Source organism: Emys orbicularis, chromosome 23 (genome assembly GCF_028017835.1).
Source record: "Emys orbicularis isolate rEmyOrb1 chromosome 23, rEmyOrb1.hap1, whole genome shotgun sequence".
Lineage (NCBI taxonomy): Eukaryota > Metazoa > Chordata > Testudines > Emydidae > Emys > Emys orbicularis.
Window position 1 is genome coordinate 18,055,737 of NC_088705.1, and position 72,089 is coordinate 18,127,825.

The 72,089-nt window shown below is 46.3% G+C and overlaps 1 protein-coding gene across 1 annotated transcript; it reads right to left on the bottom strand.

The window, feature by feature from the left end:
* Positions 1-2,098: 2,098 nt before the first annotated feature.
* CTPS1 (CTP synthase 1) lies at positions 2,099-31,672 on the bottom strand. The gene is made up of 19 exons (XM_065421528.1): positions 31,601-31,672; positions 30,324-30,501; positions 29,231-29,401; positions 28,185-28,285; positions 27,339-27,455; positions 25,357-25,440; positions 25,022-25,102; positions 22,602-22,753; positions 18,293-18,425; positions 16,816-16,904; positions 13,641-13,735; positions 12,578-12,640; positions 11,911-11,954; positions 10,753-10,849; positions 9,348-9,403; positions 9,161-9,257; positions 8,190-8,334; positions 5,583-5,673; positions 2,099-3,513 (listed from the first exon to the last, which is right to left on the bottom strand). The coding sequence occupies exons 2-18, from the start codon at positions 30,487-30,489 to the stop codon at positions 5,589-5,591; spliced, it is 1,776 nt and encodes a 591-aa protein (XP_065277600.1). The 5' UTR covers positions 30,490-30,501; positions 31,601-31,672; the 3' UTR covers positions 2,099-3,513; positions 5,583-5,588.
* Between the last annotated feature and the right edge of the window lie 40,417 nt (positions 31,673-72,089).

Consider the following 72,089-nt stretch of genomic DNA (forward strand, 5'->3'; position numbering starts at 1 on the left):
TCCAATATCTCCTGCCTACTCCAAGCTGGAGTGCATGTGGAGTGTGTAGTTGGCTGAGAGCCAACACCAGAGACCTGCTAAGTGTGCTCACCGAGCTAGATAATCAGGAAAAAGCATTTCAAAAATTTGTGGGACTTTAAAGGATTGGAGGAGTTTTCTGGTCTCCCTGACCCCTGCGCAGTGGAGTGCACAATTGTGACCAGAAAGGTCAGCATAAGGCAGTGTAGGACAGTTGCTGGAGGGCTGTTAGGGTTGACATTGTTAATGCAGTGTTTACTTTGATGCTGCATCAACCTCAGTACAGCAACCATGGTTCAACGCTGCTCAGGGAAGTAGTATCATTATGTCTGCATAAAGGGGCGCTTACATCAGTGGAAGACAAATTTAAGCATATGGACATGCAAGGCAGTTTATGTCAATCTAACTTTGTAGGCCTAAGAGAAGGGAAAGTACACATAGGTTGAAGGTCACGCTGACAAGGAAAATAACAGCTGTTAACTACATGGAGAACAGCAGTTTCACACTAACATCAGTCAAGTATTGAAGCTTTGCATTATTAGTATGTGAAAGGAGAAAAGATTGAGATCACATGATCAATGCTGTCCCCAAAGTGTTAAGGCACCCATGAGTGTCCCCTGTCCCCCCACCCTCTCAAATCAGGTGCTGAGTAGTTGCCTGTAGCTGTGATCTCATGCAGTCAGCATGAAGCCCAGGCCATAGAGAAGCAGGGTGGATGGTTCAGGGCAGTACTCTTCCCTCTGACACATAACTCGTGTGGGGCTAGGACGTACACTGTCCAATGTTCATAAGACAAAACAAAACTGGTCCACTTCTCATTAAAAAGCCCAGAACCCTGTTGTGCAGGAGAATGGGTATTAGGAACAGAGTGCTGGACCATTTCTTCTAATTGTGCCTAGCTGATGAGTTCTGAGAGTAGAGCTCTGCAGGGCACTGCTGAAAAGTTGCCATGTTTTGTGGTAGGATTGGTCATTCTTCACAACTGGGTGATCAGAGGTGCCCTTTGTAACTGGTTAAGTTAATCAACATGGGGTTTTGCTGCTCTACAAAAGCTGAATGACATGGTTAGCACTGGCTACTTTCAGCCCAGCTGCAGCTATGGAGAAAGCAAGAGTGCTCCAGTATTGGAGCATCTTATGTATGGAGTCTACTAAAAAGGGAAACTGACCAGAAAAGTCCAATCTTCATCAGGAAAAGCTCATTGCCCTAAGAACCAGGCCCTAGTCCCTGATTCCAGTGACAACTCCTGTTGATTTGAACTGGGACCAGAGTTAGGTTCTCAGCACTCAAGGGCTGCAGCAGGAAGATAAGCCAAGCTGAGGTAGATGAGACTGGCCATGCAATGGGAAGAATAATAAAGGCAAAGATAGGGAAAATCCAAAACAAAAAGAATCACAGAGGGCAGAGAAGTGTTGATTCCAGTATTTGGGACATACTGATAATGATAAAAAGCAACAGAGGGTCCTGTGGCACCTTTAAGACTAACAGAAGTATTGGGAGCATAAGCTTTCGTGGGTAAGAACCTCACTTCTTCAGATGCAAGCCTGATAATGATGGTGCACTTGAACTGAAGTTCTGCTCCGTGGTATCAGTAGGGCTGCACTAGGTGTATTTTAGTACCAAATACATCCAGCATAAAAAAGGTGCTTACCCTTGCTAACTAATCCAATATATTTGAGGCTATGAGGGTGGAGAAAGTTACACTTAAATATTACACCCCACACTGCTTTGGTCCTTTTTCCTGAAATCTGGAAAAAAACATGGTAGGCTCTGAGGTATCTATTAGACATTTTATGACCAAATTTTTAATTTTTCAACCAATATAATATTATTAGAAAGGAAAATAATGACACACTGATAAAGTGAGATCACAATACTAAAGAATTAGTCACTTTATAGCAAGTGTCTATTTCAATATATAGATACCAGATGTGTGTGTGTACACACACACCCACCCACCCAACTGTCCTATAATAGTAATGGCCCATACAAACCACTCCAGGAATTCTTACCAAAATTCCTCTCAATAAGATGCAACCTTACAATGGAGATTTCTTAAAATGTTTATTTCAGAACAAAGCCTGGAGGGCTGCGAGTGTCATGAGGACACACTATTAAGAAGAGTTTTCACACTGTTAGAATAGAGTTTTGAATGAGTTTGAGAGTCAGACAATGTAAGGGTTAATACTCAATCAGGCGAGACACAGGCACAGCTTTGCCCAAACTTTAATGAACTGAAGAGGGTTTAGGACATATGACACAATACAATAAAGAAACTAGCTTCCTTTCTTCTAACTTGCTGAAGACCAAACTTTGTTTCTCACAGTGGCAAAAAGGCAGAACAAAAGGAATGACCCCATTTCACCCACCCCCTCCTCAGCTCTGGCAATTTTGAGAATATTGTTAGTGGGCAGTGCACATTTAAGGACTAAGCCAAATAATACTGTAGGCAAGTTGCTTAGCCCAACTTTTAGGACAATGGCACTTTTTATTGCATTCAGGAAGATGGACATGACAAAGAGGCAAGGGAAAGTTTCCCTTTAATTTAAAGTGTTAATAAAATATAGCACCTTAAACTTTTCAATCCAAGGTGAATAGCAATGAGAGCTTTTAAAGGCAGCATCTGAAAACAGTTCATCGCGTTCTTTTCTATACCACCCCCTTGATGCAAGGAGTTAAGATTTCCCAGCCCAAGAAGCAGCACCAGAAAATGCTGGCATTAAAGGGCTAAAAGTTATGCCTCATTCAGACAAAGATGGGGCTTCCTGACATCGTGGCATTTTTACATGATCTCAAGTTAATTACATCCCTGCAGAGTGACATGTCACAGTTAGGATCAGAGTTGATCATGTTCATGAACAGATTAACTCTTCTGTTCCAGGAACCAGATTTTCCTGGTCATAAGTTCATTGCTAGCACTGAAAGCACAAAAACCACCAGTGCCAAAGAGTTTTAAATAGTAGTTTTAAAAAGATAGGCTGCATAAAGCACAATAAACTGACATCCCACCTTTCCTAGCTCAGCTCAAGAGCTGAATGAAGAAAGCCCCAAAATTTGACCTCCTGCAAGAAGTTCAACTGTATGACCACATGTGGTGCTTGGAGAAAGCAGCCCAAATACCAAGTGTCTGAGACACAAACTCATGCTAGTATTACCATGCATTAAGAAGCATGTGCGACTGGATTCTCCAGTGAAACTAGAGCCTGTTCCAGCATCTAGCCTTCCTGCTTTCATTCTCAGAGATAGTCATAGCTGCAGAAAAGGCCCAGAGCTGCATGCGCCATGGCAAATGCTCCTCGGGGAGTTATAAGGATTGACAGAGGGGAACATTCAACAAAAGACAGCGAAAATTCAGAAAATAAAAAGGGACAAGATTGTCATAAAATTATAAAAACATAACTTAAGAAAGCCCATAGCTGACAGCGTTCAGGCTATTGCTGTAAGAAGTCTAGGAAGTCTAACAAAGACTCTGCTCCTCTTCTAGTGAAGATCCACCTGGACAAATAGAGAAAGGGCAAGAGTAGGAATTATTGAAGAACAAGAGCACCGGATTTGAAGTGCACAGTGGATTCCACTCCGCCTGCAGTGGTGTGACGGTCAGTGTACTTGCACCTCCCACCCCCATAGGAGTATGACATGTAGTACCTACCTCACTAGGCTCCTCTTCCCCAGAATAATTATGCCTGCTAGCTTATAGGGGGCATTATGACAATTTAAAAAAAGAAATGTATCATCTACCCCTTTGAAAGCAAGCTTGTTATACAAGACAGCACTAAAGTAAACTAGAAAACAAACACTGCAGAGCTGAAGAATAAAATCAGGATATTTGCTCCCTTTGGCTAAGCAGTATCACATCTTATCCCAAGAAGCAAAATCCTGATTCCTTGGGCCAGTTATTAAAACAAAAAATGACAACTGAGTTAAACCCCAGTTTATGTGCTATTGTCCCCACTAACCAGGCTGTGAGGGATATCAGCACAGAAATAAGTACAACGGCCTCTGGGAAGTCTTTGTATTTCCATTGATGATCTCCTAGAATGTGGCATCACAAGCACCAGAAGTCTCAATGCGATCCACAGTATCTGTAATATCACAGGCTTTCTGAGATACTTTCAGTGACTCAAGGCACCAAGAAAACTTTATGGAGGGAAAAGTGTTTTAAAGAGTATTTCTGTTCCAAGTGCCATCAATAACCTTTTTAGGGAAACCTACGCACATTAGTCTGGTAATTTTCTGACACACTTCACTTTTACACTGCAGTTCCTTTGAAATGATAGCTACTACGAGGAAAATAACTATCCTGATCCTATGGCTTTAAACAACAAAAATCCTCCCTCATTCTTGCAAATACTACATGTACGTGCACAAATTCTGCTTAATTTATTAGAAAAATACCAAGTACGCCTACAGGATAGGTAGAAAGTCATAGCTGGGAGCAATGGAGAAACTAACTACACCATGTTCAGAAACCAACTCCAGGAAGAAAAAGTGACTTCACAAAACCAGTTACAACAATTTTGTTTTCCTGCAGAAGCTTGAATTTTAGGACTTTAATGAGAAAAAAACTGAGGTTTTAGTAATGACAATAAACCCGATTTTCACAGCTGCCTAGCATCTGCAGCTCCTATCTGAGTTGTGAGAGCTCAGCACCTCTGAAATTCTGGTTCATTGTTTTGACATGGGAACCTGTAGTCAAAACAGCAGCTGAAAGAGTGATAAAGACACCTTATCTGCCTTTAAATAAGAAGCAAACAGGCAGATGAGCCTATAGATAAATACATGTGATCAAAGCCTAAGCAGGCTAATTACAGGGCTTTTTTTCCTTCCTTTTGAAATGTTTCTATACCACATGTTTCTAAGGTAAAGGTTTCCTCATCAAAACAGCTTTTTAAATCCTCAGCTTCTCTCTCTACTTGGTGTAAGGTCTCAGGGCTTGTCTTCACTACCCGCCGATCCGGCGGGTAGCAATCGGTCTATCGGGGATCAACTTACCGCGTCTAGTGAAGACGCGATAAAATCGATCCCTGATCGCTCTGCCGTCGACTCCGGAAATCCACCACGGCAAGAGGCGGCAGCGGAGTCAGCGGCAGCGGTCGACTTTCCCCCGTCCTCACAGCCAGGTAAGCCGACCTAAAATACGCAACTTCAGCTACGGTATTCACGTAGCTGAAGTTGCGTATCTTAGGTCGGACCCCCGCTGTAGTGTAGACCTAGCCTCAGATAACGGTTCTATAGAATTAAATCTAGTAATTGATTCCGAGAGTCTCTTATTTCAAGAGTGCATAGTACATTTATTATTTAAAGAAAAAAACCTCCTACACACCTTTTTGTACTTTGCTGTGTGCCCATTTTTCTAAGAAAGGGGATCAGAACCAGCGACAGCGTTTCCAGACACAAAAATACCATGCATCACTCAGAATGCAGCTGGCATATATGCATGAGCAGTGCAAGCTGACTCACGTCGTGCCAGTATTTTCCAGACTGATTTGAAGAATTCAGATGTCAGGAGGGAAGGAATGAACAGATAAAGGAGGAAAGAGACTGACGTCATGTTTTAACATTACCAGGAATTAGTCATGATTTACTGATGGGAACTTCAGTTCTGTGATCTCTGAGTCAGGCGAGCTGCTGCCACTTCTATCGCTGTAGGTGTCCCTGTAGAAGTCAGATAGCTTTAGGAAAGGGAAGATCTAGCGGAGATTACACCACAGGACTAGCCAGGCAGCCTAGTTCAACGGCATTTGTTGTTTTATAGTGAGCACAGACCCTTTAGAGATCAGTCTGCACATCATGAGTTAGTGGGAGCTGGCTGTAAGCGTAGCAGATTGCGGGTTCTAGATGACACTCCGCTGCTCTTGTCTTTAAAGGCAGGGATCATTCCATTCAATGGTTTTTACTTGCTTAATTTTGTGGAACAGCCATCAGTGGCCTGGCTGGCCTCCAGGAGCCACCACAGCCTGTCCCCAGGCACTACACAACCAGAACACCAGGGAGCTTGGCCTTTATTTACTTCTGAACAGAGTTTTTTGAAACCTGAAACCCTGCATGAAAGGTTAAGAATTTCTCCCAAGAGAGAAGTGCAAAACCCAGTAGGACACGTGTCAAACAAAGCATGTTAAGACTAAAGTCTGCAGTCTCTATGGGAATGAGGCTAAATCACAATGACATGGTTTCAATGTAGGGGTCTATGCATTTCAAAAGCTATTTAACCCTCTTCATAAAGGCAAGCACTGCCCCAGTGACATGTCAGATAAGCTAGCCAGAACCTTCAGTATAACCCATTCTACTGCAACCCTTCCAGGGCAGAGGTCCTGCTGCCTTTAATCTGGAGACAGAGCTATTTCATAGGAGCTTTGAAAACTCAGGAATGAGAAGAGCTGTAAGACAGGCACAGGCACCCTATGCGCACGGTCAGCTCCCCCAGAGCACATGCTAAGCATGGAAACACATTGTATGTTGGTGCAATGAAATACAGACTCAGCACCAAGAGGTGAAGTGTTTAATCAGCAGTAAGTTTAATGACCCAAGATGTTTCAAGTTACTTTTTCCCTCCCCACAGCAAACCGACTGGCATCGCCTGTTCTCAGTGCAGCCATTCCCAACAGCAGGCTTTGCGAAGGGAAATCTAAGGCCTTGTCTACAGCGCGGGGGGAGATTGATCTAAGTTACGCAACTTCAGCTACATTATTCACGTAGCTGAAGTCAATGTACTTAGATCTACTTACCGCAGGGTCCACACTACACCATGTCGACTGGAGACGCTCTCCCGTCGACTCCACTTGCGCTTCTCATTCAGGTGGAATTCAGGAGTCGATGGGAGAGCGATCTGTGGTCGATTTAGCGGGTCTTCTGATGCTGTAGACAAGCCCTAAGACACGTCATCTCAATAGTCTCAAGGTCTAGATATTTCGCCTTTACATTCTCTTTGTATTTTGGTTATGTGCCCGCATAGTTCAGAGATTCAAATGAGCAGGGTTGGAGTACGACTGCCAGCCATTTCCAGGTACTATTATAGAATCATAGAATGTCAGGGTTGGAAGGGACCTCAGGAGGTCATCTAGTCCAATCCCCTGCTCAAAGCAGGACCAATACCCAGACAGATTTTTGCCCCAGATCCTTAAGTGGCCCCCTCAAGGATTGAACTTACAACCCTGTGTTTAGCAGGCCAATGCTCAAACCACTGAGCTATCCCTCCCCTCCTCTCCTCTAACTGCTGTATGCAGGATCCTTGCAACTCCACCCAAGAGCTTCAACGCTTTTCTCATTGCAGTACACTACTGGGTCCACTTGTGAAGGACACAGCTTTTCTTGACACACAGTAACTTGTTCCATGTGCTTTCTACTGTGCTTTGCTCAGTTATCAAGCGGTCTCTGCTGCCTGCTGTGCCCTGCAAGCATCATTTCCCTGTGTGTCTGAAGGACACAACTGCTTCACCTTTTAAACCAACAATGTCTGTTGATAAAGGGAGATGTCACCAACCAAAGGGTGGACTTTTTTGTATATTGGCCACATATCTGCTGTCTGTATTTAAGAGTGCAGTACACGGGAATAAATGGGAGTAGGTATGTCATTAGAAACTTATTCCAGCATATCAATCCCTCTGCAAACTGGGTCAACAAAAAGCCAGAAAGGAATCTACTCTTACTCTGGACCCAGCAAGAGGCCAATACAGAGAACAGTTTGGAGATTATCTAGGCATGCTACCTAGGCCAACAGTGGTCATGTTATGCCTGGTAATTGTTTGAGTGTGGGGAGGATGCCAGCAGCTGTCCTTACCTTACGCAAGGGCCAGGCCCAACCGTAATGCCTGCGCACCCCGGCATACCCGTTCCCCAAGGAATGGTACAACATGCATACCCCTTGTTCTTTGCAAGCATCTGATCCCCCTTAAAGGTAAAACCTTCCAAAGTTCTGTGTTGGGCAGAAGGACTCCACAGCCCCCCATGTAGGCCAGAGTCTTCAAGGCACAGTCTAGCCCAAGATGAAGGAGATGAAAGGAGGAATGTTGAAAGTACGCACTTGATGCCTTTGTGCCAGACATGCTGGGATCCCCATTCCTGTCAGGTCATGGAGTCCCCAGCCCTAGCATTAAAGAGTCAGCCATGGCTCAGTAGAGAGCTCTGTACTATGGAAAGTCGGGCACTGAACTAGGATATTAATTCAAACCTACCTGGGTGAGAGTCTGCAGCCCTTCTGTAGATAATGTGTGAGCCTCCCTGCAGAAGCCAGCAGGAGGCCAAAGTACGGGGGAGACGGCTTTATGGGTCTGGATAGGAACTCTGGGTGATACTGAACACCAACAAAAAATGGATGCTCTAAGAGAAGAGAGGAAAGCAGGGAGTGTGTCAGGTTAATTCTGAATAATGAGTCTCTGAGAAGATCATTGAGCTGCCACATCTCATGTTGGAAGGCCTTTCTGGATAACCTCCTCACATCTCACAGCTGGCATCTGCTGCTGACAGTTTAGAGCAGGTGTTCTCAACCTTTTTCCTTCTGAAGTTCCCCCAACATGCTATAAAAATTTCACAGCCCACCCGTGCCACAACAGTTTTTCAGAAGATTAAAATCCGGGACCAGCATTAGGGAGTAGCAAGCAGAATAATTGCCCAGGGTCTCACGCCACAGGGGGTCCCATGAAGCTAAGTTGCTCAGGCTTCAGCTTCAGCCCAGGGTAGAAGGGCTTGGACTTAATCTTCAGTCCTAGGCAGCAGGGCTTGGGATTCGGCTTTCTGCCCTGGGCCCCAGTGACTATCGCTGGCCCTGCTCTCTGGTTTATTTGGGTGGACCCCCTGAAATCTGTTTGCGACCCCCAGGCCCATGGTTGAGAACTGCTGGTCTAGAGAACATCATTAGGATCTGAGCTGCACGGCCAAGCTGACAAACTCAGGACCTCTGAGTTCCAACCCCAGCTTTGGTTCCTTCTGTGCTCTGGGAGGTCACCTCCTTGCTCTGTCCTTGGTATTCTTCTGTCCTCTAACTCCTAACGGTCATTATTATTTTGCACTTCAATAGCTCTGTTTGGGGAACAGACTTGAGATATTGAGATCTTGCCCTGAGCCCATAGAGAAGCTGCCATGTCAGACAAAAAACTCTCTCCCTGACACACACACCAACTCCCAACACAGCTGCTCAAGTGCTCACCTTCCAACTCAACCACTTCCATTCGCTCTCCCTCCACATCCTGGCCTACGAATTTCAGGCCCTGCTCTTCAAAGAAGCATTTCAGTTCTGGATTCACCTGAGGAAAAGCAGCAAAGTACACATGATCTCTCATGCTCATGCTCTTCAGTAAGAAAGCTTACAAACCCCAGAACACACCAACTGATACCTCAAATCTGTGTCTGTGTCTCTCTTCCAAGAAGTCATGATCTCCATACAGTTTTCCTGCCCAGAAAGAGAGGACCTTTTACATTCTCCTTAATTACATCCAAAATCATGGTAAACTCCACTTGATGATGTTTCTATTCCTCTTTAACCAATTAATGTATAACCCCAGCCTGTTTCCCCACCATCTTCCCCCTGTGTTATCCACAAATCATGCAATCTGCACTGCAGCATTGCAACTGAGCATTAGCCAGCATTAACTCCTAGGCATCCTGCCACCCAGTGGAATTTACAGACCTGAATTAGGTACCTAACTCTGGGGAGCCTAGGCACCTACGAAAGGGATTCACAGAGAGCTGAACTGAGAGCTGCCTAAATCAGCCAACAGAAAACACTGAGGAGGAGGAGGAGCAGGGTCTAAGCCCCACCCTCAGAGGTAGTCAGTCACCTGTCTTCACTCAGTACTCACAGCTGTGAACACTCTCCTGGAGTCAGGCACTTGGCCAGGTCAGACCCCCTCCCCATTACTGCCAATAGCTGAGGGATTAGCACACTCACCTGTGATCTGGGAGACCTGTTTTCAAATCCCCACTCTGCCAGTTTTGGAGCAAGGACTTGAACCCAGGTCTCTCACATTCCAGGTGAGTGTCCTAGCCACCAGGCTATTCGGTGAGAGTCTCTCTCAATCTCCCTTGCTGAAGTTGTTCCATTTTGTATAAATAATTAAATATGCATCGGGCCTGAGAGAGAGAAGGTGAGAAACTGACTCTATAGTCTGGTGGTTAGAGCACTCCCCGGGGATGTGGGAGTGTCAGGTTCCAGTTCCAGTCCCTGCTCCAAATCAGGCAAAGTGGGAATTCAACCCTGGGTCTTCCACATCCTAGGCAAGCCACCGGGCTATTTGGGTATCATGGGACAGAGACATGTGTCCCCCCCCACGTGTGTTCTGAGCACGCCTACTGGATCAGGTCCCACAGGCGAAATAGGCGAGGAGTGCCTTGCCTGAGAATGGTAGTAGGGCTCAGGTATGAGCTAAGGCCCCAACAAGCAGAAACTTAGGCATCTATGGAATTCAGGCATCTACAGCATAAGGCAGCAGCTGAGTATCTCAATGGCACCTGAAGTGACAGTTATGGCTTAAGGACCTTTGTGGATCTAGCCCAGAGTGACTGGTTTCCACCAGAACCTACTTCTTCCGCAGCACAAGGGGGCTGATGTTTCACTTCCACCACAGAAAGTCTAAGGAATGCCTAGCAGACAGTCTTAGCCATTTTTTTTTTTTAAAGCATTAAACAATCTGGCTAATTTTCTATCTCTCACTTCTGTCCCACTCGACACACTGTGTTCTCATGAATCATTTCAGACACTAGAAGGACCGAGAAGATATAGCAGTAAAAAAAATCCCATACTCATGATCGAGTTCTTGGTTTGGAAGAGGGTTCTCCTTTTGCCAAGCCTCATGGTCCCACCCATTTGCCCAGGATTATGTTCTGGCATGTCTATGACCTAGGGGAGATTATTAAAACAGTGAACTGACTGAAACAGGAAGAAAAAACCTGAAACAGGATTCAAATGCAAACATCCATAGGACAACGTAAGAAAGACAAACAGTGAAATCTGTCTTAAGCAGCCACTCCAGGGGCCCAGCACAATCAGACATTTAATTGAGGTGTTCTTTTAATGAAGACGCAGAATTGTATTTGGTAGGTTTGGCGATATTTCGGGGCAGTCTCAGTATAGGAGATAACAAGGAGTCCGGTGGCACCTTAAAGACTAACATTTATTTGGGCATAAGCTTTCATGGGTAAAAAACCTCACTTCTTCGGGAGATAGTCTCATAATGGTGGTATCTGTACAGATCCCAATGTAATCAGGGTAATAGGATTCTAACTGCAAAACTGAGTCACCATCAGCATGTGGTGGCTAGACTTATAAACTCGATATTTTAAACATACTCCTTTCCAGAGTCGGAGAGAAAGGAGCACTGTAAATTATTGTAGCCGAGGTCACAAACAATCCCAATACTTTGGGTTGTTGACTGGCTTACCTAGCTGAGGTTTTTATGGACTTGCAGCCCTAGTTCTGGGTGGACAGAGATTCAGTTGGCTCAAGAAGAAAATGTATGAAGTTAATGTTTAGGCAGGTTAATATTTGGCACTGTCACCATTAACTTTCTCTCTGTTTGGTCATATCCACCATTCCACTATAAATTTTGTTGATTGCTCTGTAAAAAAGTCATCCATGCTGAAAACTGCCCTTTAAACGCTCAGGAGTAAGTTCTTTGTTTTATAAAAATGCATAGATGGAAAAAACCCTGTGTCTGTACATTCTACAGTGTGTGAACCCGCTGCCAAAAAGATGACAAATTGACTTAAGGTAAACCAAACTAGGACATTTACTTCCAAAATAAAAGTGCCCATACACAGACTTGCACCAAGATGTCGAGATGTAAGTTCCAATTTCAGATATTTCAGTACAAGTTTGATTGGCTTTATCTACGCACAGAGAACACTTCTAGCTTTGAAGGGGGGTCAGAACAAGCCACATTTGAATCACACCATACTCACCACTGGATGAGTCGTTTTGGGGTCAAATTCTGTAGAATTGGCATCTGTAAAATGACATTCTTAGATTAGAAGCAAGAAGTCACACACTGAATATGAGTAACATAGAAATGAATCCCACTCCCACACTCATGTGAGCAGTACCAACTTATGAAGGGACCACTTGTGAGAGCAGAATCTGTCCCAGACACCAAACAAGCCCAGATGTATTTATTAGACTTCTGAGAGAAATATTTCTGAGTCTAGGTAGAAGCTGCCATCTTCCTGAGGACAGCAAAATCATTTGTGACATAAGCAGTATGGGAGACCATTATGAAAAACCGTAAATCAGTTTCCAATTTGCCTTAAGCATCAGAAAAAAATGCTTATTTTCTGGAAATTGAACCTTTTGTTTCACATTTTAATTCTAACTAGCAAGCAGATTTGAAACTGGATTACAGTATTTTATAGTATATTTTATCTACGGTGACAAGTATCTCCTACCTGGCTAGCTTTCAGCTTGATGGACTGAGCAAAGTGGGTACAGTTTTCCTTTAAGACTGGTTCTTGGAGACAGATTTTTCCCCAAAAGCCATCTCCAACCCACCAAGAATGGGGAGTAGTTACAGCCATCATCCCAATTAATCCATTAATAACCTGAACTCAGAAAGTTAGTTATCACTGTAATTACCTTGCCAGCCGAGAACACTGCGCGCAAACTCCACAACTGCAAGCTGCATCCCCAAGCAAACTCCTGTAGAAAGAGCAGAGAGTATGAAAGTGACACCGGGTAGTGAACTGTGAGGGTCTCCCAGATCATGCAGTAATGCAAAGCTCTGCACTTTGGCACCTGCATAGAAGTCTACAACACACAGAAACATACTGATTTATAGAGGAAGCATATCTTGTGGCTACAGCACTGACTGGGACTCAGACCTGGGATCCATTCCCTGCTTTGTCTCAGACTAAGTGAGACTTTGGACAATTAAATTGATCTCTCTGGGCCTCAGCTGCCCATCTGTAAAATGGGGATGATATTTCCTCTCTCACATTACTTGTCCATATGGTCTAATTCAATTGTAAGTAAGAATCTCTGCCCAGAACAGCAAAGTGTAAAGCCCAGCACAATGGAGTCCCCATCTCATTTTGGGCCCTATGTGCTACCTTAATACAGATCTTAACTTCTTGATCGACACTGGCAGCAGTCATTGATATGCCAGGGCTGCACTGGAGAGTAAGGTATCTTCCTTTAGTATATGGAGTCAGAACACAGTGGTTTAAAAATATTTATATATATATTCACACAGTGTCACACAATTGTGAAACAAGAACAACGTTGAATGCCGTACTGGTCTCTCTGTTAGTTTCTCTTATCTTTTCTCATTACATGCATGCATTCCGAGAATTAAATCATGGGGGAAATTATTACAATCAACCACATCCAGAAGAAATTCAAGTTTCCTTGGGAATATTAAAAAACATTTTAAATGCTGCCTCGGTGCTCAGTTAATTTTAAGTGTTAGTCATTAGCTATAGTATAATATACAGAACACCTGCATCAAGAGAACACTATGGGGTTAAGAAAGCATTAGCACGTAACAGTCTAAAGCAAGAGCTTGATTGATCCACAATAGAGATGTCTCTGATCAGAGGGCTAGGGTGGGATTCAGATTTTGGATGTACACCTGTTGGCTCCTTGCTTCCCTCCTCCCCCCATAATTACTTCATACTGTCAAATATGTTCTATTTCTCACCTAACAAGGGCTTTTTCTGTTTTCTTGCCCAGGAAATAGCTTGAATTTTCCCTTCTGTTCCTCGAACGCCAAACCCACCTGGAACCAGGACTCCACTGTACAAGGGAAGGGGAGGGGGAAAAAAAAAATCCAGCTACATGAGACTTGCAGTTTTCTATACCCTCCAAACAAGTATTGCAGCTCTTCTGCTTTAAGACCTTGGAGTTACAAGACCTGACCAATTCATTTTACTACCAAGATTTCTTTGAATATAACTGCGTGCACAGTAGTGAAAAGCCTTAAGGTGCTTATAAATGACAAAGAATATCTGTACTAAAATAATCTGATGAATGGGATTAAATGACAAGACTGCCTATGACAACAGGGGACTGGACTTGTTGACCCAAGAGGTCCCTTCCAGTCCTGTCTCCCAATTTTAAGATGTCTCTGTGAGAGCTGTAGGATTTTGTAGGCAAACACTTGTCGGAGCAACATTTATAAAAAAAAGTCTAGTTTCTATGTAATAAATCTCTTTGGACAGACAAATATAATATGGGCTGTAATACAAGAGGCAGTGTGGCCTAGCAGACTGAGCACTGGACTGGGACTTAGAAAATCTAGGTTCTATTTCCAGCTCTGCTACTGGCCTAGTAGGTGCTGTTGGGAAAGTCACGTCCCTGCTCAGTGCCTCAGTTTCCCCATCTGTAAAATGGGGACAGTGACCTCATTTAAGAGCTACAGATGAAGTGTGCAGTGTAAGTGGTAGGTGTTGTTATTACTGCTGCTCTTCACATGATCCGAAAGAGCAGGACGATGTATGTAGAATAGCATACGTGCTTCACAACAAATATCTGTTAATCAGCCTATTGCAGGCCTGCACAACATGCGGCCCGGGGGCCGCATGCGGCCCGCGTGGGCTCACTGTGCGGCCCGCGGGGGGGTGAGTAGGCAAGCGGCGGGTGAGGGAGGGGGGCTGAGTAGGAGAGCGGGCGGGCAGTGGCGGGGAATGAGTAGGCAAGCCGGGCGGGTGGAGGGCTGAGGAAGCGAGTGGGTGGGCAGTGGCGGGGGGGCAGGTGAGCCGGGGGAGGGGGAGCTGAGGAGGCGAGTGGGCGGGCAGTGGCGGGGGGTGAGGAGGCGAGCCGGGGGAGGGGGGCTGAGGAGGCAAGTGGTGAGTCGGTGGCTGACCTGTTCTACTGATCTGGTCTGGCTCCCATCCCCTCTCCCAGGGCCGGCTCCAGGCACCAGCAAAACAAGCAGGTGCTTGGGGGCGGCATATTTTTAGGGGCGGCATTCTGGTGCCGGCCATCATAGGTGCCGACTCCGGGGCATGGGGAGAAAGTGCCCTCGCCGCCCCAGCTCGCTTCCGCTCCACCTCCGCCGCTGCCGCTCCGCTTCTCCCCCCTCCCTCCCAGGCTTGTTTCGCGCAGCAAGGCTGGGAGGGAGGAGAAGCCAAGCGGCGGGGCGCTCGGGGGAGGCGGCAGAGGTGAGCTAGAGCGGGGAGTGGTTCCTCTACCCCCCCATTACTTCCTGCGCCCCCCCACCCTAGCTCACCTCCGCTCCGCCTGCTCCCCTGAACGCGCCGCCGCTCCGCTTCTCCCCCCTCCCAGGCTTGCCACGTGCGAAACCGCTATTTCGCGCAGCAAGGCTGGGAGGGAGGAGAAGCCGAGCAGCGGGCACTCAGGGGAGGCGGTGGTGGTGGAGCGGAGGTGAGCTGGAGCGGGGAGCGGTTCCTCTACCCCCCCATTACTTCCTGCGCCCCCCCACCCTAGCTCACCTCTGCTCCGCCTGCTCCCCTGAACGCACCGCTGCTCCGCTTCTCCGCCTTCCCTCACCTGAGAGGGAGGGCGGAGAAGCGGAGCGGCGGCACGCCCGGAGGAGCAGGCGGAGAGGAGGTGAGCTAGGGCAGGAGGTCACGGGGGGCCCGCAGGAAGCAATGGGGGGGGGGGGAGAAATGCGGCATGCCGGAGGAGGCGGCGGTGCTGGTGATTTGGGAAAGGGGTTCGGAAGGGGTGGAGTTGGGGTGGGGCCGGGGACAGAGGGGCACGAAAAAGAAAGGGGAGGCGGCCAAAATCCTAGAGCCGGCCCTGCCCTCTCCAAGGGTTGCAGCTGTCTGGAGGTGCCTGCCTTCCACACCTTCCTCATTCACACCTCATTCATTCAACAGGGCAATTGATTACAAAGTGGGGGGAAGATCTTATTCTACTTCTAGCAAAAAGACATTTTTCTTTTATCTTAATTATACTACCTTAGGGGCCTGCTATAACATATTACCAAGGTTCAATACTGCTGTTTCGGTAGGGCGGCGCTGGGGAAGGAGGGTTTTTTCCCGAGGGGCAGGTGGCGCGGGTGTGTGTGTTTCGGCGGCGCTGGCGCTGGGGGGGTTGTTTCCGTGGGGCGGGCGGCGCTGGTGTGTGTGTGTTGTGTTTTGGGGGGGCTGGGTGGCGCTGGGGGGGGGGGTTGTCGGCGCTCGGAGGGTTTCGGCCCTCAGCTGTTTTCTTTGGAGTAATATGGCCCTCACCGCTTTACGAGTTGTGCAGGCCTGGCCTATTGCTTAGAGACAAGTCAACTAAATTGTAGCACAACATGTCCCAACTGCAATCGCAAAAAACACAAGGATTCTGCAGGTGATTCTTTGTATTACTGACCAATGGCAGAAAGTGGATAACTGCTTCCCAAATAACTGATCACTAGTCATGACCCACCACTGCTCGCTTGGCTCACACCACCCCTTCCCTGCAACCTAGTCTCTCCCTTCCTCCTCCAACATCCCTCTTTCCTACAAAAAAAAAAAAAAAAAAAAAAAAAGATCTGATCCCACATTTGTACCCTCCTCTTTCTCCCAGCTTTGGCCCTCCCCTCAATCCTCACCCTTCCTCATCCCACTTTTTCCCCAGTGGCCCTTTCCATGCCTCATGCTGCCCCCACCCTTTCTCCTTCTCCTCCTCAAAACCAGCCAGTTGTACACATAGCTAGTCTGTGTAATCGCATTGCTATTGCTGTCCCTCCCTCCCCGATTTGTTTGTTACAATTACACAAAATTACATTGTAAACTCCGCAGGACAGGGGCGCTCAGTGCACAGCACAATGCGGGGAGGGTCCCTGAGTACAACCGTGTACGATCACTTAGAAAGTGACAGCAATACCAAGGGAAGTCAGATCCTCTTTGAGGAAAGGCTTAGGGTTATGAACTGCTTACTCAGCACTACAGAGTTTCTGCCAGGCCTCGTGGTATCGGACTGGTTCTTCTTGTAGAGTAGCTGGTTCCAGGTCTGCAGAATCGATATACTAGGAAGAAATCCAGGAATAATCACAGTGAGAGAGACTGGCACAAGACCCCCCCGATACCAAACCCCTGCTGTTTAGTTTTCATTGAATCTAGATGTATGAGACTCCCTCCCTGCCAAAACAGGCTTGTTTCTTATTGTACATTTACTAGTGGTTTGCTTGGTCTGATTTTCCACCTGCTAGGCAATATAGCTTCTTGTTCATAATCACTACAGTCTTTAATTACATGTACAGACATCATGCTTTCAGGAGGTCCTCTACCTCACTGAGCAGTTTGGATGGTGACTGATAAGGCCTGAGTGGTAAGTAAGGCTGAGGTCCATAGGTTTTAGATTGCATGCAGCATATGAGCCACATTTACAATAATGAGGATAAAAAATTCAAACAAACAGTCTCCTTAACTGCATGTTCAATTTACACACTGAATGTGGCAGGCATCCAGGAGAACAATTAGACTGCATTATGATGGCACATATGAAAAAGGGTTCCAGTTCTGCAGGCACTCTTATCCTTAGCATCTCCTGACTTTGGGCAGTTTCACTTTTCTCTTCTCTCTCTTAGATAGCTCTTTGAGCCCCTGTGTACCACCTACATGCACGGGTCCCCTGCAGCACTTAGAATCCTGTGCCCACAAGCCGGAGAGTCCCCAATGACAGACTACTGTTACAAGCAAATCCTATCAATAATCCGAGAAGGGAAATGATGGAAGGCAGCCCAGCCTTTGTACAATGCTGCAATAAATTAAGTGACAGTGCACAAGACATAGTTCACTAGTCCTATTACAAACAGTGGTGCTACACACGTCTTGGGTAATACTTCATATTTAGAGGTAACATGGTTTAAAGAAATTTTTCTTTAAAGTTTCAGATGAAAGATGGCAGACATTTCAGTACTCCAAGAATGTTCATGAAGTTCAAATATGTTCCAAGAGGCTTACAGAGACAATCAGTTTCCAGCTGGTGTCAAGATCACAGTGGAATACTAGGGCAGAGTACCATGAAGCTTGACAGTGCCACCAAGTGAAGTCAGACTACCCTACAAAGAATTGGTTATAGTAATGGCTAGAGGAAATTCAAAATGAACGCTGGCCTTCCCAACACCACCACTCAGGTTCAACACAGAACACCTGAAAAAACCAGACAGTGCACATGTATTATGTAGATCCTCTGTTCTGAAAGCAGGAGGTTCGTTTGCTATTAAGTTGTATGCATGTAACAGATGTTTGGACGCTGTAATCCAAGGAGAATGAATGAGTTATTATATTCCTGGCTGCTGAATCATTCTGAAAACTGTGAGGTGTTTCCTAGATGTGTGCAAAACTGTAAGCAAGAACAATCTGGTTAAGACACAAATACTACTCCAGCTAGGAAGGGGGGAAAAAAGCATACCTTTATCTCAAGTTTGTGGTTGATGGCCAGTGCAGAGTGTTCCAAAGCTTTAATGACAGAAGCATAGGAATCTGAGAACTTGGTGTATTTGCCAACAAGTGCAATGGAGCAGGTCTCTAGCAAACGGTCATATCTAGAAACACAAAACCAAAATACAGGGCTTGTTCATTGTTAATGGGAATTGATGGGCACTGGGCACTTTTAAAACTCTGGCCTAATGGGAGCTGGCAGCTTGAGAGCCTGGCCGCTGACTCCTTTTAAAAGTCTGGCCTTTAAAGGGTTGTTATTCTGAATGAATGACAGTAATCTGGGGACTTCCATTATTTGATAAAGGAAAGAAAAATTCTGCTAAGTAGCCACAGAGAAGAATAATGGTATGGGAGAACAAATAATTTCTTACCTTTATTTCCAATTATTTTTGGTAGGTTTTAGGTTTGTTTTGCTTTGTTTTTGATGAGCTTAGTTGTACTAGGTCCAAAATAGGTATCAAATTTATTAAATAAAAGTCAGAGGAAAGCATAGTCAATTTTGTTTATCTTGCACAGTACTGTCCTCTGTGCATTCTAACTCAGTCCATTCCAATGGCTGAGGGAAAAGAAAGACTTCTAAATCCCATAGAAGTGCAGATTTCAACAGCCTGGCAGTGCAAGATGTTACATTCTTGTTTGCAGAATCTGGAAAGGCACAGGACTCTCTGGGCCTGATCCTGATCATTTACACTCACAGTGAAGTCAATGAAAGACGCAGGTACTCATCACTTCTGAAATTGGGCCACTTACTGAGGTTCCAAAATATGCCTATAAAAGTGCCTAACTTCAGGCACCCTGCTTTGAAAATACTGACCCAAGTTATTGTAAATGTGGAGAGCACAACTCTTGTCAATCTGAATCCCTCCAATCCTTCCATTCTGGTCACTCAGACACCTTTTTGTTTCGCCTTTAACAGCAGCACCCATAAATAGTAAAGGGAACATTGAAAGGCAGCCCAACTTTGGTACAATGCTGCAATTAACTGTCAGTGCACTAAACATACATCACTAGTCACATTAGTACCCAATACACCACTATGTATACTTTGCCTTTGTACAATATAAATATGCTTAGTCATATTTAATTTAGTTTTCACCATCCAGGTGATTAGAACATACACCTCTACCTCGATACAACGCTGTCCTCAGGAGCCAAAAAATCTTACCGTGTTATAGGTGAAACTGCGTTATATCGAACTTGCTTTGATTCACCGGAGTGCGCAGCCCCGCCACCCGGAGCACTGCTTTACCGTGTTATATCCGAATTCATGTTATATCGGGGTAGAGGTGTATTAGAATTCTAGAGCACTAGAATACTAAAGGAGCTGAAGAGATCTCTGAGCCATTAGCAATTATCTTTGAGAACCCAAGGAAGACATGAAAGATCCCAGAGGACTGGAAAAGGGCAAATATAGTACCTATCTATGAAAATGGGAACACAGACAACCCAAGGAATTATAGACGGTCAGCTTAAATTCAGTACCCAGAAAGATAACGGAGCAAATAATCAAACTATCAATTTGAAACCACCTAGAAGACAATAAGGTGATGAATAACTGTCAACGTGGATTTGTCAAGAATAAAACATTTGGTTGATTTGACATGCAATTCTTTGACAGGGCAGCAAGCCGTAGATGTGATATACCTTGACTTTAAGGCTTTTGATATTCTTTCACATGGCTTTTTCATAAGCAAACTAGGGAAATATAGCCTAGATGAACCTACTATACGGTGGGTGCACCACTGTTGGAAAACCATATTGAGAGAGTAGTTATCAGTGGTTCACAGTCAAACTGGAAGGGCACATGGAGTGGGGTCCTGCAGGGATCTGTCCTGGGTCCAGTTTTATTCAATATCTTCATCAGTGATTTAGATAATGGCCTAGAGAGTGTACTTATAAAGTCTGCAGATGATACCAAGCTGGGAGGGGACTGCAAGCGCTTTGGAAGATAGGATTAGAATTCAATACGATATTGACAAACTGGAGAAATGGTCTGAAATAAATCGGATGAAATTCAATGTGGACAAATGTAAAGTATTCCACTTACGAAGGAATAATCAATTGCACAACTACAAAATGGGAAATGACTGCCTAGGAAGGAGTAATGCAGAAAAGGATCTGGGGGTTACAGTGGATCCCAAACTAAATATGAGTCAAAAATGTAATATTGTTGCAAAAAAAGAAAACTCCATTCTGGGATGTATTAGCAGTAGTGTTGTAAGCAACACATAAGAAGTAAATTTTTCCACTCTACTCAGCATTGATATGGTCTCAAGTGGAGCACTGTGTCCAGTTCTGGGCACCGCACTTTGGGAATGATATGGACAAATTGGAAAAAGTTCAGAGGAGAGCAACAAAAGTGACTAAAGGTCTAGAAAACATGACCTACGAAGAAATATTGAAAAAAATGGGTTTGTTTAGTCTGGAGAAGAGAAGACTGAGGGAGGACATGCTAACAGTCTTCAAGTACTTCAAAGGTTGCTATAAAGAGGAGGGTGAAAAATTGTTCTCCTTATCCAGTGAGGACAGGACAACAACAAGTAACAAGCTTAAATTGCAGCAAGAGAGATTTAAGTTAGGAAAAAACTTCCTAACTGTCAGGGTAGTTAAGCACTAGAATAGGTTACCTAGGGAGGTTGTGGAGTCTCCGTCACTGGAGGTTTTAAAGAACAAGTTAGAGAAACACTTGTCAGGTTGGTTTAGATAATACTTAGCCCTGCCTCAGTGCTGGGGACTGGACTAGATGACCTCTCGAGGTTCCTTCCAGTCCTACATTTTTATGACTACCCTCAACCACTGTACTAGAAGCTGCTGAATCTTAAATACATCAGTGAAAATTTGAGTTAGTTTAGCTGTTTTTCTCCACTAGCTTTACAAAGTAGTTCTGCAAGGTCACTCATTTCTCACCCAGACACATGCAAAATGGATTGTATCAGTGGCCTCTATTAGTTGCACTGGAGCAGGGATGAGTCTGTATGGTAAAGGTAAATCAAGGTTTGTTCATTTAGAAGTTTCTGAAACTTACCATTTTCTTATACCTAGGGCCCTACCAAATTCACGGCCATGAAAAACGCGTCACGGACCGTAAAATCTGGTCTCCCCCTGTGAAGTCTGGTCTTTTATGTGCTTTTACCCTATACTATATAGATTTCACAGGGGAGACCAACGTTTCTCAAATTGTGGGTCCTGACCCAAAAGGGAGTTGCAGGGGGTCACAGTTACTTTGGGGGGGAGGGGGGGGTTCGCAGTATTGCCACCCATAGCTGGGTGTCTGGAGAGTGGCGGCTGTTGGCCGGGCACCCAGCTCTGAAGGCAGCGCCCCGCCAGCAGCAGCGCAGAAGTAAGGGTGGCAATACCATACCATGCCATCTTTACTTCTGCGCTGCTGCTGGCAGCAGCTCTGCCTTCAGAGCTGGGGTCCCGGCCAGCAGCCGCTGCTCTCCAGCTGCCCAGCTATGAAGGCAGTGCCGCCACCAGCAGCAGCGCAGAAGTAAGGGTAGAAGTATCCCAACCTCCCCTACAATGACCTTGTGACCACCCCCCATAACTCCTTTATGGGTCAGGAGCCCTAAAATTACAACACTGTGAAATTTCAAATTTAAATAGTTGAAATCATGAAATTTTCAATTTTTAAAATCCTATGACCATGAAATTGACCAAAATGGACCGTGAATTTGGTAGGGCCCTACTTATACCCCATGGAACATACAATGTTGAAAGCTTCAGTACATGCCTGGATGTTGACTAAACCCTGACTTCATCATTTCCCTAATGGCAGGATGTGTATTACCCTGCTCTCCACAGGGGTACTAATATGTGCCAGGGAGTCCAAGACAGAAGACACATCAAGAGACAGCTGCTTTGCTGGGTTGGAAGTGAAAAAAAGAAATAATGATATTGTTGTTGAAAAGCCTCCTAAACATGCATCAGTAATTTCTAGCAAGGCTGGCCTGTTCAGAATAAAAAGGAAAAATCCTAAAGCACACATTCCTGTTCCCCTTTACATTATTTTAGACATGTTTTGAAGTAGTACCAGATTACAGGCAAAGGATACAGTTCTAAGGAACTCAGTAAATAAACTGCCCAACAGTATCTTAGTTCTCTGTGTTGTTGTTGTTTTTAATAGTTAACGATCTAAAAATAAAATGTATTGTTGTGAAAACAGACATGGAGTTTTGGGGGAATTTGAAACACACGCCTTCTGGGGAACCATTCCCCAGCTGACCACTGAAAGCCAGGGCACAATCCAATTCCAAACTATTCCCGATTGTGACGCCCACCTGTCAGCCATCTCCTTCCACTTCATGAGCATCCTCCTGGGCTGCTTCTCGATGGGAAGGTCAAGCCTGCGGCGGAAGTAATCAACAACTCCCTGCTCCTCTAGTAATAGAGGAACCCGGTAGATGGAAGAGACATCATGAACACAAATGACCTGTTCATAAAAAGTGAGGGTCATTAAAATATATCCATATGTATCTACAAATGATCCTAGCAGAACATCAGACAACTGGACACTACTACTTCTTTCTGCCTCCAGAAGACAACTGCGTGATCATTTAACACACATTTACTCAAAATGAACAAAAACTGATTTTGAATTCAAACAGTTTATAAGAACATTCTTCCTAAATGAATGATCTAGCCACAGCAGCTAGTACTTGCTGATGGCACCTCATAAAAAGTGCAACTAAGTAGGAAGTAGGAATGAGCAAATCCAGTTCCCACTTGAAGGCACAAGGAAGCAGAAATCTCAAGACAGTCATAAGGTAAGATCTACTATTTAAAATAATAAATGACATTGTAAGCCAGTTCCCAGTGACTAAGTGTGCACTTTACAGAACACCCAACACAACTTGGCTGTCCTCATCCTTGGCTGTTTCAATAGAGAGACCACTGACTGAATGGGCCATAGAGGTTGAACTCCCTCCCATGCTCCGTTTGTTTTGCCCAATTGCATCTGGTCTTGAACGGATATCACAAGCTCTTTGGGGTAGGGACTATCTTATTTTAGGATTGTGCAGTGCCCAGTACAATAGAGCCATTTCCTGACTGGTGCCTCTAGGTACTACTGTAATATAAACCAGTAATAATTGATCTCTCCAGACCAAGACTGAGGCATGTACGCAGGGCACAGAGAAGCTTGTACTGTTGTCAAGAAAGAATTTGACAACTTTCACCACCACTAAATTTACAAAAAAGGTTTTAAAAAATAGTTAATTTAAGACTAGCCAAACCATTCTGTACGGCTGAGAAGGGAGGTTATTTCAATATCTCTAGTCCATTCAACTCTTCGTGTTTCCGATGAAGGGATTTGACTTGTGACACTTGTCCACTGGGAATAAGACTGCACTTAATCTCACAAAACATTCCATTCCAACTTTGAAAGTCCTGCTTCCTCCTGGATTCAAATGGAAGCTGAATTCAGTTCTCCACAGAAAGAATTAAGCAGCAATTATTTCTCCTTATATAGTAAATAGCATTTAGCATTAAAGTGTGATTATGGTTCAAAAGGACAATATGTAAAAAAAATGGCACCTACTTAGTCACTTTACTGAAAATTCAATACATTTTACTTCTATCTGCCCTGCAGCTAGATTTTATTCTAGTTTACACAGCAACAGAATTTTTAGCCAAGATCCAAATGCAGAACTGGGAACAATGCATGAACCAGTAAGACTCAACTTGACTTTGCAGTGCTAGAATTTAGAAAACTATTTTTAAAATGAACAAACTTAATCTGGAATAAATGAGACACAAATATGGTTCCCCATGAGGATTTCATAAAAGTGATACTTTAAGGTGCTATCCCCTTTAGTCTACAAAACACTTATTGGTCTAGCTTCATCTTTTGTTCATACTCAATGATTTATCTACTGACAAATAAATGATTGCCTATCATTTAACAAGTATCAGGGGGTAGCCGTGTTAGTCTGTATCCACAAAAACAACAAGGAGTCCAGTGGCACCTTAAAGACTAACAGATTTATTTGCATCTGAAGAAGTGAGGTTTTTTACCCACGAAAGCTTATGCCCAAATAAATCTGTTAGTCTTTAAGGTGCCACTGGACTCCTTGTTGTTTTTATCATTTAACAAGGAGTTTCTTGTACATGAAAGACATCACACTCTGGAGTGAAAAATAAATGTGTTGCAGATAGCATTAAAATTTCCCTGGATATCTCTTCTTGTGCAATCTGTCACTAATGTGAATAGGCAGATATGAGCAATGCCCAAGTATGACCATTAGACAGCATATTTGTACAAGGAGCAGTGTGCAAAACACACTCACAAATCCCATTACTTAAGATGGTGCAAATATTTGAGCTCTAAACGCTGGTTTTAGAAGCCATAGTCTTTCCTAAATGCAGAAGGAATTTGGAAGGTTAACAGGTCTCAAGAATAGCCATTGGGAAATAATCTGTGCAATCTGATTTAACAATTGTAAGAGGTTTATTGTACCTAGTGTACTTCTGCCTATTCAGCCAGGTATCAGGCTTACACAGAGAGGAATTGACAAATATGTGAGACACATGTATTTAAGAATTGGAGAGAAGACAAACATGTAGATGTATTTTTAGCTACACATTTTTTATAGACTAACACAGAGGAACTCTAGGCACCAAATAAAATGTTGCCCTCAGCATCTGACGGATGGCAGAAATACTGGTTACAGGGAAAGGGAGAAAGTACAGCATTTTTTACCTGTTCTGGTTCTACATGACAGAACATAGAGATCTTCTCCTTTACGGAGGTGTCCAGCGGAGTGGAGCATCTGCACACAATCTAGCAGAGAAAGCAGCGATATCAAGGTTGTGAAGCAGAACAGCAGCACTCAGGCATTAATCTGACCGGTCACTAAAAACAGTTTCTATGCCAAGTTCCTATCATGGATTATTTGTTAATATAGTTTATTACTTCTATACCACCATTGGTATGCAGCAGCATCCTATCATCCCAAGTCCAATTTAGATCAGGAAAGGTTGCTGAAGGATGCCAGCCCCACACTTTCCAAATGAATGTAATACAGCAAAACTTACCAAGTCTGGTGAGAGACCAAGTCCTCTGAGTTCACGAACACTATTCTGGGTAGGTTTAGTTTTCTGCTCTCCTGTAGAACTTGGCTAGTAGTCAAAGAAGACCAAAATATATTATTGAACTAATATGAGGAGTTCAATAGTCATTCAAGCCTTCAGTTCCTATGCATCATATTAAGTTTTAATTATGGGTGAGGAACCCTGAATTTATGATAGTCTTTCCCTCATTTCACTGCCAATTTAATCACACACAGACCCAGAGGGACTGCACGGTATTGGGGAAGGGAGAGGGAAAATATGAAGACTTTAGCTGGATAGAAGCTCAAGGTACCTGTCTAGTGCGTGCTCCCTGTAAGTAAATAACATTTTACTCTTTGAGTGCATGGAGTGAGGAAAGTGAGAGAAGGGGGCCTGAGTTAGTTGTTCCCCACCCCCAGGAACTTTTAGCAAATTAGTTGGCCTGCTGTGCTCATCTACATCCAATAGTGCTGGATAAATCACATCAAGTAGATGTTTCTGCTAAAATGATCACCAGTGAAATATACAGTGGTATTGTAGCAGTGTTGGTCCCAGGATATGAGAGACACAAGGTGGGTGAGGTAATCTCTTTTGCTGGACCAAGTTCTGTTGGTGAGAGACACAAGCTTTTGAGGTTACACAGAGCTTCTTCATGACCTGAAAAAGAGTTCTGTGTAAACTTGAAAGCTTGTCTCGCTCACCAACAGAAGTTGGTCCAGTAAAAGATCTCTCCCACCTTGTCTCACCAGTGAAATAGTTAGCGTCAACATTAACTGTCACTATGCAGAGTTAAGAGGATTGTACAGCAACTTCAAAACAGGAGAATTTGTGCAGCTATTTGCACCACCAAATTGTTATGTACTGGCTTTGGGATTATGCTGTGGAGATTATAAAACAATTACTAGTGACTATGACTAGGTTTTAATTTAGCTTTTAATCTTCATTTGTAGGACTCACAATTTATTTCCTTATCCATTTGGCATACATTGATTTAGCTTTTCTTTTGTATGGAGTCTATCAACAACATTTTGCCTTGTTTATTTGATTCTCATCTGCATCAATGATTTCAGTTTCTGCACAGTCTCAGAATAGCTTTTCTTAGCTAACTTTAGATTCCTTTTTAAAGCTGCTATGGTCCTCAGGAAACTTCTCTGTCAGATCATCATGAATTAAAGGACACTCAAATCTGAGAGTCTATGCAAGGTTATAGTGTCAATTAAACCCTCCTACTGAGGGAGACAGTTTAATCAAATTTAAAATGTACATTATGTCAGAACTATTCAACTTTGTAACTAAAACCACTCAAAAAAACCTTTAGGGACTGCCTGAGAGAATATCCTGGAAATTACTGTTTTAAAGTTTGAGAAGTTATCTGATTTATTTTGTAAGTCTGAGATAACACAGACTCTAAGAAGACACATGTAAAGAGAGGCTGTTAAAAGGGTACTAATAAACATAGAACCCAATTCTCTGTTCTGTTGCACCTTGTGTAGTCTACACCAGCACAAATTGGGTGAAAATGGTATCTACTCTGATTGATAGCATTTTACAATCACTTTACAGAAGTGTAAATGACTGCTCAACATGCAGGGAAATGGGACACTAGGCTCCCAGAGTGCACTCAGTTATGAAAGACAACAGAAATAAATATTCCAAAATTGTGCAACAAAAATATAAAAGAAATACATAACTTTACATTTGCTGAAATTCCTAACTATTTGCTAGGCACACAACAGTATCCTTTGGGAGGATATAGCTATTGTAGGATAGTTGTGAAGAGAAGACATAGGTCTCTGCATGTTCTGAATTCTTTTCTTATGTACACACTTATGTTCTGCATTACAAACACACACTACACAGATATCTTTCAGTATATGTGTATCTATACTACATCTCTAAACACATTTATAAAATAAACCCTAATTATAAAAGAAATCCCTGGCCAACACAGCTTTCCATGGACTTACCTGGGGAACTAGACTGACATGAATATTACAGAAGTTCTCTCTTTTGGCTTTGAACTGGAACTGGCGGAAAGCCTCGATGAAGGGCATACTTTCTATATCGCCCACTGTTCCACCAAGCTAAACGAAAGAAGACCATTTAGAATAGCACCAAACTTCTCATAACTGATACTACCCAGTATCTTTCTGGTCTCTTCACTTGATTTAAGAAAAAAAGGAAAACAGCCTACTGCACAGCCAATATCATTGTATGGACTCTCTGAAGAAACAGCAGCAGGATTTTTGCTGGGCATATGGTTTCCTTTAATGAGATGCTGGGTATTGGATGATGTGTTCCATGGCATTTTTCTGTTCTTCTCAGACAACTGTACATGGCCAGATGCAGGGTAAGCAAAGCTGGCCAAGAGAGGGTCCTTGGGACTCCACTCTTCCTTCTATCCAACCATTATTTTAACCCCTTAACGCCCTCTTCTTATGACAGTTTGGACTGCAGAAGAAAGGCAGCTTCCCACAAGGCCAACGTTGCTCTAGGGACTGATATGCAAGGACATTTGGTTGACATGCCTTATTACCCTGGAGTCCAGGCATATTAACTCTGTGATGAAATTGAGCTCCAATGCCCTAGGCAACAAGAAACCCAAAGTACCACCACTTCACCCTGCTAGAACACCACGCTGACACGCACACAAAATGGGGTTTGTTCTTTTTGAATTGTCCCAATCAATAGGATGAAAAATTGTTTAACAAAATAAACAACAAAAAACACATTCTCTACAAGGTTTAACTGCCAGTGCACAGTTCAGTTTACTCTGCATGAGAATCAAGACTAAGGAGGGAAATGCTACAAACCTCAATCACACACACTTGGGGTTCAATGCCATCTTCATCCACAGGAATTCGTGCCTGCCTCATTACCCACTCCTGGATAGCATCTGTGATGTGGGGAACAACTAGAAGAGAAATAGGGACAAAGGTTAAAACCACAGTCTACATAAATTGCGGTCTAAAACTCATTGTGTAGCAAATTGAGATTAACTGGCCATTGCTTCTCATTCACATCTAATGTTGTTGATATGTCTTTTTAATCAAAGCATTCCTTTTAATAAGTGGTAATTCCTAGCCATGACCTTTCAGATGAGGAGATGTAGTCCCACTCCACATCTCAGACAACTGTAAGTGATGTTTTTCAGTTGAAAGCCTCCAATACAAACTGTATTATAGGCAGAGCCTGGAGAGTTTTGTTATTTTAGAACTGTCTATGAAAGGAGTTTTATGCAAGCAGACAAAGATGACATGAAAAAAAAAAGGCAAAAAGACTAACTCAGTCCACAGAGAATGCAGCTTCCATACTGAAATCACAAGAGCAGGAAGGCAGTTTTAAATGTTACTAGACTGTGTCCTACAGTATTATTTAATGAGTTATAAAAAAGCAGTGGCCCACCTTAAATCAGCCACAAGATGTACATAATCCACAAGATACTGGTCTGAAAATGAGATTATTTGTATGCCGTGTAGTTGTAGTCATGATGGTCCCGGGATATCAGATTGACACTTTGGGTTTGTTTACACTAGAAAGTTGTCCCGCTTTAACTACAGTGATACAGTTAAAGCAACACCACTAATATGGGCAGTTATATGAGTATAAAGGTATACACCTCTATACAAGTGTAACTGCACCCACACTAGGACTTGTACCAGTATAACTATATTGGTTAAAATGTCATACCACTGACTGATATAGGTATTGCAGTATAACTTTCAAGTGTAGACCAGTCCAAAGAATTATTCAATGTCCTCTTTGTAACTCAAATGAGACGAGAAAGACGTAGAAATACTCAAGATAGGGGCAGATTTAGGTTTATATCTACAGAAGGTAAAGCGAAGCATTGCATCACCTTGGACAGTTTTGCCCAGGTAATCTCCCTTCCTCTCCTTGTTGATGACATATTGATAGATTTTCCCAGTGGTCAGATTATTGTCCTTGGTGAGACGGATATCGAGGAAGCGTTCATAATTGCCCAAATCCAGGTCTACTTCCCCTCCATCATCCAGCACAAACACCTCTCCTGCAGCAAATGGTAAGATGCAAAAACATCAGAGTCAGCTAGACAAAGTACATTCAAGCAACTTGTTTTTCTGAGACAACTGAAAGAGCTCAGTGTACCAAGACAGCTTCTTGATAAAATAGTTTATTTTATACAATTAAATATTTTAAAAAGAATAGCTAATAAAAATAAAAACCTCATAGATTAGAAAGTGGAATAGGATTAACATGTTAAAGAATAAATCACTGCACAGCCTGTGTATAACAGACAAGATTCTGAGCTTATTTATGATGACATAAAACTGAAATAAAGCCCTTGAGATCAGACTTTCACTGAAATGTATTCTAACCTTTAACATCAATTCAATAAATCTGTAAGGAAATATTTACAAGTCCAGCATAGTCATTTTTTAATCGAAATTACTAGTATCAATATTTGTTCTACATACTCTCAAGGTGAATCTACACATTACAAAGGCTTTAAAGAAAATATAGAATTGGATTCCCTTTAGAGAGGCAAACAGTCCTCAGTACACCTTTCTAAGAGATGTTTGTTTAAAGATCACAAAATCCTCACCAACATTGTCTTATCCACTTTCTCCAGCTATTCATCTCTCTCTTTTCCCTCTCACTCAAAAACAGTTTTTTTATTTCCTTCTTATGCAGATAAAAAGGTTTGGGCCCCCACTAGGCAAGTAGCCATGTCCTACAACTGCAACAAAAAGGAGCTGACAATACACAACTTTCACCTGAAATCACTGATGGGCTTATCACTGATGCATGGGAATTAGCCTTTGCTAATTTCAAACCTTCATCCTGGAGAAGGTGTAAGAGTGTACAGAATAAGTTGTTTATATCAAAATATTTCCCTACTCTCCACAAAAGCCTTAGGACCATAAAAAATTTAAATTAGAGGAATTTTATGAATGCAGAGTTCAGCTTACCATGCTCATACGGAGAGAAGGTCCCTGCATCAATGTTAATATATGGGTCAATTTTAATGGAAGTGACATGTAACCCACATGATTTCAGGATTGTCCCAATGCTGCTTGCAATGATCCCTTTCCCAATCCCTGAGATGACACCACCTGTGACTAGAATGTACTTCATTTGTCTAAGGACCTAGAAAAGAAAATATTCTTTGTTAGACAGCAAGATCTCTGTCAATTTAAGTGGACAAAAACATATGGCCAAACCGAAATAAGAATGTTCTCTGAAAATATTTGTGGAACAATAAGAAAAGTATAGGAAGATTAAAATCTCTGCTCTGTTAATATGTTCAAAGCAAGTATTCACAAACAGAAGAGGTGCACTAGTGTCTATTGGACTATCAATAAACTAGGTCTAGTCCTTTTCGAACTGTATGCTTCACTACCAGATGCTGTCTGTCATGGAAGTCTTGCTGCTCCAGTTAAGTGAAGTACCCCCCATACTACAGGAGCAGAGTAAAAGAGCAACAGAGTCCATATTTAAATGGCTGGGGAAATTAGGCAGAGCCCGATGTCTACACTGCATCTGGGAACGGCCAGTCGGAGGTTGCAGGGCTCAGGCTAGCGCACCTAATCTTGCTGTGTAGACACTGCAGCTGGGGCTGGAACAGAGGCTCTTACACCTGGGAGGAGTCAGGGGGTGAGGGGACTGCAGATCCTGGCGCACTGCAATGTCAAAGCACCATCCCCGCAGCTAGGTCTAACCCGCTGGCACACGCCCTGCTGCATTACCACGGACAGAACCCCTTGTGCTAGGCGCTGTACAGTGACTCCCTGCCCCCGGGGGGCTAGCAATCCAGAGACCCAGGCACTCTGCTGAGGTGGCCCGGGCTAGTACCCAGCGGGCGAGGGGGGGAGCACGGCCACGAGGCATTGGGGCAACGAGACACCCCGCCCCTCCCCCCAGCGACCCCAGCCCGCGCCACGCCGCCAACACACCTTTGGGCGGGCCCTGTCTTAGCCCCGCCCCCAGCTGGGCCGCAGCCCGCCCTTTCCCAGCCCGGAGCTGTCAATGCCTGAGGGTTCCCTCTGCCGCGGGCGGGCCCTCCAAGCGACACCCCATCGGCTGGGGCCGCACCCCGCCGGGCCCGACCCCCTCATCAGCCCCCCGGCTGCCCGGTCCCGTCCGCACCCCCCCGCCTAGCCGCTTGGTCCCGTCCACCCTCGCCCGCCCGCCCGCATGTTTTCCCACCCAGCTGCCTCCATGGTCCCGTCCTGCCCCTCGCTCTCACCGTGCCCGCTGGGCCCGGTGGCGGCGGCGCGAGGCAGGTGTGCGCGCGGGCTCGAGCCGGCTTGGAAGTGAAGTGAGCGCATGAGGCCGGCGTGCTGGGAGCGCACGCGCGTCGCTGAGAAGACGCGCCTGCGCAGTGAGCTCCACGGATTCAGAATCAGCCGCGTTCATCGCTGTTGGGCGCTCTCGGCGAGGGGGCGGGGTCTGGTCGGGGCGGGGTCACTGTCGGTGGGGCGGGGCTGGGTCCTGCAGTGGGCAGTGAGAGCTGGGTCTGGCTGCCAGCTCGGGCCATGCCAAGCTGCCTGCCCTGCTGCAGAGCCTCTGTCTGCACTCTGCCCCTTGCCTGCACCCAGCCTGTGCCCTGCTCTGGCTGTGGTGCCCCCATCACAGCCACCAGGCCGGGAAAATGGCACCGCTTGGTATGGTCTTCAGTTACACGGTCACTTTAGCATTGTCCCAAGAGCCCAGCACCCCTGTGCTCAGGGCAAGGCTGTAAGATGTGCAGTGACCGAGCTACACTTTTCTCCAGTGATCCTGCAGGCAGGATTGCCTCCTCCTGGGTCCTGTGCCTCTAGCAGGCAACCATCATGCAGGATTCTCCTCTAGCTGAGCGGTTCTCTTCTCAAACTGTGGGTCGGGACCCCAAAGTGGGTCACGACCTCATTTTAATGAGGTTGCCAGGGCCAGCATTAGACTTGCTGGGACCCGGGGCAGAAGCTGAAGCCCAAGCTTCACCCCCACCCGGGGCGGCAGGGCTGGCCTTACCATGAGGCGAACTGAGGTGGCAGCCTCAGGTGCCAGACTGTGTGTGTGCGGGGGGATGGGGGGGTTGCCACTAGGACCCAGAGTGTAGAAAATTGTGTCTGCTACTGGTGCATACGTATTCCCTCTGCTCTAGATGCTCAGAAATGGTGGAGTGCTGTGCTGGAGGAAGGAGGGCACAAGAGACATAACAGGCAGGCAGGAGAAGAGGTGAGAGGGAATAACAGAAAGCAGCAGGAGCTGCAGGGAGAGAGAGGAGGAGGAGCCTCTTATGTACCTCTCCAGCACACCCAGGAGCCTGGACTGATTAACACCAGGTTCTCAGGGAGCTTCCTGTTTCCTACTGCTTCCCTGAACCCACTTGAGAAGAACAGGCAGTGAACTGAAGTAGTAGGAGCTAGTTAGGCCCTTAACACACTGATATCTTCCCTCACTCAGACCCTGCTACCAGCCTGCTTATTTGTCCCCTTCAATTGAGTGTTGAGAGCCACTATAGCTGGCACAGAAGAGCAGTCATGAGTGAAAGAAGAAGCGCCTCTGTGGGGCAGCATTCAGAAAAAGAAAGCAAGCAAAGGAAGCTTTTCTATCTAAGCAGGAAGGAGCTCTCCTGAGATACATAGACACAAATGTTCACGGTGAGCCTTCCGGCCCCAGTGAGGATGGGAGTGGTGAGGAGATGCCTGATCTTCCAGTTATTCAGAGTGCAGGTGACCTGGCAGCTACTGCAGCATCCATATCTCCATCTCAAATGGCTGTAACCATGCACATTCCTGAAGAAGAGTGTATATCAGAGAAGAGTGTGGTGGAGGCGCAAGAAACAGCTGCTGCTGAGTTTAGTTCCTTAAGTCTAGATGATCCAGGACTGTGGACCCACTTGAGCAGTAGCCTGAGGGACTTCCTTGTACTGCAAGGGCCACAGCAAGTGAAAAACTTCATGTTCCCCAAAGACAATGAAAATAGAAGTTTCCATCCAACACATTACTGGCGTGAAATCTCCAATGGTAACAAAGTGGAGAGGCCATGGCTTATATACTCAAAAACCCAGAATGCTGCATACTGTTTTTGTTGCAAACTCTTCCAGTCTAATGTTCCAGCCACATCGGGTTCTACAGGAACAAAGGGCTGGAAAAATCTGGCTAGAAATCTGGCATGCCATGAGAGAGCATTCCATTGGTGGAAAGAACTTGAGATGAGACTAAGGTTAAAGGCCACCATAGATGATCAGCATCAAGAGAAGATTGCATCAGAGTCTCTTTACTGGCAAAATGTTCTGAAAAGGCTCATTGCCATTGTGAGAATGCTTGCTACCCAAAACCTAGCACTGCGTGGCACTTCAGATCAGCTGTATGTGCCAAACAATGGAAACTTCCTTAAAATTGTGGAGCTGATGGCTGAGTGTGATGCTGTACTCCAGGAGCATTTAAGAAGAGTCACCACCCAAGAAATGTACACACACCACTACCTTGGAAAAACAATTCAAAACGAGATCATACAGTTACTGGCAACAAAAGTCAAACAGAAGATTGTGGCAGATCTGAAGTCAGTAAGGGGGGAGGGATAGCTCAGTGGTTTGAGCATTGGCCTGCTAAACCCAGGGTTGTAAATTCAATCCTTGAGGGGGCTATATAGGGATCTGGGGCAAAAATCTGTCTGGGGATTGGTCCTGCTTTGAGCAGGGGGTTGGACTAGATGACCTCCTGAGATCCCTTCCAACTATGATATTACTCTGTTATTCTGGACTGCACACCTGACATCAGCCAAACAGAACAAATGACTTTAATGGTGTATTTCGTAACAACAACAGAACCTAGTGAAAATGTCCCTGCAATGGTGACTGTCAGAGAGTATTTTCTAGAATTTATTGACATTGATGATACTACAGGAGCTGGTATGACAAATGTGCTTCTTAAAAAGCTGGAAGATACGGGAATTGCAATAGCTGACATGAGAGGTCAGGGCTACGATAATGGTGCCAACATGAGAGGAAAGAACAGAGGAGTGCAGACACGGATTCGAGAGTTAAACCCTCGAGCTTTTTTTGTCCCATGCAGTTCTCATTCATTGAACTTGGTGGTCAGTGATGCAGCATCAGCTTCTAGTGAGGCTGCTGAATTTTTTAATGTAATTCAAAGCATCTATGTATTTTTCTCTGCATCCACTCATCGATGGCAAATTTTGAAGCAACATCTGGGAACATCCTCTCTGACACTGAAACCACTGAATGCCACACAATGGTAAAGTCGAGTGGAGGCGATAAAACCTATCAAACACCAAATTGGGAAGATAGATGATGCCATAGTTGCCATTATGGAGGATAATGCTATGGTAGGAACTGTTCGTGGGAGAACAGTGGCAGAGGGAAATGAAATCACCAGAAACATACATAACTTCAAATTTCAGTGTGGATTAGTATTGTGGCATGACATACTGTTTGAAATAAATGTTGTAAGCAAGAGACTCCAAGGTGTTGACCTTGATATATCTGGAGCAATGGAACCACTGGACAAAGCAAAGTCATACCTACAGTCTTACCGGTCAGGTGAGGAATTTCAAAACATTCTGAAGAGTGCACAGAAGTTGGCAGAGGAACTTCACACTGAAGCTATTTTCCCACCCATTCAAGAATACAAGAGTCACTGAAGAAGAAGCCATTTTGATTACGAGGCACGGGATAATCCCATAAGAGACCCCAAACAACAATTCAAAGTTGAATTCTTTAACCAGGTGCTAGATTATGCAATGCAGTCAGCTGAAGAACGTTTCATGCAGCTCAAGGAACACAGCAGTATATTTGGGATGTTGTATGATATTCCAAAACGCCTCACTATACCTGAAGAAGAGCTACACCAGCAATGTAGGGCACTAGAGACAGTGTTGACACATGATGACATGCACGATATTGATGCGAGTGATTTAGGTGATGAACTGAAAGCCCTTTCAAGATACATTTCAGCAGGATCAACTCCAAAGGCTGTTCTGGAATATATGTGCACAAATAAAATGACCACCCTCTTTCCAAATGCTTTTGTTGCTCTGCGCATATTTCCAACACTTCCTGTAAAAGTTGCCAGTGAAGAACGCAGCTTCTCCAAGCTGAAGTTAATAAAAACACATCTACGCTCCACAATGACACAAGAGAGGCTGGTTGGCCTTGCAACCATCTCAATAGAGCATGAGCTGGCCCAGACTGTGGACCTTTAGGAAGCAGTTCAAATCTTTGCAACCAAGAAGGCACAGAAAGCACCGCTTTGATTATTCAAACAGATAAAAATGCCCGTGTTTACTATGCAGACAAAAAAAGTTACATTTGCTGTTCAGGCGTTTTAAAGTTAAGTGTTACTTAAAATTTTTGAACAAGGCATTTTAAGTTGTTAGTTCTCTTTTATTGGGGTAAGTAGCAGAGGAGTACCATCAGAGGAGTAGAACAGGAAGAAGGCAGAATTGAGACCTTTCAAAGTTTTGGCCCAAGCGAGGGGGTATGGGGGTGTCATTTGAGCTCCCCCCCTCAGGTGCCAAAATGTTGTGTGCTGGCCCTGGGGGCTCGGGCTGTGGCCCTCTCTTCCCCAACCCAGGGCAGTGGGGCTTGGGTTCTGCCTCCCTTCCCCTGCCCTGGGGTCATGTAGTAACTTTGTTGTCTGTAGGGGGTCGTGGTGCAATGAAGTTTGAGAACCCCTGCTCTAGCTCTCTGGATATTTGGCTCTGTGAAGCACAGATTAGTCTGGTTCAAGGTCTTTGACCTGATTATGAAATAAACGCAGAACCTCAGATGCTCCAACCCATTCCATCCAGCTCCTTTGAAGAGTGGGAAATTCCTCTAAACTTCAGTTACGTACAATCCAATGTTTAGAAAGTGCCTAGCATGCTAGGGTTTTACCAGAAAAATATTATTAATAATAACAAAAGGAGAGTCATTTGCAGTATTGTTGTAGCCATGTCAGTCCCAGGATATCAGAGAAACAAGATGGGTGAGGTAATATATATTTTATTGGACCAACTTCTGTTGGTGAGAGAGACAAGTTTTTGAGCTGCACAGAGCTCTTCTTCAGGTCAGGGAAAGGTACTCAGAGTGTCACAGCTAAATACAAGATTGAATAGATAGTTTAACATAGTGGCCTGTTAACACCCCTGTAGTCACAGGAGAAAAAGGGGGGTTACTGGGTTACAGATTGTTGTAGTAAGGCATAAATCCAGTGTCTTTATTATGACCATGATTTTTAGTGTCTAGCAAAGTTATGAATTTAAGCTCCCAGGCTCATCTTTTGAAAGTGTTCTGCAGGTTTCCTTTGAGGATGAGGACTGATAGGTCCTCTAGGTAGGTGAAACCAGACAATCACTATGCTCTTGAATGAACTCACACAGGAAAATGATATAAGACAAGATCACCACATTGCCTCTGGGTGAGCACCTTTCACAAAGCAATCACTATATCTGACCTATCAGTCCTCATCCTCAAAGGAACCTGCACAACACTTTCAAAAGACTTATAGTGTAAGTAATGTTTCCCTTCTCAAAAGATATCAGCAGGGCAGGGATATATTTCATTTTCAACAGATGCAACCTTCACTACTACTAAAATGTCAGATGCCTATAGGAAATGGGTGAAAAGCAGCTCAAGCTGAATCCAGGCAGGTCCAAAATAATGCTGGCTGGAAAGGGGAAACACTTTGTGAGCAGGCCAAAATGTTGTTTGTCTCCATCTTCCACTGAAGCCGCACAGCCCCATTCACCAAAGTTATGTGAAGCCTTGGGGTCCTGTCTGAGTCCTCACTAAACTGGGATGATGACCATAGAATCATAGAATATCAGGGCTGGAAGGGACCTCAGGAGGTCATCTAGTCCAACCCCCTGCTCAAAGCAGGGCCAATTCCCAACTAAATCATCCCAGCCAGGGCTTTGTCAAGCCTGACCTTAAAAACCTCTAAGGAAGGAGATTCCACCACCTCCCTAGGTAACCCATTCCAGGGCTTCACCACACTCCTAGTGAAAAAGTTTATCCTAATATCCAACCTAGACCTCCCCCACTGCAACTTGAGACCATTGCTCCTTGTTCTGTCATCAGGTACCACTGAGAACAGTCTAGCTCCATCCTCTTTGGAACCCCCCTTTCAGGTAGTTGAAAGCAGCTATCAAATCCCCCCTCATTCTTCTCTTCTGCAGACTAAACAATCCCAGTTCCCTCAGCCTCTCCTCATAAGTCATGTGCTCCAGCCCCCTAATCATTTTTGTTGCCCTCCGCTGGATTCTTTCCAATTTTTCCACATCCTTCTTGTAGTTTGGGGCCCAAAACTGGACACAGTACTCCAGATGAGGGGAATGATCACGTCTCCCTCGATCTGCTGGCAATGCTCCTACTTATACAGCCCAAAATGCCATTAGCCTTCTTGGCAACAAGGGCACACTGTCGACTCATATCCAGCTTCTCGTCCACTGTAACCCCTACCTAAGTCCTTTTCTGCAGAACTGCTGCCTAGCCATTCGGTCCCTAGACTTTAGCAGTGCATGGGATTCTTCCATCCTAAGTGCAGGACTCTCCACTTGTCTTTGTTGAACCTCATCAGATTTCTTTTGGCCCAATCCTCTAATTTATCTAGGTCCCTCTGTATCTTATCCCTACCCTCCAGCATATCTACCACTCCTCCCAGTTTAGTGTCATCTGCAAACTTGCTGAGGGTGCAATCACGCCATCCTCCAGGTCATTAATGAAGATATTGAACAAAACCGACCCCAGGACCGACCCTTGGGGCACTCCACTTGAAACCGGCTGCCAACTAGACATGAAGCCACTGATCACTACCCATTGAGCCCGACGATCTTGCCAGCTTTCTATCCACCTTATAGTCCATTCATCCAGCCCATATTTCTTTAACTTGCCGGCAAGAATACTGTGGGAGACCATATCAAAAGCTTTGCTAAAGTCAAGGAATAACACGTCCACTGCTTTCCCCTCATCCACAGAGCCAGTTATCTCATCATGGAAGGCAATTAGGTTAGTCAGGCATGACTTGCCCTTGGTAAATCCATGCTGACTGTTCCTGATCACTTTCCTCTCCTCTAAGTGCTTCAGAATTAATTCCTTGAGGACCTGCTCCATGATTTTTCCAGGGACTGAGGTGAGGCTGACTGGCCTGTAGTTTCCCGGATCCTCCTTCTTCCCTTTTTAAAAGATGGGCACTACATTAGCCTTTTTCCAGTCATCCGGGACCTCCCCGGATCGCCATGAGTTTTCAAAGATAATGGCCAATGGCTCTGCAATCACATCCGCCAACTCCTTTAGCACCCTCGGATGCAGCACATCTGGCCCCATAGACTTGTGCTCGTCCAGCTTTTCTAAATAGTCCCGAACCACTTTTTTCTCCACAGAGGGCTGGTCACCTCCTCCCCATACTGTGCTGCCCAGTGCAGCAGTCTGGGAGCTGACCTTGTTCGTGAAGAGAAAGGCAAAAAAAGCATTGAATACATTAGCTTTTTCCACATCCTCTGTCACTAGGTTGCCTCCCTCATTCAGTAAGGGGCCCACGCTTTCCTTGACTTTCTTCTTGTTGCTAACATACCTGAAGAAATCCTTCTTGTTACTCTTAACATCCCCTGCTAGATGCAACTCCTAGTGTGATTTGGCCTTCCTGATTTCACTCCTTCATGCCTGAGCAATATTTTTATACTCCTCCCTGGTTATTTGTCCAATCTTCCACTTCTTGTAAGCTTCTTTTTTGTGTTTAAGATCAGCAAGGATTTCACCGTTAAGCCAAGCTGTTCACCTGCCATATTTACTATTCTTTCTACACATTGGGATGGTTTATTCCTGCAACCTCAATAAGGATTCTTTAAAATACAGCCAGCTCTCCTGGACTCCTTTCCCCCTCATGTTATTCTCCCAGGCGATCCCTCCCATCAGTTCCCTGAGGGAGTCAAAGTCTGCTTTGCTGAAGTCCGGGGTCCGTATTCTGCTGCTCTCCTTTCTTCCTTGTGTCAGGATCCTGAACTCAGCCATCTCGTGGTCACTGCCTCCCAGTTTCCCATCCATTTTTGCTTCCTCTACTAATTCTTCCCGGTTTGTAAGCAGCAGGTCAAGAAGAGCTCTGCCCCTAGTTGGTTCCTCCAGCATTTGCACCAGGAAATTGTCCCCTACACTTCCCCAAAACTTCCTGGATTGTCTGTGCACTGCTGTATTGCTCTCCCAGCAGATATCAGGGTGATTGAAGTCTCCCATGAGAACCAGGGCCTGTGATCTAGTAACTTCTGCTAGTTGCCGGAAGAAAGCCTCGTCCACCTCATCCCCCTGGTCTGGTGGTCTATAGCAGACTCCCACCATGACATCACCCTTGTTGCTCACACTTCTAAACTTAATCCAGAGACTCTCAGGTTTTTCTGCAGTTTCATACGGAGCTCTGAGCAGTCATACTGCTCTCTTACATACAATGCAACTCTCCCACCTTTTCTGCCCTGCCTGTCCTTCCTGAACAGTTTATATCCATCCATGACAGTACTCCAGTCATGTGAGTTATCCCACCAAGTCTCTGTTATTCCAATCACATCATAGTTCCTTGACTGTGGCAGGACTTCCAGTTCTCCCTGCTTGTTTCCCAGGCTTCTTGCATTTGTGTATAGGCACTTACTTTCTCAATATGAGACAGGAGTCCTCCCCTCTTGCGCTCTCCTGCTCGTGCTTCCTCCTGGTATCCCATTTCCCCACTTACCTCAGGGCTTTGGTCTCCTTTCCCCAGTGAACCTAGTTAGCATCAGTTTCCAAAACTGCCTTCTTTCACCTCCAACTTGCTAGGAAATTTCGTCCCTTCCTCCTGGAGAAGGACCTGGCACAGTGATCCATGTTAGGATTAGACATGTTCGACAGGCTACATGACTGAAACTCATTGTATTAGAAGCTGAATGTGAAGATAATGCAGAGGCTCCAGCTGGCACAGAATATGGCTCAGGCTGCCGTGAGTACAGCAAATCCCTTCACTGTGCGCCCAGTGCTCAAATCCCTCCACGGGCTCCCAGTCAGCTTCTGAAGCCAGTTTAAGGGCGAGGTCCTAATTTTCAAAGACATTTACGGATCAAGCCCTAGCTACGTCAAAAACCAAATTTTGATCTATGATCCACTGCAACAGCTGCGCTCCTCTGGAACAATGTAGTTCACACAGGTCAGAATGAAGCATATGAAAACTGGGGACAAGGCATTATTTGTTGAGGTGATCCTGTTATACCAATAAAATAAAAACCAGCCATATCTTATTAAAGGGGATAATGCAAAATGCCATGTTTATTGTGAATACAGAAAGAATCATAGTAAGCCATCAGTTATAGCTATAACATTCCATTCAATTTCACATTCATTCATACACACACAGGTTCTGCAAGGTTGTTATCATAGTTACCAGCCTTAGAGTTGTTCGTGCCAAGCCACTGGCCAGGTGGCCTGGACACGAGGATGGAGCCGAGTCTTGTCAGATGTGCATCCGATGCTCCTGGAGGGTGGTTGCAGAACCAGACTCAAAGTTCTCAGTCTTCAGAGTCTGTTTTTACAGGGATTCATCCTCATTCAAATCTATAGGGTTTGCTTTGTCATGCTGCTCTCAGGTTTGAAGTGATAATCACTGTTCTCACGTTTGAAGTGATAGTTCGTCATGCAGATGGCCCAACAGTAAGGGCTTATTGTTATCTTGTTCTTCGGTTCTTCGGCCCCTTCGTCCTTGGGGCAGTTGGGGTTGGATTCCGGTTTGCCCTACGGGGTCATCCGGTTATCTCCATCCTGTGCATTCTTCGGCCGAATGTTCCTGAGTAGTTATTATTTATTAGGCTGGCACTTCAACCTTTTATTACTCATTCAAACATTCAAACATACATTTACAATCACACCCTATTTCACTTAACATAATTATTCTCTAATCATTAGGGCATGACAGACTCCAATGAATCTATTCATGCCACTTGTCCCACATGAAAAGAAAACAAGCAAGATAGGAATGTAAAAGTCGAGGAACAACAAATCTTGTTCCTGAGTTTAGAAAAAATATTTGTAACGTTGTTATCTTATCACTTTTAGGACAAACTCTTTGTCTCTGAATGTTTTTCTGCAATTAGCACAGACCTTGCAAACTGGCAGGCCTGTTTCAATTAGCACACACTCAGCAGGTTGAGAGAGAGCTGAGAGACATATTTCTTTCTAATGATCAGGCCAAATCCGGGGTCTGTTCTGGAATCATTCTTTCTTACAAACCAGCGATGGAACAATCTTCTAGAGAAGATCAAGGCAAATCCAGAGACTGGCCATCTTTAGGAAATGTTGTAAAGACTTCCCCTGAGAAAGCCTTTCCACCATAAGTGAGAGGCACAATTCAAACATTGCTTGTATTCCCAATTGCACCCAAAAATACAAAAACAGAAAAAGCCTACCCTAAGCAGAGTTTTGACCCTGTAAAGGGAGAAGTTTCAGAGACTCCATGAAGTCCACTGGGAACTTGGCTATTATTATTGATTTTACTTGGATGTAGTGGGGCGGCTCCCCCACTCCAGCGGAAAAAGGGTTAAAGTCAGCCCTGGGAGAAAGTTGTGGCTGAGAGCGGCTAAGCTGGGCTGATTTGGGGAAGGGGGGGCAGCTGGGCCAGGCCCCAATCAGGCCACAGCTGGCCTGTATAAAAGGCTGTGAGCCAGCAGCTCAGAAGGCTCTCTCTCCAGGCTGGGAGAGAGCAGGGCCTGGCTGCCTGCAGGAAGGGTACTGAGAGTGAAGCAGGGGAGCTCCAGGATGGCAACTCCCCAGACTGCAGGGCCTGATCCAAGGCCCACAGAGGTACTGGGAGGCAGAGGAAGGCAGCAGGTCCAAACCCCCTTGCCTATGATGAGTGGCTTTTACACTGCAGTCTGCCCCAGGGAGCGGGGGCTTGGTGATGACTGGCAGTAGCCCAGACTGAGGCGAGGTGAGGATTAGAGGGTTGGGGGTTTCCCAGAGAGGGGAGACCCATAGAGACTGGTGGGGTATTGCCAGGGGGCAGCCCCAGGGTAAAGAGGCACCGGGGTCCGGGAGGGACACGGGGCCAGCAACAAGCGGGACATGGACCTGCAGAAGGTGCCCAGGCTGGAAAAGAGCTAATTCCTGAGATGACCAGCAGGAGGCGCCGCAGGGGTGAGTCCTGCACGTTTACAATGGAAAGCACTTAGATAAACTCTTGCTTTTGGACAGTAAGTAGCTTGGGAGGTATCCCAACATGGTGAAATAAAAAAAACACTGTAACAGACAGTGAATAGGACCAAATCCAATAAGCAATCAGTTTGTGACTAGGAAAACAAGCTTTTCAATCTGGCCCATAGTTAATAACGAATATCCCAAAATGGAGTTTGGGATCCCGATCCTCTAAGACGAGAGTCTGAAATGGCTCTATTGAGGTCATGTCTGAACAACAGCGCTTGAAAACGTATGGAGTAAGTATTATGTGGCTGCATTACATATATCCATGAATGAGACATCCCTAAGGGATTGATGGGTGCTCTCCTATTTTGGGGATGATCAATGGCCTGTTTTATACAGGAGGTCAGACTAGATCATCACAGTGGTCCCTTCTGGCCTTGGAATCTATGAATCCTGCTTAGGAAAGGTTAAACCTTGACATTATCCTTACCCCAGACCAGCTAGATCATGACTTTAAGAAATGACCACAGTCAATAATTTAGAAATAGTCCTAGTGACAAAGTAGTGTTCTCTAGTGCTTCATCCACAGGATGGGTGGATAGTACTGTTCAGACCAATGTAGGATAGGTGAGTAGACTGAAGAGGCCAGTATGGAAGCAGTACACACTTCCTCATCTTCCCATTCTGCTCCCATTGGTAGATAATTGTTGAATATGCTATTTATAATCTTCTGCTAAATACGCGGGCTGAGGAGCATCATGATGCTGGATGCTGCATCATGATGCAGGCTGGCTGTGTTCCATGACATCCATTGAGACTAATACAAAAGGAGTGCAGAAAATTTGGGTATGCTACTCCTTTCACAGAGAGAAGGGAATCTTCTGGCTCCTCTTAGAGGTTAACTGCTGTTCCTGGTTTGCAAAAGAAGCAGAACAGAAGAAAAAACTAGTTAGGAACAATTGTAGCAACTAAAGAAAAGTAGCAAACACAGAAAGGGCTGTCAGTTGGCCATACTGTAGCTGAAGTTCACAGTGGAGCCAGCTCCTATGGAAGTCAGTGAGTGTTTTGCCATTGACGTCTATAGAAGCAGGATTGGGCCCTTTAAATGTACAGAAATGATATAGTGCAGGGGTTCTCAAACTTCATTGTGCTGCAACCCCCTTCTGACAACAAAAATTACTACATGACCCCAGGAGTGGGGGGGGCGGGGGGGCGAAGCCTGAACCTGACCAACCCTGGTGGGGGGGACAAAGCTGAAGCCCAAGGGCTTCAGCCCCAGTCAGGGGGCCTTACCTGAGTCCTGCTGCCAAGGGCTGAAGCCCTCGGGCTTTGGCCCCAGGCATTGCAGCTCAGCCTTTGGCTTCAGCCCCAGGCTTCAAAGTCTAAGCCAGCCCAGGTGACGCCATTAAAATGGGGGTGTGACCCACTTCAGGGTCCTGACCCAAAGTTTGCGAACTGTTGATCTAGTGTGAAATCCTGGCCCCACTGAAGTCCGTGGAAGCTTTGCCATTTCACACCTAGTATTTTGTCTAGTTTCATTTTAATGTGTCATAGAATCATAGAATATCAGGGTTGGAAGGGACCTCAGGAGGTATCTAGTCCAACCCCCTGCTCAAAGCAGGACCAATTCCCAACTAAATCACCACAGCCAGGGCTTTGTCAAGCTGGGCCTTAAAAACCTCTAAGGAAGGAGGTTCCACCACCTCCCTAGGGAACCCATTCCAGTGCTTCACCACCCTCCTAGTGAAAAAGTTTTTCCTAATATCCAACCTAAACCTCCCCCACTGCAACTTGAGACCATTACTCCTTGTTCTGTCATCAGGTACCACTGAGAACAGTCTAGCTCCATCCTCTTTGGAACCCCCTTTCAGGTAGTTGAAAGCAGCTATCAAATCCCACCTCATTCTTCTCTTCTGCAGACTAAACAATCCCAGTTCCCTCAGCCTCTCCTCATAAGTCATGTGCTCCAGCCCCCTAATCATTTTTGTTGCCCTCCGCTGGACTCTTTCCAATTTTTCCACATCCTTCTTGTAGTGTGGGGCCCAAAACTGGACACAGTACTCCAGATGAGGCCTCACCAATGTCGAATAGAGGGGAATGATCATGTCTCTCGATCTGCTGGCAATGCCCCTACTTATACAGCCCAAAATGCCGTTCGCCTTCTTGGCAACAAGGGCACACTGTTGACTCATATCCAGCTTCTCGTCCACTGTAACCCCTAGGTCCTTTTCTGCAGAACTGCTTCCTAGCCATTCAGTCCCTAGCCTGTAACAGTGCATGGGATTCTTCCGTCCTAAGTGCAGGACTCTGCACTTGTCCTTGTTGAACCTCATCAGGTTCCTTTTGGCCCAATCCTCTAATTTGTCTAGGTCCCTCTGTATCCTATCCCTACCCTCCAGCGTATCTACCACTCCTCCCAGTTTAGTGTCATCTGCAAACTTGCTGAGAGTGCAGTCCATGCCATCCTCCAGATCATTAATGAAGATATTGAACAAAACCGGCCCCAGGTCCGACCCCTGGGGCACTCCACTTGAAACCAGCTGCCAACTAGACATGGAGCCGTTGATCACTACCCGTTGAGCCTGACGATCTAGCCAGCTTTCTATCCACCTTATAGTCCATTCATCCAGCCCATACTTCTTTAACTTGTTGGCAAGAATACTGTGGGAGACGGTATCAAAAGCTTTGCTGAAGTCAAGGAATAACATATCCACTGCTTTCCCCTCATCCACAGAGTCAGTTATCTCCTCATAGAAGGCAATTAGGTTAGTCAGGCACGACTTCCCCTTGGTGAATCCATGCTGACTGTTCCTGATCACTTTCCTCTCCTCTAAGTGCTTTGATGGGATTTCCTCCACTTCCTTTGCTGACAATTCCACAGTCTGATCCATTTTGTTATCCAGAAGTTTTTTCTTGATTCATCACAAATTTTCCCTTTTAAAATTTCACCCTATTATTTCTTGTTCTTGAATGATCCTAAATCAGGAGTTCTCAGACATTTTCATAGAGGGATGCTTTATGTACACTTCAGTCACAGAACTTCCCTGTAGCAACTACTGTTGTTGACATGAAAAAGTAATATTGGGAAATAAATAATTTGATCCCTCAATTTCATATTGCTACACATTATTACCCCAGGCTGCTTTTTCATATTATTTGTTTTTCCTTTTCTCTTTTTTTCAGGCACACATCTCCTTCTCCTAATTGGATTTCTGCAAGTGAAGAACATAACTTTTTATTTTTGAATGCTAACTCCACTTGCCACTGTCTGTTCCATCTCTTCAGCGCTGTGCAGTCCTCAGATGTGTCCTCTGTTTCTCCAGTTTTTATTTTTCTATCATAGCTTCATGTCCTTTACATTTTTGTTTTGTTTTATGGATCATCACTTATACTTCACTTATGTATCAAACTTGAGTGTCCTCAACAGGAGTTTTCTAATTGTATGAGGAAATGTTATGATGGTTTCAGAAGTTAAATTTTTTAGTACCCTGATAACTGAGGGCTTTAAGCAGTGATCGATCCAGCGGGGGTCGATTTATCACATATAGACACGATAAATCGACCGATGAGCGCTCTCCTGTCAACTCCGGTACTCCAGCAGAACGAGAAGCGCAAGCAGAGTCGACGGGAGAGTGTCAGCTGTTGACTTACCGCAGTGAAGACACCGCGGTAAGTAGATCTAAGTACGTCGACTTCAGCTATGCTATTCACGTAGTTGAAGTTGCGTATCTTAGATTGACCCCGCACGGTAGTGTAGACAAGCCCCAAGTGTAGTTTTTTCTAGAGAGAGTTTCCTGACTTTGTACTGTGTGTTATGCACTCCAAAGCTGAAGCACTTACATATTCTCAAATAAAAGGGTTAAGATTGAAAGTGCATTACCACTGAGTCCAGTAGCATCCAAAACTTGTATACTTTCCCTACAAAACTTCTACACCTAAAAATGCCAGCCACAAATGTTAGAAAATCAGGAAATGAACAGTGAAAGGAATCCAGCCAGTTCCTCAGTTCTTTACAATACTAGAGTGCTCATTGTCACATACTACTTTTTCCACAGGATAGCTGCCTCATTTAATGCACATGATTGTCAGTGCTCGGGAGATGAATCAGACAGGTTATGTAGTGAAGGAGGCTGTAGTCTGTAGGGCCCCTGCCTTATTTGTTGCAGAATTTGGAAGGTGTTCACTTAAGGAGGCAAGGCAGGAAGAGAAGGGATGGCCTTGTGGTTAGGCAGTTGCACGACATCCTGGAGAATTGGATTCTGTTGCTGCCTCTGCCATGGAGTTTCTGTGTAATGCTGGAGAGGTCACTTAAATTAAAATGTTCACAGTTGCCATGAACAGTGTGCTCCTCATTCTCTGGATACCTAACTTGAGGCACCAGGAGCCAGATTTGTGAAAGGGCTGAGCACTTACAGCTGCAACTGAAGTCAATGGGAGCTGGGTTTGGAACATATTGTTGCCCCTTTTTGACCCGAGAGAACAGAATTGATGCAGAATTATGATTATTAGGCCTATCCATTTACCCTAATTGTAGTCTTAAATGTAAAAGTATCTAAACATTCATAAGATGTAACAATAACCTATACGTTTTTTACCTGCTTGGGAATTAACCAAGGAAAATAGGTCAATTTGTTTTCCATAATGAATATTATGAAAAAGTGCAAGAAAACAAGACAGAGACCAAATTCAAACAAAAAAGGGCCTATGGATATGATTCAAGTACTGTGCTGAGGTTGGACTTCATAAACTAGAAGATATGGGTCCGTAAATTAATGGACCAGAATCAGTGTTGTGGATATTAGGCCTAATTGGTGGACAAAATAATAAGGGGGTGAACTATGCTGCCCACTTCCCCCTTTTTTGGAGTTCTTAAAGAGACTGGAAAAAAAAATCTCATCCCAATGAATCCCAGCTCATGTCAACTCATCTCATCTTCCCTGACCCCAAGACAAAAGGAGAAGACCAGATTAAAGGATTTCCTTCCTGAGAGGAAGGGCATCAGGCCTGGCTCTTGTTTAAAGACCTGGGGCCACACACTGAATGAAGATTAAGAGAAATATTTAATAACTACCTATTAAGTGAGCACTTTCCACTCTGTGTATTGAATGAGGCAGGGATCCTGTGGAAAAAATAGTATGTGATCACAAAATTAAAAACTGTTTCATAATACATACCATATGTTCTGCACATTTTGTGACAGCAACTGGATTGGTCATTCCCATTTTATTCATAAAAATATTCTTCCACTCTGCCATGCCATTCCACTCTGAGAAAACTTCTTCTGCTACTGCTCTAACATTACTTAGTGCACCCTGGGGACACAATTCTTTCAAAAGCTTTACTACACATTGTGGTCAGATGTTTGGCTGCGTGTGTGTTCTTTCAGCGTGCTCATCTCAGCTCTATGCAGAGAGCAGAGATAGCAGACTCACTTCATAGTGAAGGAACTTGGTCAGGTTTATTGTTTATTGTTGACGAAGCATGGGTATTGGTGCACAAGGTATGGAAAAAGTCCTATCCCCAGAGATGATGCATGTCCAGCCAGAGACGCACAACGTAATAAATGCACAACATATGGACATTTTGAAACTGTTTGCCACATCAAAGCAGTCAGATAATTGACTCATAAATTGCAGACAATCAAGAGCCATTGTTTCTGGGATCTATCACATGTGATGACAGAGCCTGCCTGGAGAGTGAAACTTATAAAATTGACTCAGGAGCAGATGTCACAGTCATCTCAGAAGGGACCTCCAATCACCTTTAACCCCTCCCAGAGCTGAAGTCACAGTTGACAGAACTTTGACTAGCCCTGGAGGTATTCTGAACTGCAGAGGCCAGTTCAGCACAGAAACAACTTACAAAGACAAGAGCTTTGCATTCAGAGTGCATGTGATCAAAGGCCAACAACGTTCACAGCTGCAGCATGCAGCCAGGATGGGTCTAGAGAGAAAGGTGAAAGAACTCAACGGAGGATTTGTTGATACTGGAATTTTGAAAGGAGATCTAGTACAAATCAATTTAAGAGACAATGCTGAACTATACACTGTGCAAACTCCTCTCCCAGAGAGACCTTGGAAGGGATTAGATGCAGATTTATGTGAATTCAGAGGACATCATACCTGGTTGTGGACTATTTTTCCAGGTATATCAAAATACTTAAAAGACATAACATGTTGCAGTGTTATTGCAGGGAGGGGACATGGCCTCCCTCAAAGATTGACAGGGAGAGACCACCGCCTGCCCCCGGTGGGTTGAGACAGGAAGGCCATGCCTGCCCTGCCAGAAGCAGAGGGGTGCGATAGGAAGTACATAAGGCGGGCCCTGCAGCTTAGTTGGGCTGGAGCTGCCGAGGGAGACAGATGCTTCCAACCTGCTGCTGGAACAGGAGCCTGCAGAAGACTGCTGCTGTCCCAAGGACTCACCAGAGCTGCCGGACAAGCCTGACTCTGAGGAGCTGCTGGGATTGTCACTGGCGGTGTACCATGGGGAGACGGAGGATGACTCCGGGATTCAGGTACAGCCCGAAGCGAGGGTAGGAAGTAGTCCAGGGACAGTCAGCTCTAGTCCAGCTGCATTGCTGTCTTAACCCAAGTCAGCGTGTTGCGGTTGGGTTCCCCACTGACTAGGGTTTCCAACTCTCCTGGTTTTGCCAGGAGTCTCCCGGAATCAGGATCTATCTCCCGGAGGCTACTGAAGCCAAGCCGGGAGATTTTAGGACAGCACAGTGGGGCTAAGGCAGGCTCCATACCTGCCCTGACCCCGCACCATTCTTGGAAGTGGCTGGCATGTCCCTGCAGCTCCTGGGCGGGGGAGCAGGGGTCTCTGCGTGGTGCCCATGCCCTGAGCGCTGACTCCGCAGCTCCCATTGGCTGGGAACTGCGGCCAATGGGAGCTGTGGGGGCGGTGCCTGCAGACAGGGGCAGACTGCAGAGACGTGCTGGTCGCTTCCGGGAATGGCGCATGGAGGGAGCAGTGCACGGAGCCCCCTGGCCCCGATTACCTCAGGCGGCTCCCGGTTGCCGGCGCAGCGGGGCTAAGGCAGGCTCCGCCGCTGCAGCTCCCATTAGCTGCAGTTCCTGGTCAATGGGAGCTGTGGGGTCGGTGCTTAGGGCCCAGGGGCTGCAGGAATGTACTAGACACTTCTGGGAGCAGCACGGGGCCAGAGAAGGCAGGGAGCCTGCCTTAGCCCCGCTGTGCCGCTGACCAGGAGCTGCCCAAGGTAAATGTTGCCCGGCCGGAGCCAGAGGCCCTCATCCCCCTCCTGAACCCCAACCCCCTTCCCCAGCCCTGAGCCCCCTCCAGCACCCAAACTCCCTCACAGAGCTCGCAATCCAGATCCCCTCCTGTACCCCAACCCCCTGCCCCAACCTGGTGAAAGTGAGTGAGGGTGGGGGAGAGCGAGCGATGGAGAGAGGCGGGATGGAGTGAGCAGGGCGGCGGCCTCGGAGAAGGGGCGGTGCAGGGCTGAAACCTCGGGGAACTGGCAAGGCATGGGGCGGGGCAAGGGTGTTTGGGTTTGTGTGATTAAACAGTTGGCAACCCTACTGCTGAACCAGTGGCAGAACACTCTGCCACTGTTAGGGCCCTGGGCTGGGATCTGGTGGATTAGGGTGGGCCCAGGTCCCCCTGCCACTCCACCCGTCAGGTGGCAGCCTCCCCACCTTAGGCCAGGAGGCCTGTGTTAGCCTACCATCCACCAGAGCTAGGATGTTAGACTATTCACTGCTCTGCATCGCCTGAGGGCTGGAACCTTAGACTGTGTGGTGCCCCACCCTGCCTGAGGGCTCAGCCTCTAGACTATTGATTGCTCTGTCCTGCTTGAGGGCCAGAGCCCTAGACTGTTTGGGGCTCTACCCTGCCTGAGGGCTTGAGCGCCAGAGACTGCTTATTGCCCAGCCCAGCTCAGAAGGCCTGGGCACCAGAGATATCTAATTGCCCCCTTTTTCCAGACTGCCTTTAACAGAACGAGACAGCGAGGGTGTGACAATGGACCACAATTCACTATAGCAGAATTTAAATAATTCTGAACAAAATATGATTTTGATCATATCACTAGGGGTAGCGAGTTGTATGGGCCCGTGGTGCCCGGGCTCCAGGACCTGGGGGCCTGGCTCCACCAATGTTCAGAGCTGGGTCTCTCCCCTTGCCCTGCCTGCTGCCCCCGCGCGCCACCCCCAGGCCCCGGAGTGTCCCTGCCTCAAGCGGCGGCTGCCCTGCCGCTCTGCACTGAGCTCCCTCACCGCCGCCGCCGGCCGCTGCTGCCTACAACACAAGAGTGGCGCCGGCGGCAGGCTGAGGCGGCTGCTGCACCTGTGGAAGGAGGAGGGGAGGAGGCGCACACATGATTGGCAGCCCTCCCCTCCCCCAGCACCCACTGGGAGGTGATGCCGAGGGGCTTCTCGGAGACGGAGTCTGGACCTCACCTGAGCCGCTGCTGGGGCTTGGGTGAGTGTCCAACCATGTGATCCACGCCCCCTCCCGCAGCCACCACTCCAGTCCCACGCTGGGAAAGGGGCAGCCCCATCCCCCCATGAGGCTACGGTGAGGGGCAGCAGGCTGCAGCAGGGGAGGAGGCCACATGTGATGGCAGCCCCCTCCCCCCCGGCACCCACCACAGGGGAGGCAAGGGGGCTTCCTGGACCTGAGAGGGGCCTGTCCCCTAGGGCCACGTACAGTGCCGGTGCTGGGTGATTGTGCTGCTGGGGGGGTCCCTCCCACGGAGCTCACTGCTGCTGGCAGGGAGAGGGCTAGGGGCCTGTGGCCTCCTCTCTGGCCCCAGCCCCAGGGCAGCCTGCCTGCACCCCAAACTCCTCATACCCAGCCCCACCCCACCCCAGAGCCCGCACCCCCAGCCAGTGCCCTCACCCCCCTGCATCCCAACCCTCTGCCTCAGCCCTGATCCTCCTCCTGAATCCCTCATCCCCGGCCCCACCCCACAGCCCTCACCCTTGCACTCCAACGCTCTGCCCTAGCCCTGAGCCACACCCAAACCCTAAACCCCTCATCCCCAGCCAGAGCCCTCATCCCCCCACACCCCAACCCTCTGCCCTAGCCCTGAGCCCCTCCCACACCCTAAACCCCTCATCCCCAGCCCCACCCCAGAGCCCGCACCCTCAGCCAGACCCCTCATTTCCCCCCCCCCCACACACACACACTCCCACATTGTGCAATATAGGGAAACTGTTAAATGCTTACTGTTTCCAGTCCATTTTTACATGATTTAAAAAAATATATATCGGCTTACAAAGCAGGTTTTGGGGTTGGGGGGAAGCGGGACTTGGACCCGTTCTGGGCACCACCAAAAATTATACAAACCTGTTGCCCCTGCGTATCACTAGCAGCCCATATTATCCACAAATGACGGGAGAGGCTGAGAGAGGTGTAGAGACAGCCAAGAAAATCCTACTGCAGGAAGATCCATTCCTTGCTCTCCTGAGTTACAGAACAACACCAATAGTGGCTACTGGATATAGTCCAGCACAACTCCTGATGGGAAGACAACTCAGAACTACTGTTCCAATTCTGGAAAAGAATCTATCTCCAAAGTGGCCAGACATGAAGAAAGTAGTCAAATTGGAATAAAACGCTAAAAGAGATTATGAACATTTTTACACCAGACGTCACTCAGTGAACCGCTGGGTCTAGATCCTGGTGACCACGTTTGTGTCAAACTGGATGGAGAAAAATGATGGACAACTCCAGCTGTCATAAAGAAAAAGAATTCAGCACCCAGATGATATGTGATCGAGGTCAACAGTAGACAGTTCAATGGAATGCTGCAGAGGAGCACATGGATCGGACAGAGACTTCTCTTAGAGGAGAGTCTAATGATAGAGAATCTCCAGGTTCTAGTCAGGAGCAGAGGAGGGAAGAGGATAATGTAAGGGCCAGATCAGACGAGAAACATTCACATAAAGAATCGGACACATCAGAAAAGGGCAGACAAATAAATAGTGACAAGTTTTTAAAGTGCTTGTACACAAATGCTAGAAGTGTAAATAATAAGATGGTGAACTAGAGTGCCTCGTGATAAAGGAGGTTATTGATATAATAGGCATCACAGAAACCTGGTGGACCGAGGACAATCAATGGGACACAATCATTCCAGGGTACAAAATATATCAGAAGGACAGAACAGGTCGTGCAGGGGCGGGAGTGGCACTATATGTGAAAGAAAATGCAGAATCAAATGAAGTAAAAATCTTAAGTGAATCCACATGTTCCATAGAATCTCTATGGATAGTAATTTCATGCTCTAATAAGAATATAACATGAGGGATCTATTATCGACCACCTGACCAGGACAGTGATAGTGATGATGAAATGCTAAGGGAGATTAGAGAGGCTATCAAAATTAAGAACTCAATAATAGTGGGGATTTCAATTATCCACATATTGACTGGGAACATGTCACCTCAGGACGAAATGCAGAGACAAAAGTTCTCGATACTTTAAATGACTGCTTCTTGGAGCAGCTGGTACGGGAACCCAAATTCATGGTGGCTAAGTCCATAAATGGCTATTAGCCAGGATGGGTAAGAATGGTGTCCCTAGCCTCTGTTCGTCAGAGGATGGAGATGGATGGCAGGAGAGAGATCACTTGATCATTGCCTGTTAGGTTCACTCCCTCTGGGGCACCTGGCATTGGCCACTGTCGGTAGACAGATACTGGGCTAGATGGACCTTTGGTCTGACCCAATACAGCCTTTCTTATGTTCTTATGTTAACCCACAAGGGGAGAGGCAACTCTAGATTTAGTCCTGAGTGGAGCGCAGGAGCTGGTCCAAGAGGTAACTATAACAGGACCGCTTGGAAATAGTGACCATAATATAATAACATTTAACGTCCCTGTGCTGGGAAGAACATCTCAACAGCCCAACGCTGTGGCATTTAATTTCAAAAAGGGGAACTATGCAAAAATGAGGGGGTTAGTTAAACAGAAATTAAAAGGTACAGTGACTAAAGTGAAATCCCTGCAAGCTGCATGGATGCTTTTTAAAGACACCATAATAGAGGTGTCTTTAAATGTATACCCCAACTTCAATGTATACCCCAAATTAAGAAACACAGTAAAAGAACTAAAAAAGAGCCACTGTGGCTTAACAACCATGTAAAAGAAGCAGTGAGAGATAAAAAGGCATCTTTTAAAAAGTGGAAGTCAAATCCTAGTGAGGTAAATAGAAAGGAGCATAAACACTGCCAAATTAAGTGTAAAAATGTAATAAGAAAAGCCAAAGAGGAGTTTGAAGAACGGCTAGCCAAAAACTCAAAAGGTAATAACAAAATGTTTTTTAAGTACATCAGAAGCAGGAAGCCTGCTAAACAACCAGTGGGGCCCCTGGATGATCGAGATACAAAAGGAGCGCTTAAAGACGATAAAGTCATTGCGGAGAAACTAAATGGATTCTTTGCTTCAGTCTTCACGGCTGAGGATGTTAGGGAGATTCCCAAACCTGAGCCAGCTTTTGTAGGTGACAAATCTGAGGAACTGTCACAGATTGAAGTGTCACTAGAGGAGGTTTTGGAATTAATTGATAAACTTAATATTAACAAGTCACCGGGACCAGATGGCATTCACCCAAGAGTTCTGAAAGAACTCAAATGTGAAGTTGCGGAACTATTAACTATGGTTTGTAACCTGTTCTTTAAATCGGCTTCTGTACCCAATGACTGGAAGATAGCTAATGTAACGGCAATATTTAAAAAGGGCTCTAGAGGTGATCCCGGCAATTACAGACTGGTAAGTCTAACATCAGTACTGGGCAAATTAGTTGAAACAATAGTAAAGAATAAAATTGTCAGACACGTAGAAGAACATAAATTGTTGGGCAAAAGTCAACATAGTTTCTGTAAAGAGAAATCGTGTCTTACTAATCTTTGAAGGGGTCAACAAACATGTGGACAAGGGGGATCCAGTGGACATAGTGTACTTAGATTTCCAGAAAGCCTTTGACAAGGTCCTTCACCAAAGGCTCTTACGTAAATTAAGTTGTCAAGGGATAAAAGGGAAGGTCCTTTCATGGATTGAGAACTGGTTAAAAGACAGGGAACAAAGAGTAGGAATAAATGGTAAATTCTCAGAATGGAGAGGAATAACTAGTGGTGTTCCCCAAGGGTCAGTCCTAGGTCCAATCCTATTCAACTTATTCATAAATGATCTGGAGAAAAGGGTAAAAAGTGAGGTGGCAAAGTTTGCAGATGATACTAAACTGCTCAAGATAGTTAAGACCAAAGCAGACTGTGAAGAACTTCAAAAAGATCTTACAAAACTAAGTGATTGGGCAACAAAATGGCAAATAAAATTTAATGTGGATAAATGTAAAGTAATGCACATTGGAAAAAAATAACCCCAACTATACATACAATATGATGGGGGCTAATTTAGCTACAACGAATCAGGAAAAAGCTCTTGGAGTCATCGTGGATAGTTCTTTGAAGACGTCCACGCAGTGTGCAGAGACAGTCAAAAAAGCAAACAGGATGTTAGGAATCATTAAAAAGGGGATAGAGAATAAAACGGAAAATATATTATTGCCCTTATATAAATCGATGGTACGCCCACATCTTGAATACTGCGTACAGATGTGGTCTCCTCATCTCAAAAAAGATATACTGGCACTAAAAAAGGTTCAGAGAAGGGCAACTAAAATGATTAGGGGTTTGGAACGGGTCCCATATGAGGAGAGATTACAGAGGCTAGGACTTTTCAGCTTGGAAAAGAGGAGACTAAGGGGGGGATATGATAGAGGTATATAAAATCATGAGTGATGTGGAGAAAGTAGATAAGGAAAAGTTATTTACTTATTCTCATAATACAAGAACTAGGGGCCACCAAATGAAATTTATGGGCAGCAGGTTTAAAACAAATAAACAAATAAAAGGAAGTTCTTCACACAGTGCACAGTCAACTTGTGGAACTCCTTGCCTGAGGAGGTTGTGAAGGCTAGGACTATAACAGCGTTTAAAAGAGAACTGGATAAGGGATGATGGAGGTTAAGTCCATTAATGACTATTAGCCAGGATGGGTAAGGAATGGTGTCCCTAGACTCTGGGTATGTCTACACTACGAAATTAGGTCGAATTTATAGAAGCCGGTTTTATAGAAATCGGTTGTATACAGCCGATTGTGTGTGTCCCCACATAAAATGCTCTAAGTGCTCTAGTCGGCGGACCGCGTCCACAGTACCAAGGCTAGCGTCAACTTCTGGAGCATTGCACTATGGGTAGCTATCCCACAGTTCCCGCAGTCTCCGCCGCCCATTGGAATTCTGGGTTGAGATCCCAATGCCCGAATAATGCAAAACAGTGTCGCGGGGGGTTCTGGGTACATGTCGTCAGGCCCCTCCCCCTCCGTCAGAGCAACGGCAGACAATAGATTTGCGCCTTTTTACCTGGGTTACCTGTGCAGACAACATACCACGGCAAGCGTGGAGCCCGCTCAGCTCAGCTCACCGTCACCATATGTCATCTGGGTGCCAGCAGACATGGGACTGCATTGCTACACAGCAGCAGCAGCTAACTGCCTTTTGGCGGTAGACGGTGCAGCATGACTGGTAGCCTTCATCGGCGATCTGGGTGCTGGCAGCCGTAGGGCTGCATTGCACCAGCCCTTGCCTTTTGCCTTTTGGCAGTAGATGGTTTATTACGACTGGTAACTGTTGTCATCGTACTGCAGTGGCTGTCAATCATGGGCACCTGGGCAGACATGCTCAGTCCTATCGAACTGTCTTGACAATGATGGCTATCAGTCGTAGTATGCTATTTTCTGCCAAGCGCCCAGTATTTTCTGCCAAGCACCCAGAAGATGCCGAGGGCTATCAGTCATGCTGCACCGTCGTCTTAAGATGTAAAAAATAGATTTGTTCTGTATTCATTAGCTTCCCCCTCCCACCGTGAAATCAACGGCCTGCTAAACCCAGGGTTTTGAGTTCAATCTTTGGGGGGGGCCATTCTGTGTGACAGTTGTTTGTGTTTCTCCCTGATGCACAGCCACCTTTGTTGATTTTAATTCCCTGTACCTGTACGCCATGTCGTCACTCGCCCCTCCCTCCCTCCCTCCTTCCCCTGGTCCGTCAGATACTAGTTTCGCGCCTTTTTTCAGACCAGGCGCCATAGCTAGCACTGGGATCATGGAGCCCGCTCAGATCACTGCGGCAATTATGAGCACTATGAACACCACACGCATTGTCCTGGAGTATATGCAGAGCCAGGACATGCCAAAGCAAAACCAGGACCAGCCGAGGAGGCGATTGCAGCGCGGCGACGAGAGTGATGAGGAAATTGACATGGACATAGACCTCTCACAAGACACAGGCCCCAGCAATGTGGAAATCATGGTGTTCCTGGGGCAGGTTCATGCCGTGGAACGCCGATTCTGGGCCCGGGAAACAAGCACAGACTGGTGGGACCGCATCGTGCTGCAGGTGTGGGACGATTCCCAGTGGCTGCGAAACTTTCGCATGCGTAAGGGCACTTTCATGGAACTTTGTGACTTGCTTTCCCCTGCCCTGAAGCGCCAGAATACCAGGATGAGAGCAGCCCTCACAGTTGAGAAGCGAGTGGCGATAGCCCTGTGGAAGCTTGCAACGCCAGACAGCTACCGGTCAGTCGGGAATCAATTTGGAGTGGGCAAATCTACTGTGGGGGCTGCTGTGATCCAAGTTGCCAGGGCAATGAAAGACCTGGTGATATCAAGGGTAGTGACTCTGGGAAACGTGCAGGCCATAGTGGATGGCTTTGCTGCAATGGGATTCCCAAACTGTGGTGGGGCGATAGACGGAACCCATATCCCTATCTTGGCACCGGAGCACCAAGCCACCGAGTACATAAACCGCAAGGGGTACTTTTCAATGCTGCTGCAAGCCCTGGTGGATCACAAGGGACGTTTCACCAACATCAACGTGGGATGGCCGGGAAAGGTACATGATGCTCGCGTCTTCAGGCACTCTGCTCTGTTTCGAAAGCTGGAGGAAGGGACTTTCTTCCCGGACCAGAAAATAACCGTTGGGGATGTTGAAATGCCTATCGTGATCCTTGGGGACCCAGCCTACCCCTTAATGCCATGGCTCATGAAGCCGTACACAGGCAGCCTGGACAGGAGTCAGGACCTGTTCAACTACAGGCTGAGCAAGTGCCGAATGGTGGTGGAATGTGCATTTGGACGTTTAAAAGCGCGCTGGCGCAGCTTACTGACTCGCTCAGACCTTAGCGAAAAGAATATCCCCATTGTTATTGCTGCTTGCTGTGCGCTCCACAATATCTGTGAGAGTAAGGGGGAGACATTTATGGCGGGGTGGGAGGTTGAGGCAAATCGCCTGGCCGCTGATTACGCACAGCCAGACACCAGGGCGGTTAGAGGAGCACAACAGGGCGCGGTGCGCATCAGAGAAGCTTTGAAAACGAGTTTTGTGACTGGCCAGGCTATGGTGTGAAACTTCTGTTTGTTTCTCCTTGATGAACCCTCCGCCCCCCCCCCCACCCGGTTCACTCTACTTCCCTGTAAGCCAACCACCCCACCCTCCCCTCCCCCCTTCGAGCACCGCTTGCAGAGGCAATAAAGTCATTGTTACTTCACATTCATGCATTCTTTATTAATTCATCACACAACTAGGGGGATAATTGCCAAGGTAGCCCGGGATGGGTGGGGGAGGAGGGAAGGAAAAGGACACACTGCAGTTTAAAACTTTAACTCTTATTGAAGGCCAGCCTTCTGATGCTAGGGCAATCATCTGGGGTGGAGTGACTGGGTGGCTGGAGGCCCCCCCACCGTGTTCTTGGGCGTCTGGGTGAGGAGGCTATGGAACTTGGGGAGGAGGGCTGTTGGTTACACAGGGGCTGTAGCGGCGGTCTCTGCTCCTGCTGCCTTTCCTGCAGCTCAACCATACGCTGGAGCATAGCAGTTTGATGCTCCAGCAGCCGGAGCATCGACTCTTGCCTTCTGTCTGTAAGCTGACACCACCTATCATCTTCAGCCCGCAACTTGCTCTGTTCATCCCGCGATTCAGCACGCCACCTCTCCTCTCGTTCATATTGTGCTTTTCTGTAATCAGTCATTGACTGCCTCCACGCATTCTGCTGTGCTCTGTCAGCGTGGGAGGACATCTGGAGCTCTGTGAACATGTCATCCCGCGTCCTCCTTTTTCTCTTTCTAATCTTCACTAGCCTCTGTGAAGGAGAAACATTTGCAGCTGGTGGAGGAGAAGGGAGAGGTGGTTAAAAAAGACACATTTTAGAGAACAATGGGTACACTCTTTCACGTTAAATTTTGCTGTTCACATTACACAGCACATGTGCTTTCGTTACAAGGTCGCATTTTTCCTCTTATATTGAGGGCCTGCCGGTTTGGTGTGAGAGATCACTCACACAGTGCCAGGCCACAGATTTCGGCTTGCAGGCAGCCATGGTAAGACACAGTCTTTTGGCTTTTTTAACCTTCTTAACATGTGGGAATGGTTTCAAACAGTAGCGCTTTCATTTCCCATACCAAGCACCCGTTGGGTTGGCCATTTGAAATGGGTTTGCAATGTAAAAGGAGGGGCTGCGGTTTCAGGGTTAACATGCAGCACAAACCCAACTAACTCCCCTCCCCCCCACACCCAATTCTCTGGGATGATCACTTCACCCCTCCCCCCCACCACGTGGCTAACAGCGGGGAATATTTCTATTCAGCAGAGCAGGAACGGGCACCTCTGAATATCCCCTTAATAAAATCGCCCCATTTCAACCAGGTGACCGTGAATGATATCACTCTCCTGAGGATAACAAAGAGCGATAAGGAATGGATGTTGTCTGCATGCCAGCAAACACCAGGACCATACGCTGCCATGCTTTGTTATGCAATGATTCCAGACTACGTGCTACTGGCCTGGCGTGGTAAAGTGTCCTACCATGGCGGACGGGATAAGGCAGCCCTCCCCAGAAACCTTTTGCAAAGGCTTTGGGAGTACATCCAGGAGAGTTTTCTGGAGATGTCCCTGGAGGATTTCCGCTCCATCCCCATACACGTTAACGGACTTTTCCAGTAGCTGTACTGGCCGCGATTGCCAGGGTAAATTAATCATTAATCATTAAACATGCTTGCTTTTAAACCATGTGTAATATTTACAAAGGTAGACTCACCAGAGGTCCCCTGTGTGCCCTCAGGGGATGGGAGCACACCTTGGGTGAGTTCGGGGGTTACTGGTTCCAGGTCCAGGGTGATAAACATATCCTGGCTGTTGGGGAAACCGGTTTCTCCGTTTCCTTGCTGCTGTGAGCTATCTACATTATCTCCATCCTCATCTTCCTCGTACCCCGAACCCGCTTCCCTGTGTGTTTCTCCAGTGAGGGAGTCATAGCACACGGTTGGGGTAGTGGTGGCTGCACCCCCTAGAATGGCATGCAGCTCCGCGTAGAAGCGGCATGTTTGCGGCTCTGCCCCGGACCTTCCGTTTGCTTCTCTGGCTTTGTGGTAGGCTTGCCGTAGCTCCTTAATTTTCACACGGCACTGCTGTGCGTCCCTGTTATGGCCTCTGTCCTTCATGGCCTTGGAGACCTTTTCTAATATTTTGCCATTTCGTTTACTGCTTCGGAGTTCAGCTAGCACTGATTCATCTCCCCATATGGCGAGCAGATCCCGTACCTCCCGTTCTGTCCATGATGGAGCTCTTTTGCGATCCTGGGACTCCATCACGGTTACCTGTGCTGATGAGCTCTGCGTGGTCACTTGTGCTCTCCACGCTGAGCAAACAGGAAATGAAATTCAAACGTTCGCGGGGCTTTTCCTGTCTACCTGGCCAGTGCATCTGAGTTGAGAGTGCTGTCCAGAGCGGTCACAATGAAGCACTGTGGGATAGCTCCCGGAGGCCAATAACGTCGAATTCCGTCCACACTACCCCAATTCCGACCCCCTAAGGCCGATTTTATCGCTAATCCCCTCGTCGGAGGTGGAGTAAAGAAACCGGTTTAAAGGGCCCTTTAAGTCGAAAGAAAGGGCTTCGTCGTGTGAACGTGTCCAGGCTTAATTCGAATTAACGCTGCTAAAGTCGACCTAGACATGTAGTGTAGACCAGGCCTTTGTTTGTCAGAGGATGGAGATGGATGGCAGGAGTGAGATACTTGATCATTACCTGTTAGGTTCACTCCCTCTGGGGCACCTGGCATTGGCCACTGTCGGTAGACAGATACTGGGCTAGATGGACCTTTGGTCTGACCCAGTACAGCCGTTCTTATGTTCTTATGAAATGGTCAACATCTACGGTTTCTTCCTCATAAAGAACAGTCAGCAGAGCAAACTCTACAGATGGCAGATGCAGAACAAGAAGAAGACTCAAGGATTCCAAATCGACCACAGCCAGATGACCAAATTGTAACACGTTCAGGTCGTGTACTTAGAAAACCAGTACGATTCAGAGACACTTAACAGACTGAACGGTACTGAACTTCAAAGATAGTGTGATAGTGTACATATAGCGTACATAATGGTAGTAATGCAGAACTAAAGGGGGAGATGCAATGGAATGTTAAACTGTGTTATACGTTTAGCACAATGTGTAACATAGCTTATGTAAGCTAACTCCAGCCATGCCTGGCAGAGCATTATATGATCTTACAATGAACACATCCGGTGTATACCTTGCTCAGAAGGAAGCTCTGTGACCAGAGAGGTTAAAGGAGCGTGACACGGACATCCCTCATCCATACTGCTCTCTCGCATTCCATCCATGGTCCACCAGTCTTCTGTCCTCCATTTTGGACCTCTGTCTAGCTTCCCCCTGAGCCTCCCAATTCTGAGATCAAGGAATATAGCCCATGACACAGGGCTTCTGGTTGCTTTTCCTCCTTCCTGTCTATACTACCTCCTAGACTCCCGCACCGCTGCATTTCTCCCCGCTCACCTATCCCCAATCCCCAGGCTCATCTCAGCAGCTATGGCAGCACAGTCTCAAGTGAGGAGGTCACTTTATAATTATGAATACTTATGAACATTTATTTTTAAAGTTGCTATGTACACCTGTGAAAATAGCTGGTTCTGTTCTTCCAGTTGCCCCACTGGTTCCCTGGCCCTGCCTCTACACTTCCTCCACCCACCCCACCACCAGCACAAAAACAGTGAAGGATTTTCATCTCACTCAGCAAGGCCAACAAAATAAAGTAAAATCGGAAATTGCAGATGAAGTCATTTTGGAGATATCATGAAAAAGTTAGAAAAATTCAAAACTGACCAGGGACGTTTTACTTTAAAACTCCTCTGCTTTTTGTTCAGACCTCCCAGAAAAACTCTAACCTGGGCTGAGGTGTGGCATGTGAAATTTCAGGAGGATTAGAATAATAGAATCATGGTCAAAAGGGACCATTATGATCATCTAGTCTGACCTCCTGCACAACTCAGGCCACAGAATCTCACCCACCCACTCCTGTATCAAACCCCTAACTTATGTCTGAGCTATTGAAGTCCTCAAATTGTGGTTTAAAGACTTCAAGGTGTAGAGAATCCACCAGCAAGTGACCCATGCCCCACGCTGCAAAGGAAGGCGAAAAACCCCCAGGGCCTCTGTCAATCTGCCCTGGAGGAAAATTCCTTCCCGACCCCAAATATGGTGATCAGCTAAACCCCGAGCATGTGAGCAAGACTCACCAGCCAGACACCCAGGAAAGAATTCTCTGTTTTAACTCAGATCCCATTCCATCTAACATCCCATCACAGGCCATTGGGCATATTTACCGCAAATAGTCAAAGACCAATTAATTGCCAAAATTAGGCTATCCCATCATACCATCCCCTCCATAAACTTATCAAGCTTAGTCTTGAAGCCAGATATGTCTTTTGCCCCCACTGCTCCGCTTGGAAGGCTGTTCCAGAACTTCACTCCTCTGATGGGTAGAAACCTTTGTCTAATTTCAAGTCTAATCTTCCTGATGGCCAGTTTATATCCATTTGTTCTTGTGTCCACATTGGTACTGAGCTTAAATAATTCCTCTCCCTCTCTGGTATTTATTCCTCTGATATATTTATAGAGAGCAATCATATCTCCCCTCAGCCTGCTTTTGGTTAGGCTAAACAAGCCAAGCTCTTTGAGTCTCCTTTCATAAGACAGCAAAGAGTCCTGTGGCACCTTATAGACTAACAGACGTATAGGAGCATGAGCTTTTGTGGGTGATGTATTCACCCACGAAAGCTCATGCTCCTATACGTCTGTTAGTCTATAAGGTGCCACAGGACTCTTTGCTGCTTTTACAGATCCAGACTAACACGGCTACCCCTCTGATACTTTTCATAAGACAGGTTTTCCATTCCTCGGATCATCCTAGTAGCCCTTCTCTGTACCTGTTCCAGTTTGAATTCATCCTTTTTTAAACATGGGAGACCAGAACTGCACACAGTATTCCAGATGAGGTCTCACCAGTGCCTTGTATAACGGTAGTAGCACCTCCTTATCTCTACTGGAAATACCTCACCTGATGCATCCCAAGACTGCATTAGCTTTTTTCACGGCCATATCACATTGGCAGCTCATAGTCATCCTGTGATCAACCAATACTCCGAGGTCCTTCTCCTCCTCTGGCACTTCCAACTGATGCGTCCCTAGCTTATAACAAAAATTCTTGTTATAAATCCCTAAATGCATGACCTTGCACTTTTCACTATTAAATTTCATCCTATTACTATTACTCCAGTTTACAACTTCATCCAGATCTTCCTGTATGATATCCTGGTCCTTCTCTGTATTGGCAATACCTCCCAGCTTTGTGTCATCTGCAAACTTTATTAGCACATTCCCACTTTTTGTGCCAAGGTCAGTAATAAAAAGATTAAATAAGATTGGTCCCAAAACTGATCCCTAAGGAACTCCACTAGTAACTTCCCTCCAGCCTGACAGTTCACCTTTCAGTACGACCCGTTGTAGTCTCCCCTTTAACCAGTTCCTTATCCACATTTCAATGTTCAGATTGATCCCCATCTTTTCCAATTTAGCTAATAATTCCCCATGTGGAACCAGAGCTGGATTAACTTTTTGTGGGCCCGGCGCCAAACATATTTGTGGGCCCCCATTGGGGAAATAGGGCATGTGATGGGGGGCCATCCGCAGAGCGAGGGGCCGGTTGGGGGCAATGAGACACAGTGCAGCAGGAGTGGCCCCACTCAGCCCAGCACAAGGGCACTATTTACAAACCCCAAACTGCTAGACGCACACTGGCCTGCCCAGCCCTGCGCCACCAGCATGCCCCTTCCACACTGCCCCCTGCCCAGTGCCCTGCTCTTATGCCAGTGCCCCCTCACCCAGAGACTTCCCCCACAGATCCCTACGCCCAGCACCCCCTGCCTAGAGACCCCTCCTGCTGACATCCCACCACAACTACACAGCACCCTGCACACCATACCCCCTGCCCAGCTCCCCCACTCACAGATCCCCGACTGTCCAGCACCCCCTTCCCAGTCCCACCATCACAGCTGCACAGCGCCCCATATTCCTGAGGGAATTCTGCATCAAATTTTGTGCATAATATTTTAAAATTCTGATTTTTTAAAATAATAAATAGATGTGGAAGCTCCACCATTGCAGTGGGGAGCACAGGCCACTGGCTGCATGGAGGTGGGAGATCCCTGCAGCCTCCCCCACCCCCCTGGGACAGAGACTTGGCAGTGAGACTGAACCTGACCCTGACACAGCACAAGGGCCAGGCCTGCCACAAAAACACCCTGGGGCCCTGCCACTTTTGTGCCAGGCACATCAGATGTGGGCAGGGAGGCTCAGCCCAGCAGCAGGATCCAAGTGCAGAGGGACTTAGTGTGGGGGGATCCAGATGGGGGTAAGAGGGTTCCGTGGGGGGGGGGGGAAGAGGGTTCTGTGGGGGGGAAGTCTGGGTGCAGGGAGCTCAGTGGGGGATCTGGATGCACAGGGAGGTGCCAGGTGCAGGGGCAATGGGAGTCTGCAGGGGGGACCAAGTGAAAATGGTTGGAGCTCGGGGTTGGGGGGAGTCTGGGTGCAGGGGAGGTGGGGTTGTTGTGCTTAAAGTACTGCACAGGATCTTTTCAGGGGGAATAAGGCAAACGCCACATTCATTGGTAATACATGCATCAATCAACACTGTATCATATGCATATGATCTATATTACACTCATGCACTCACACACACACACAAACACACTCCGTCTTGGTGTTGTTACCAACTAGTTGCTCCCCTTAACTTCACTGGCCAGGTGAGTTAGATGGGGGAGGGGTGGAGCCGGGCTTCTGCTGATCTGGATCAATGCTCCGATGTTGACAAGACCCAGGGTCCTCTGCAAGACCCCTCACATTTATAGCAGCTGCCCTCTCCTGCAAATCTGTACCAGATTCAAACTCTGTGTCCGTTGGTCCTTTGTGCTGCTTCCTTCTAGGTGTTGTCCCAATACTGTTCAAAGAGGGTGTTTCCAAAAGAAGGTGCTTGATTCTAACCCCCCCGGCCATCAATATGTCTGCTATTCTTTAGTGAGCCCACTTGACAAGTTTGATTGTCCTTGGGTCTGGCTTCCATCCCCTCTCCAACTAGCTGTCTGGAGGTGCTGCCTTCCACGCCTTGCTCATTCACACCTCATTCATTCAACATGCCAATTGATTAAGGGAGTGTGGGGAGGGGGAATCTTATTCTACTCCTAGCAAAAAGACATTTTTCTTCTACTTTAACTATCCTTAGGAGCTATAACATTATACCAAGGCTTAAAACAAAGTTTTCTATAAGTTTTTCTACATAGGGATCTGATACAAAGTTCCTATATCAAAGGACTTGATACAAAGTTGTATGAAAATAGCTTAATACAGGGTTATATGAAGAGGCATAATACAAAGTCATATGAAAGTTAGAGTATCAGAGGGGTAGCCGTGTTAGTCTGAATCTGTAAAAAGCAACAGAGGGTCCTGTGGCACCTTTAAGACTTCTTGCATCTGAATAAGTGAGGTTCTTACCCACGAAAGCTTATGCTCCCAATACTTCTGTTAGTCTTAAAGGTGCCACAGGACCCTCTGTTGCTTTTATGAAAGTTAGAGGTTATATATGGATAGGCTTAATACAAGGTTATATAGAGAGGCATAATACAAAGTCGTATGAAAGTTATGTGAAGATGCTTAATACAGAGATTTATCTACAGGGTTCATTTGGATGGGGGTCCGGGTGCAGGTGGTTGGGGCTCAGTGGGGAGGGTGTCTGGGGGGGGGCTCATCGGGGTGGTACAGATGCAGGGGAGGTGGGGCTTGTCAGGGTGAGGGTTTGATGGGCCTGCTTAACAGGGGAGCCCCAGCTGCTGCCAAGGGGATCCGCATGCTGGGCCCCCATTTCCCCTATCCCAGGGATCGGTAACCTTCGGCATGTGGCCCACCAGGGTAAGCCCCCTGGTGGGCCGGGCTGGTTTGTTTACTTGCCGCATCCGCAGGTTCAGCCGATTGCGGCTCCCACTGGCCGTGGTTTGCCACTCCAGGCCAATGGGGGCTGCGAGAAGCCATGGCCAGCACATCCCTCGTCCTGCAGCCCCCCATTGGCCTGGAGCCACTATCAGCCGAACCTGTGGATGCATCAGGTAAACAAACTGGCCCGGCCCACCAGCGGGCTTACCCTGGCGGGCCGTGGGCCGAAGGTTGCCGATCCCTGCCCTATCCCCTTCTCTTCACCATCCCATGCCCCTTCCTTCCCCACTGCCTCTGTCCCCCTGCCCTGCCTGCCCCACCTTGGGCACTCACTGTTGTACAAGATGAAGGATGGCTCCCAGCACACAGAAGGGAGCTCAACCAGCACTAGGACCCAGAAGGTGGTGTCCAGCTGCAAAGTCCGGGGAGCTGAGCAGCACCTTCTTTTTTCAGCCTGGCTGTGCAGCTCTGCAGTCACAGAGTAGGTACGCTCGTTCCACCCCCCTCCCCAAGGCCCCACCCCTGCCTCTTCTCTGCCTCCTCTCCCCAGGTGAGCATGCTGCAGCTGTACTCATCCCCCACCCTCCTGCCGGCAAACAGCTGATCGGCGGCAGGGAGGGGAGGGTGGGAAGGGAGCAAGCTGTGAGAAGAGGCAGGGGAGGGGGAGCTTGGCTGCCCTACTGCAGCAGGAGCCTCAGTGCCAGGAGCACCAAGCTTCTGCCCCCCGCAGGAGAGAGCAGGGGGCGGAGAAGAGTGGGCCTGGTTGGGGCCCCCCTGGAGTAAATCCGCTACTGTGTGGAACCGTATCAAATGCCTTACTGAAATCAAGGTAAATTAGATCCATTGCGTTTCCTTTGTCTAAGAAATCTGTTACCTTCTCAAAGAAGGAGATCAGGTTGATTTGGCATGATCTACCTTTTGTAAAACCATGTTGTATTTTGTCCCAATTACCATTGACCTCAATGTCCTTAACTACTTTCTCCTTCAAATTTTTTTCCAAGACCTTGCATACTACAGATGTCAAACTAACAGGCCTGTAGTTACCCGGATCACGTTTTTTTCCTTTCTTAAAAATAGGAACTATGTTAGCAATTCTCCAGTCATACGGTACAACTCCTGAGTTTACAGATTCATTAAAAATTCTTGCTAATGGTCTTGCAATTTCATGTGCCAGTTCCTTTAATATTCTTGGATGAAGATTATCTGGGCCCCCCGATTTAGTCCCATTAAGCTGTTCGAGTTTGGCTTCTACCTCGGATGTGGTAATATCTACCTCCATATCCTCATTCCCATTTGTCATCCTACCATTTTCCCTAAGCTCCTCATTAAAGACTGAGGCAAAGTATTTGTTTAGCTATTGGGCCATGCCTAGATTATCTTTAACCTCCACTCCATCCTCAGTGTTTAGTGGTTCCACTTCTTCTTTCTTTGTTTTCTTCTTATTTATATGGCTATAGAACCTTTTACTATTGGTTTTAATTCCCTTTGTAAGGTCCAACTCCACATGGCTTTTGGCCTTTGTCACTTTATCCCTACATGTTCTGACCTCAATAAGGTAGCTTTCCTTGCTGATCACTCCCATCTTCCACTCCTTGTAGACTTTCTGCTTTTTCTTAATCACCTCTCTGAGATGCTTGCTCATTCAGCTTGGTCTACAATTCCTGCCTATGAATTTTGTCCCCTTTCTTGGGATGCAGGCTTCTGATAGTTTCTGCAACTTTGACTTGAAGTAATTCCAGGCCTCTTCTGCCTTTAGATCCACAAGTTCTTCAGTCCAATCCACTTCCCTAACTAATTTCCTTAATTTTTTAAAGTTAGCCCTTTTGAAATCAAAAATCCTAGTCACAGATCTGTTTTTGTTTATCCTTCCATTTAGTTTGAACTGAATTAGCTCATGATTGCTCGAACCAAGGTTGTCCCCTACAACCATTTCTTCTATGAGGTCCTCACTACTCACCAAAACCAAATCTAAAATGGCATCCCCTCTTGTTGGTTCAGCAAGTACTTGGTGAAGGAATCCATCAGCTATCGCATCCAGGAAAATCTGAGCCCTATTATTATTACTAGCACTTGTCCTCCAGTCTATATCTGGGAAGTTAAAGTCTCCCATGATCACACAATTCTCATTAGTGTTTACTTCATTAAAAACATTAAAGAGGCCTCTATCCATATCCAAATTGGATCCCGGCGGTCTGTAGCACACCCCAAGCAGTATCTCAGGGGAGGCTCTAGTAGCTTTCTTCCCCAATGTGATTTTTGCCCAGACAGACTCTGTCTTATCCATTCCATCCCTTCTTATTTCTTTACAGTCTACCTCATCATTGATATACAATGCTACTCCACCACCTTTGCCTTTATTTCTGTCTTTCCTAAACAGCACATACCCTTCAATACCTGTACTCCAGTCATGACTACTATTCCACCATGTTTCTGTTATCCCTATAATATCTGGTTTCACTTCCTGCACCAGTAACTCTAGTTCCTCCATTTTGTTACCTAGGCTCCTTGCATTGATGTGCAAACATCTTAATTTTTGCTGTTTGGCTTCGCTCACATTCTTGACCCGATTAGGCCCAGACATTCTACCGCCAGTATCACCCATTAGACTGGTATCTACACTACCCTTCCTCCTTATGTCCATTCTCCTACCCACGGCTGTATCCTTTCTTACTTCGTTTTCTTCCCTCTCAATGTTAAAATCCAGCGTGGAGATTACCTGGACATCTCCCAACCATCTCCCCCCAATTCCTAGTTTAAAGCTCTCTTAATCAGTTGTGCCAGCCTCCATCCTAGAAGTCTATTTCCCTTCCTACTCAGGTGAAGTCCATCCCGAGAGAACAGTCCTCTGTCCATGAATGCCTTCCAGTGGCCATACATCCCAAAGCCCTCCTTATAGCACCACTGCCTGAGCCATCTGTTGATCGTCATAATCTTGTCACACCTTTGTTGCCCTTCTCTAGGAACAGGCAGAATCCCACTGAAGATCACCCGAGCCTCGATTTCCTTAAGCGTCTTCCCCAGCCTGGCATAGTCTCCCTTGATACGTTCCAGCGAGAATCTAGCCGTATCATTTGTTCCCACATGAAGGACAATCAGCGGATTCTTTCCCACTCCCGTTAGGATCCTCTTCAGCCTCAGGTCCACATCCCGTATCTTAGCACTCGGCAGACAGCACACCCTTCTGTTCTCTGGATCAGCTCTGGTTACAGGCCTGTCTATTCTTCTCAGTAAGGAGTCCCCAATCACGTAGACCTGCCTTTTCTTGGTGATGGTGCGATTCTCCGGTCTATCCCCTCTTCCCTCTGGCTGCAAGTCCTCTCGATTCCTATTCACCCTTGTAATCCTCCACAACCCATCCCGTATCCTCCTGGGGCTCATATTTGGTGTTATCTCCATTGACTCTTCCCCTCTTCCTATAGGACTAGCTGCTCTTCTCTTCTTCCTTGCCCTCTCACCTTCAGCGACCACCTGCTGTGCCCCTTCTTCATTTTCCAATTCCGCAAACCTGTTCCTGAGCTCTATTTCTCCTTCACTAGCCCATCTTTTCTGCTGGCTGGTTCTCTAAGTCATATGCTTCCACTGTCCACTTTCCTCACCCAGCAGTCTCCCCTCAGAGTTCTTTGGTCCTGCTTCCATCTGCAACTCTGAGCTTTTCCCTTCAGACTCCTCATGTCTTTGTTCCATCATCTGCTCAAACCTCCTTCTAAACTCAACCAGAGTTTCCACCTGCATCTCCAATCCTCGGATCTTTTCTTCCATCTTTTCTTCCATCGGCACTTCATGCGGACAAAACTCTTTTCAGGTACCCCCTCCAGGATCATGTACATGCCGCAGCTTCCACATCCAGTCATCTTCATTGTGTCTTCCACCGCTTGGGTCACTACCACTGCTGCCTCTGTATCTGTCATAGGCTTCCCACCTAAATCCTGTAAATCCGGGAAACACAAACCAAACCACAACACCTCCACCCACAGCAAAACAAACCCCCAACAAGCACCAAAACACTGCCAGACCACCACACACTCCCTTCACTAAGCTATCTGTTCTTCTGCCTGCCTTTTAGTCTTCCCCCCAAACTCCCCTGTTCACAGCTCTGTTTGCTGGCTCCTGTGCCACTGCCTGACTACCACAGGAGTCTGTACATCACTTATATTATGGGAAGCCAGTTGCACATTTAATTATGGAGCAGCAAATGATGTTCCATGATACTTTAAAACATGTCAGTACATTAGCAGAGAGCATTTTTGGTGCATTACATTTTGGCTTTGCAGGCCACAAACTCCATGGGCCTTTTTTTTTTTGACAGGTTCCTGCAGCACTTCATAAGTAGGCTACAGGTTCATCTTGTGTCAGAGCACATGTGCTCACATCTATGTATATCATCATAGAATATCAGGGTTGGAAGGGACCTCAGGTAGTCATCTAGTCCAACCCCCTGCTCAAAGCAGGGCCAATCCCCAGGCAGATTTTTGCTCCAGATCCCTAAATGGCCCCCTCAAGGATTGAACTCATAACCCTGGGTTTAGCAGCCCAATGCTCAAACCACTGAGCTATCCCTCCCCCTGTGTTTGTGGGGGTGCTCTCATGCTCTATGGCAATGGTTCTCAACCTATTTACCATTGTGGGTTGCATACCTATATGGCCCCGAGATGTCACATGGGCCGCAGCTGTGTGCTGATTGGGCCGCAAGGTTGAGACCCACTGCTCTGTGGTATACTCTGCAATCTCTGTTTATGTGTCTGTTAGTAAAGAGAACTGGAGTCCCAGCAGTTTCATGCCTTCAGAGTTAAGCTTGTGGCCCACTATTCTGAAGACTCTCAGTCACTTCACAGTTTTACGGTTGAGAGGCTCATCTTTGATCAGCCGTGTGCTTTTGCTACATTTCTTCTCAAACAGAACTATCTCCGAACTCTCAGGAGAGAGCACTACACAGCAAGTTTGGCACACCCGTGATGGTGCCAGTTCAGTGCTTTCCACTCAACAGATCTGCTACTTGTACACACGTGAAATCTGCTGACTTTCATGACAACATGAATTTGTACTGCTATTAGCCCTGCAGAGCCACCTCAGCTAAGAAGGAAGGATCTGGGTTCTATTGCTTCTTGTGCATCATCAATACAGTTGTTTCCTAAATTCTAGTCACACACTGGGGTTACACAGGTGTCACTGAGGGCATAATCTAAACACTGGGGTTGCACAGGTGTCACTTTTCAGAGTAGCAGCCGTGTTAGTCTGTATCCGCAAAAATAACAGGAGTACTTGTTAGTCTCTAAGGTGCCACAAGTACTCCTGTTATTTTTACAGGTGTCACTAAGAGCCTAATTTGACCAGCTGAACCCTTATTCTTGGCTATGATGCACGGCAAGAAAGGGACCAAACTTGACTCTCAGATCTGAAGGGCAGTTGGCAGGCCAGGCAGTTAGAGAAAATGAGTGATATCCTCACCCAATTTCCAGCCCTTTTACACCACATAATAGGCCAGAGACGCATAAAGGATCCTTAAAAGACCTGTTTCCAGTTGAGGGAGGATTCCCTTGATGCAGGAACTGCAGAGATAGACAAAGGTGGCCCCCACTGCAAGTCCTGGTCTAGGGGTTGTGTCAGGGACGGTTGGTATGGGGCTGCAGCATGTAGTAGTGCTGAGATTTGGGATAGTGCTGGAGCTGGACAATGTGGGTGGGTGGGCTACCATAACTTAGGGTGCAGAAGTGGTTTAAAGTCTCCCTAGCCCTCCGCCCTACCATGGGTTACAAGTTCTGCGCTGGTCTCCACACTGAATCTCATCCAACATCTTTTTAGTTCTGAACTCAGCACAGTTGATCTGAAGTAATTTCCAAATGATAGCCATGGGACTCCACAATGCCATGTTTGCAGATCCACCTTTAAACAACTATCAGTTACATACTTTGGCTTTGTGGTGTTGCCTCTAATTTTGCTAGCAGGATACTCCCTTGGAGCCTTCTCCACCACTTCTTTAAACTAGAGCCAGTTTTTATCTATGGGCCAAATACAGGCCTGGAGTAAGCTGGTGCAACTCTTTTGATGTCAGTGGCTTTCTACATTCTTACACCATTCTGAATCTGGGCGTGTGTTTGCTATCACATGCTATCTACACATATCTGTTTTCCACCAGTGGGATAGAGGTTTGGCAAGTCTCTGGAAAAGGGCGTAGGCAAGCTTTGAAGCTGAAACAGAACTCAAGAGCAATTTGATGCTGATAACCCAGTGTCAGATTACCCAGT

Excerpts from the sequence above, each read along its gene's own strand:
- CTPS1 (XM_065421528.1), bottom strand. The coding sequence starts at position 30,489 with ATGAAGTACATTCTAGTCACAGGTGGTGTCATCTCAGGGATTGGGAAA. Across the intron at positions 18,426-22,601 it reads TGGAAGGAGATGGCTGACAG|ATATGACCGTTTGCTAGAGA; the intron begins GTGGGCGTCACA and ends TTGTGTTTCTAG. Across the intron at positions 8,335-9,160 it reads GGAAGTGGTTGAGTTGGAAG|AGCATCCATTTTTTGTTGGT; the intron begins GTGAGCACTTGA and ends CTCTTCTCTTAG.